The sequence below is a fragment of the Homalodisca vitripennis genome, chromosome 4 (genome assembly GCF_021130785.1).
Source record: "Homalodisca vitripennis isolate AUS2020 chromosome 4, UT_GWSS_2.1, whole genome shotgun sequence".
Taxonomy (NCBI): domain Eukaryota; kingdom Metazoa; phylum Arthropoda; class Insecta; order Hemiptera; family Cicadellidae; genus Homalodisca; species Homalodisca vitripennis.
Window position 1 is genome coordinate 141,238,845 of NC_060210.1, and position 72,089 is coordinate 141,310,933.

Here is a 72,089-nt window from a genome sequence, read left to right on the forward strand (position 1 = left end):
CCCTGCTGTATGTGAAAGGGTACTATATGGAAGATACCAGTATCAAAAAAATTTAAGTGTATAGGACACATGCAAAAAAATAAATGTTTTCAACAGACTAAGATAATTTTGAAGTTAAATACCAGAAACTTCGCAATTTTGGTAAAACATCACCTTGGTTATAAAAGGAACGCCCTGACTGATGCTATACTTCAAGTTTAAAAACTACACAATCAGTAAAAAAAGAAACCACACAATAATAAAGACATGAGAACTGGGGAATTTGGTCAAAAATAAATTTGCACATTTTTGTATTCCAATAAAAACCCCCCGCATGCTTATATCCGGAGGTGGACGAAGGAACGTGGTGTAAATTATTGAGTAGTAATGATAAACAAAGAAAAACCCAAAACGATCACACTGATTCACTTCTACTTATCCTCCTATGTAATGGAGTTCAGAAAGCCGTATTCAAATATCACAGTGCTACAAAGTTTACTTGAACGTGTGTGTCAACGAAAAACCCCTATTAAAAAAATCCAAAAGAATCTTTGAACAATGTCCTAATGGGAAATTAAATTCCGAAAAACTCTCTTTTTGTTTTGGATACACCACCCTTAATTTGGAATATTTATTGCAATTGGTAAATTTCAATGAAAGTTACGTGCAGATTTATTGAAATACGTGACTAAAACAGCAAACAGTTAGTTGAGCAATTAAATGACTTAATCAACGACGAGAAAAAGAAGGCGGAAAAGGCAACCAAAGAATCTCGATAAAAACAAAACAAAAACAGATTCCTCCATGTGCACCAGGAATGTATTATATGTAGGATATACAACATAGTATTTCATGTTACAAAACACGTTTTTTAGTTTCGGTGAAAAGAAGAATGATTTAATACAAATTGTCCCATCAACTCAGAAAACATATTAAAGAACATATACATTTAAACATTTTTGTTCCATAACTGGAAACACAAATTGTGTGTGGTGTGTGTTTGTGTGTGTGTGGTTTTGTTTACTATTTCTTATTTGGAAAAAATTAAGAATTGTTTTCCCCAATTTTAAAAAAAAAAATTTTTTTTTTGGTTTAAAATTTTAAAAAAAAATTTTTTAAAACAAAAATTTTATTTAAAGACTTTCTAGATTTATTTTCAAAAATAAAAAAACAAAGCATAATCCTTTATTAAATTTTTCCGAGAAAAAGGGGACATATTATTTATAAAGGGGAAATATAGGGGGCAGTACCATTAATCTTTTCCCCGTATCGGGCACTGGGGCCCTTTAAAAAAACTTTTCAAACAAATACGGATGAAGTTGACACCACAAGGGTTTTTGGGACTGGAAAAAAAAAATACGGTCCAGAATAAATTTTTCCCCGAGTTTTTTCTAACTGATCCCCAAAACGACTCCCGACCCCCCCAGCTACCAGGGGCTTAAAATTTTTTTAAACTAAAAAACCCCCCTCTACTTTTAGGGGTTTTTCAACACCCATAGACTACCAAACCCAAAATTTTCCCCAAAAACCACTTGGAAAAAATTGTTAAAAAAATTAAAATCTAGTACCTATAAATCCATCCTCCGGGGGTGCCCTATTCGGGGGCAATAAAGAAAAAAAATTTAGCGGGTTTCCCCCAAACCCCCCTATTTTTTTTTAGGTGTTTTAGATTTATTGTCATATTTATTTCTTTTTTGGTGAAAAAAGGGGTTTGAAAGTTATAAAAGTTTTTCAACTATACCCAAATTTCATTCAAAAGTCTACCTTTTGGGTTTTTAAAATTTAAAATTTTGATCGTTTTCCCCGGGGGATAAAAAATAAAAAAAAAAATAATTAAACAAAAAAATTAATTTTAATCAAAAAAAAAAACTTACATTAGCTTGTAAATTCACTTATTTTGTGGGGTTTTTAAGCACAAATTGAAAAGTAATTTTGACCCAAAAATTCGAAGTAATTTTTTATTTGGAAATTATTTTATAAATGAGGATCTTTAAACCAAAAAAGGGGGCTTCAAACTGTTTAAAAAACGTAAAAAAAAAACCCCGTATTGGGGTTTTTAAAGTGTTATCGCAAAAAATCAGTAAAGCGAAAAATCCTAAGTTAAAAAAAAAACCAAACCTTCCTAAAAGCACCAAATTTAATATAAAAAAAGTTACATACAAACTTTTAAATTTTTATGTATAAAATTTTTACTGTTTTTTGGGGTATCGAAATTTTTAATCAAATATTTTCATTTTAAAAACCCCAACCTTAAACCCCTTTATGAAATACTCAGGGGTGAAATGAAAGTTGATTTAAAGTTTTGGGGGAAAAGGGCAAAATGTTAAGTAAATTGGGGGGATAAAAAAACCCGACTCCCAAGAATTGGGGGGTCTCAAAACCCCCAATTGAATTCTTCACTTATATTGGGGAAAAATAAAAGGTTTGGCCTAAGGGTCCCCATAATTCGAATATCTAAAGCAAAAATTTGGGTTTTACAAAATTTTATTAAGGGAACATTGACATTTTTAAATTTTTTGTAAAAAAAGGGGTAGCACCCTTTCCATACCCCGGTTTTTAAAAATTGGGTTTTTATAGCTCATAGACGGGGGGGGTTGCTCTGAATAAAATTATTGTTTTAATAGAAAAAAAAAGGCTCTTTTTAAAAAAAATTGAAAAGTCTAATAACAAAAAAAAGGGCAGAAATGGTTAAAAAAAAGTGTACAAAAATACTATATTTTAAAAAAACTTTGTACCAATTTCAACGGATTTTTAAATAAAAAGCGTTCATCAAAACAAAGAAACAAAACCCTTTTAAAGATTTTTTGCACAAGCTGAGGCCCCCAACATTCACGTTAGAGGCATCAGCCGTTTTTTACTCCCAAGCTTTTGAAAAGTTTATCTAAAGTATCGTGCCGCTTGTGCTCGGGGGTTTTTGGGGTTTAAATGTGCCGTTAAAAATTTTTAAAAAAAATTTAAAATATTTTTCCCCTTGTAATTTTTTTTATAACGATGTAAAACGCTGATCCCTTTTTTAAAAAAAATGTTTTTGCCCCCCACTTGTCCCCAAACGTACATTTTAAAATGCTCGTTAAACCCTAGGAATTTCTTTAAAACAAATACCATTGAAATTTTAAAATTTTAAAATTTTAAAAAAAACAAAATTGTTGTTATGTGAAAAATTTATAAAAAAATATTTTTTTAAACCAATTTTTTTTTTAAATTTTTAAAAGCCCAATTTTTTTTAAAAATTAAAACAAATCCCAAACAAATTTAATATGTTTTTAAACTTTCTCTTAAACCCATTCTGCTAAATTTGGTATCTTTATCTTTACTATTTTTTTAAACAAATAAATTTTTTTTAAAAAAACACAAAATGGGGGTGTGTGGGTTTGGGGGTGTGTGTGTGTGTGTGTGTGGTGTTTTTTGTCATAAAAAAAATTTTTAAAAAACAATTACAAATTTTTCCCCCAATATTCTTTTTCCCTTAAAAAAATCTCATTTTTGGGCCCTTTTTTTCTATTTTTTATCGGTGTTTAAATAATAAAGGTAAAACACCAAGCAACCAAAAAATTTTATAGGGGTAATTATCTACTAATTAGTAAAAAGTAACTGTGAAAGTTTTTTAGACCGTATTCAGTTTTCTTTTTAAAAATTTTTTTTAAAAATTTTTATTTTCCCCCGTTGCCATCCCTGGTTTTCCTGGGGAAAACAATGAAAAAAAAAAATTTTTTTTATCGCCAAACAAAAGCCATGGGGGGGGTAGCACCAAAACATATCAAAATCAAATCAAATCATTTTTATTTTTTCCCAAAAAATTACAAAAATGGGTAGCAAAAGTCATTTTTCTAAATTTTGGGGAATCACTCCACATTGAGGGGGGATCAAACATACAAAATTTTTTTCCCCCACCACATTCACTCAGCCAATTTTCCCATTTTCCAAAAATTTGCAGTGTTCCAAATTTTTTCGGTCACCCCGTCGAATCCATAAAAATCGTCAGCACTATAAAATGCTTGAGACGCTAAAAAAAATTTTTTTAAAAACTTTTAACCCTTGGGGGGGGGGGGTTTTTGATTTAATTGGGGAACTTGTTGAAAAACGAACTCCTGCCCCGAAGGGGGTGTTTTTTTAAAAACCCCCCTCCTGTGACTTCCCCCCCCGGTTTTTTATCTCTGCCTCTTTTTCCCTACGAATGTATTCTCGGGAAAGGTCATGGCACATTTAGACTACAAAAAAAGATTTCTCTAAAATAAACACGGGAGATCAAAAAATTCAGTTTTTTTTAAAAATTCCCCTTTATTTTTTTGAACCCTTAAAAATGCATTTTTCGAATCCCCTTGCTTCTGAAATTTTAAAGCCTAAAAAAAATTTTTTTGTTTTGGGTGGCTCCCCCCCGCCCAAACCCCCAGGGGGGGGGAACAACCATAATAAGCCTCATCATAAAAACCTCAGTGTTTTCTCAAAAAAACCCAGCATCGTGCACAATTTTTAAAAATTTTATCTATGAGAAATTTTTTGGGGGAAAACAGAGAAGACAACCCGACATACAAACTTAAAAAAAAAATTTTCCAGGGCCCCCGACACTTTTTTAACCTCAATCAAATTTTAAAATTTAAAAACCCCTATAAAATAAGTTTTTTTTTTGGGTTTTTTTTTCCCCATTTTAAATTTTTATTAAAATGATAGGGGAAAAAACGTTAATGTATTAATTTTAGAATACCAATCCAACATTGTATTGAAATCATAAAATAAAAATTTTTAAAATTGGGGTCTTGTTTGGGGCCAAACAAACTGATCACATAAAAATTAATCTAAAGCTATCATAACCCGGGGGAAAGGGGGTTTTGATACAAATTTTTTATGTGTTCTTGGGTTTTTTTTTAAATTTTCCTTTAGTTCAATCAACTACCCCATTGCCCCGTTTTAATTACATTGCTAACCAATATTACTAGTTAAAAAAATTGGGTTACATTCCTTTTAAATTATTGTATACTGCTAACTTTTTCAGCAATCATTTTAAAAAAAACACGTTTTGATTTTTTGTAAAAAAAAATCGAAAAAAAAAGGGATTAAAATCTAAAAATTAAAATGAGGGGGGGAAAAAAAAGTAAAAAAAACATTTTTTTTAAAAAATTTTTTTTTGGGGGAAAAAAATCACAATACTTATGGGGGCCTTATTAAGTTAGGCTGAAAAAACCCGGGAAAGTTTTTAAAAAGGGGACAATAGTATAATTGTATTCCCCATAAACAATCCAAACCTTAATTAGATAAACAAAGTCACAATTACGAGTCTAGATAAAGTTAAAATTGATTCATTGAAAAACTTTTTTTCATTTTTAAACCCCTTTTATCATAAAAAAAAATAATTTTCTTCCCCTTTAAATTTTCAACATTAACAAAACGGGTTTTTATTGAAAACTCATCTCCATATTAAATCCCCAGGGGAGAACTTGAATTTAATCAAATGAAGTTAATGTCGGGGCCGGGGATAACGACTCATTAGAGCTGGGGATTGAAGTCCAAAACCCAAATATTGATTTAAAAAAAAAAAAAATTAAGTACAAAAAAAAATAAATAATTTTCTATTAAAGAAATGTTTGTTATATTCTTATGTTCAGATGAAAAATTTCCAAACCCCCGGGGGGCTTCAGCAAGGGAGCTACCCCCGGGGTTTTTGACACTCTTTGTGGTGACACCCCCCAAAACATTTCATCTTTTTTTTTTTTTCCCCTTTGGAATTATCCCCAATTTTTCATCCGTCCCTCCCTTTTTCAGTCCCTATGGTACAAAAACCCCCTTTACCTAACCAAAAACAGGGGTTTGGCTAGGGTTTGGGAGGGGGATGGAACTGGTCGCGACTTTGAGTTTGCAAAACATGGCCACAATTTTCTCTCCTCAAGCGCAAAAACGCCCCTGGTTCTCCCCGAGAATGCCAAACTGCGCCGACCCGGAACAATTTTCCCCTTCCGATTATCCCTATACTTGGGGTTTTAAAAAACATTCCCCTTTAAAAAATTGTAATAAGGTAATAATAAAACATAATAAGTTTAAAAAGGGATTAAAGCAAAAAAATCAAAAACAAAAAAAAAAAAATTTTAAAAAGAGGGGTCGTTTTCTTAAGAAAGTTTTTTAAAGGTTGCAATGTTAAATTTAAGTGATCTCACCAACCCCAAAAAAAGGGTTTTTGAAAAACTAATATCTTTTAGACAAAAAAAATTGATAAGGGAATTCCTTTCCCTACCTACAAGGGGGTAGTTTGCTCAACAAATGCGGGGAACACCTTTTTTTATGGGGAAAAAAAAATTTTACTCTTTTATTCTCTTCCCTTTTTTTGTTTCCCCATAGGGGGGACAACATTCGATTTTTCAGAAAAAAAAAAATTTTTCTCTCCCGCAGAATTTTTAAAAAAAAATTTTTGAGCTTACTAAGTGATAGACTTTGGCGCTCAGCCAAATACCCCAAAATTTTTCTGCACCATCATAGACTAAATCTTTTTTACTGAAAAAGTTTTTTTCAATCTAAGATAAATATATCTCGAATATCTTTTAAAAAATTATACATTCACATTTTTGTTATCGAGTTTGGGGGTTTTTAAATGTAAAAAATAAAAGCTTCAAAGTTGGGGGGATAAAACAAAAGTCCCTGAAATTAAAACTTTTCCACCGGCTTTTAACATTGCCCCTTTTGGGGGTTTAAAATATTTTTTTTTTTCCCTGAGTAAAATACACATGTTAAAATATATATGTTTACTCAATTTGTTTTTTTTTTTTTTTTTTTTTTTTTTTTTAAAAATTTTTTTTTTTTTTTTTTTTTTTTTTGTTTTTTTTTTTTTGGGTTTTTTTTTTTTTTTTTTTTAAAGGGTTTTTTTTTTTTTTTTTTTTTTTTTTTTTTTTTTTTAAAAAAATTTGGGGGGGGGGGGGGGTTTATCTATATTTTTAAAAATTTCCAACAGGTTAACCCCAAAAACAAAATTTTCTCGCAATTTTTTAAATTAAAATAAAAGATTTAATTATTAAAAAAATTTTGTTAGAGGGAATTTTTGGGGTTTAAAAATTATTTTTGGGGGGGGCAAAAATTTTTAATAAAGGGTTTTAATTTTTAACCCCATATAAAAAATTGGGGTTTTTAAAAGGGTTTTGGTTCAAAATTCCCCAAAAAATTCCGGTAACAAAAAGAACCCCCATTTTAATGTAAAATAAAGAAATTTTTAAAAAAGTAGGCGGGGGAATTTGAGTTTAAAATTTTTTTAAACCGGAAAAATTTTAAAATCTTTTAAAAAATTTTTTTGTAAAAAAAAAAAAATAAAATTTCTAATTGAAAATTTACCAAAAAGGAAAACATTTGGGGTAATGAAATTGATTTGGGGAAAACAAAAATTAATTAACGGGCCCAACCTTTTAAAATTAAAATTTATTGGCCAAAAAAATAAAAAACCCTTTTATTGGGGTTAAAAAAAAATTTTTAAAATTTGGTTAAACTAATTTTAAACAAAAAATAATAAACCCCAAAAATTTAAATTCACCAAAAATTTTAAATTTTATGTTTTTAAATTTAAATTGGCTTTAATTTTACAAGAAAATTTTTAAATTTTAATTAAAATAATTTTTTTAAAAAAAAAAACGTTTTTTTCCCCCAAAAAGGGGTTTTTAGTTTTAAAAAAAAATGGGAAAAATTTTTACCCAAATTTACGAAAAGGAAAAAGTTTTTAAAAAATTTTTAAAAAAAAATTAACTTAAAAATTCCTTGTTTTAAAAAAAATAATCAAATTTTTATTTATTATTACTCCTACCCTATTTTTGCAGGGAATTTTAAACATAATTAACAGATTTTTTTATTAATTCCTTTTTCGAAATTAAAAAAAAAAAATAAATTCAACATTAAGGATTTTGTATTCTCAAAATTTCCCAAACGGGGAAAAATTTAAAAAAAAATTTTGTGAAAATAAAAAAAAATGATATAAAAAGTCAAAAAACGCCCATAAAATGTCCTTTTTATACTAAATCCACTTAAATTTAAAAACCCCGTTTTAAACTTTTTAGCCAGTCTTAGCTGTGTCCCTTTGTAAAGTCTTTCTTCTTTCAAAAAAATTTTTTAAAAAACCAATATACTCTTAAATTTCCCGGAAAAAAAAAGAAATTTTTAATGGTTAATTTCATAGATTTTAGCTTTTTTTTTTGTATTTTTTAGTTTTGCACGAACTTTTTAATTAGAATTTTTTTTTCGGTAAGGATACAACGAAAAAAAAAATTGTAAATTTTCCCACATTTCACACAGATTTAAAATAAAAAAACATTTTTTTAAAGGGGACTAGTTCCCCCAAAAAATGGGGAAAAACATTCGATTTTATTATTTCCCCCCCCTTTAGAAAAAATCTTTCGAGACGCCCGGTTTCCAATCATTGCTTTAGTTCTGGGGGCCGATGGTAGGGCTCCCCTATGTAAAAACCTTTCAAATATTTAAGATATTTTTAAAACTACAGAGGCCCAGCCAACGCTCTTTTTTTGGGGGTCAATTTTTGTATTGGATGAAATGGCTTTTTGTAATTAATGTAACAAAAGGGTTTAAAACCCCCCCCCTTTTCCCTTTTTTTTTAAAGGGGTGATCATTCCTTTGGATAAAAAAATGAAAAAAAAAAATTTTTAATTTTCCCTTTTAAAACAGGTATTTTACTAAAAAAAAATTTTTCTAATTTTTTTAATTGTTAATACAAAATACCATATAGTAAGAATAAGCGTCCAAATTTAAAATCCCAAAATTTTTAATGCTTTTTCCCCGGAAAATGAAAATAGGGGTTTAAAAAATATTTTTATCTCTTTTTAAAAAAAATTTTATACCAACTAAAATACATATATACAAAATTTTGGTTTTATCTAACTTTTTTATAAAAAATTAAATTTTTAATTATTATGTTCATAGATAAGGCAAAAAGAAACTAAAAAATTTTAATTTTGGTACGCACCATCCATCTGCAAGTTAAATTTCCCAAAACCCATATATTGAGTTTTCAACTGCCCAAAAAAACCCGGGGTTGAAAATTTCCAGCCCCCAAACCGAAGTTTTGTGGTTATAAACACTTTATTTTTAAGTGTCTGCAACAAAACTAAGAACATCCACAACGCTTGGCACTTTAATTCAGAAATATTTTCATTTTTAAAAATTTAAAATTTTATAGCACAGTCGCAACTTAAAAATGTGTGCTAATCATTATTACATATTTATCTTTTAATTTTTGGCGTAATAGGATTTAAAAAAAATTTAAAAAAATTTCGTAGGGGTTTTTAAAAAAACGAATGATTTTCGTATTAAAAAATAATTGCTTTAAACCTTTTGCATATTTTATTATATATTTTAATATATTTATATATATATATATATATATATATATTTAAAATTTTTTTAAACAGGGGAAAAAGTAAAAAATAAAAAAAAAATAGTTCCCCATTCTTTTCCCCCTTAAAAAACTTTTTAAAAAATTTTTTTTTGGATGAACCCACAAAAATTGACTTTTAAAAAAAAACTTTTCGAGCATAAAAAAGGGGGCCCCTTTTTTCTCACTCAATTTTTTTTGGGTTTTTTTTTTTTTTTACCAAAACACGTTTTTTAATTTATCGAAATCTATAGACATTTTTTTATTCAAAAACTTAGACAGAATTGGGCAAAAAGGGGTAAATTAAAAACCCTTTTAAAACTTTAAAAATTTTGGGCCCCATACATTAAATATTTTTTAATTTAAAAAAAAACAGTTATAAAATGTCCATTATACATCACTTTAAAGTTTTTCCAGCAAAAACTACTATTTTTGGGTTTTTCCAAAAAATTTTTTTGGGTCCTTTTTCATAATATTAAAAAAAAAAAAATAATTCCTATTTAAAAATTTTTTTTTGGGGAAAAAAACTGTTTTTTCTCGGGGGTTTTAAAAGATACTACTAACTAATTCAAATTAAATTTACTCAAAAAAATTTTTCCATCGAAAAGGGGGCCCCCCCCCCTTTGAATGAAGGGGAAAGATATCGGGGAAAAAAATCGGGGGAACAAAATTTGGGGGGTATTAAACTTTTTTTCGGAGAAAAAATTGATTATTTATCACAAAGGCAAAAGGGAAAAAATTTAAAATTTCAGTAGTTTTAAGGGGGGGGCTTATTATTGTATTGCAACCATAAAATTTTTTATTTTTGGGGTTTTTGGGGTTTTAAAAACTTCTGTTTTTTTGTAAATCCAAAAACACTTTCAATAAATTAGATACATAAAGATTTTTTAACCCCTACCCCCTCGCAAAATAAGAATGACATTTTTTTTAAAAAATTTAAATGGAAAATTTTTAACAAGAATTATTTTTTTAACAATTTTTAAAAAAAATTTAAAAATCAATTTTTTCCCAGTAACCCATTCATAGTTTTTTTTTAAAATTTTTTTAAAATTTTTTAAAGGGGTTTTTTTTGTTAATGTACTGGGGGGTACTTTATTTTAAAAAAAAAAAAATTTTTATATGAGTTACAAACTTTTTTATATTCGTTTTTTTCCCCAAAAAAATTGGAAGAAAAAAAAAAAAATCTAAAAATTTTTTGGGGGAAAACCATTAAAAACCTATTGGGGTTACCCATACAATTAAATTTTTTTTTAGTCTACTTTTAAGAAATTTTAAAAAATACAACCTCTTTTTTTTTGCAAAGCAAAAAGGGGGAAAATAATTAGTTGGAAAATACTGACGGAATTAGGGGGAAAGACAAGGGGGGGTTTTTATAAAAAAGAGGAAAGAAATTTTCCCCCAAAATAAATTTGTCTCTACTTATTCACGACTTTCAAATTCAATTTTTAAGACGTTTTAAAATTAAAACTATTACCCAAAATTTTGTAATAATATATTAAAAATATTTTTCCCATATAGTAGTCGTAAAATTTTAAAGTGTTTTTCTTTAAAAAATTTTAATAAGTATCCATTCTTCAAACATTTATAGAACTACTTATTAACTCATACCCATAATCACTACTTTTTAAATACTTTGTCCCATAAAATTAAACATTAAAACTGTCTGAAAATTTGTCAAATTAAAACTATTAAAATTTTTGTTTACTTTAAATTTACTTTGGCTAGTTTTTTATTTTTCATGAAGCCCCATTTCTAAAAAAGCAACCAAGTCAATGATGGGGCAAGACACCCTGGATTTGTCTGAGCGTTAGTGAAAATGTGTACATTGGGTTTTATATAACTCTGATGGCACGAGGAAATTGCTGAATAAATAAATTTTTAAAACAAAAATGAGTACGGTATTTCACATTTTAACACTTCATAATAATTTTTAGGCTGCTACATATCCGCGAAAAATTTCATCTGCAGACCTTTTTTTTTTTGAAAATTCATTATTTTAAAGGCAAAAATGAGGGCGATGATAGTAAACCACTATGGATTTTTTTCCCACCATGATTTTTTCTCATAGGACGCAAATTAATTCTCTTTTATTGCCCGTGGGGATAAAAAAAATTCTTTTCTGTTTGATTGCACTATTTTTTGATTTCTGGACTACGCTAAGTATTTATTATGCATTATTTTAACGAAACTATTAATTTAACATTTTTGTATGATAATATTAGCATTACACGAAAGCGTTTTGTCATAAATTAATTTGTATTTTTTGGGTGTTCTTCACACATGTAAAATCAATAAAGGGCGGAAAACAAAAATGTACGGAAGAAAAAGCCAAGACGATTTTAAAAATTTATGAAAATAGCAAAATCACGGTTTCAAGATTAAATCTTCACAAATATTTCTTTTCCCAAAAATTATTTGCTGTTGTAAAACCCGATTTTTTCATTTTCCCCGGACATAATTTTAACCCCTGACCACCTCGTGGTCCCATCTCACGTTTCGAAAAAAAATTTTTTGTATTTGACTGTTTCATTCACATTTAAACATTCCCCCTCAGTTCGTTGATTGATAGAACGGGGTTTGATACGGAACAATACTTTTAGGTACAAAGAACTACTATTTTAATTGCCTTTTTTACCGGAATCCCGGGATTTTTAAACATTTTCTTCGATCATCATTTCCCGATCCCAAAACTAAAACCCAAAACCAAAAAGTGTTGTATGTATGGGGTTCTGGGAAAATAACGCGTGCCTGTAAGCACAAAAATCACAATATCCAAACCTTATTTTTATAAAAAGGTAGTACTCGCACAAAGCTTGGATAGTTCGTTTTCATCTTAACCAAAGAATAGTTTCAAAATAAATGCCCTTAACATTCGAGCATAACTTTTAATTCAAGTAATTTCAAACATAGACCCCAAAACCCATACTGTTTTAAAAAAACAGGGAAAATTTTAAAACTGTTGTTCTCCCCCACCCCCCCCCCCCCCCACCCCCCCCCCCCCCCACCCCCCCCCCCCCCCACCCCCCCCCCCCCCCACCCCCCCCCCCCCCCACCCCCCCCCCCCCAATCGTTAATTAAAATATCACCAATAGCTTCTTCATGACTGTTGAGAGCAGAAGTTAGTCTGATATTGTCAGTTTGGAGTTCACTGAGTTGTTTTCTCATTTCATTTTGGTTCTTGGTCAGTTCAAAGATTTGATCTGTTAGGATTTTTATATGATCAAAACATTGGCTATAGCAATAATCTTCAGATTCTTAATCACACGCAAGGCTTGTTAGTTATCAAGTCAAATTGAATCAAATTTCTTTATTGTCAGAATGCATACCAATGTCATTTATATAATTTATGCATCTTATATCAATTAAGCGAACGTCAAAAATCAAACTAGTATGCTAAAGCTTAAAATCAAACATGAGTGATCAGATTTTCACATACTCTAACCCAGCTTAGCCATGTCACAGTGAAAAATTAATTGATACTGTAAAACATTTAGATATCAAGAACTTCCTTAATTCTTTATATGAATTTATTGTAGCGCTGTCTATGAGTTGATACAGGAATTTGATTAAACTGTTCGGCAGATAACTTTGTTGTGTATGTCTAAAATTACATTTATGGTAACTAAATTATTTTTATATCTTATTGATGAATGCTGTAATGGTCAAGAGTGGAGGCATTCCTGTACTAAAGCTTATCAGAATAGTTGTGCTGTAACTCAAATCAAATCAAAACTCTCATCAGTGTACAGCTCAGCTGGTGCATGAAGTAGTGTCTTTTTTCAAACTAAATAAGTAAAACAGAAACTACCAAGATTAAAACTGGGATTATAGAATGTATTTTACTCTATGAATCATAAAATCATCAATAGTTAGGAAAGCTTTAATTAAAACTAATAATTTTTGTGAAAGCATATCTGAAGACGTAGTTATGGTGAGAAGGATAATTCAGTATGAATGTCAAGTTTAGTTACAGTTCACCTTCCCCCTAGTGCAGTGTCTGGAATCTGACAGTCACAGACTTGACTCCAGATTTGAATTGGTCGGGTATGATCTGTACAAGTACCTGACATGTGATTTTGACTTAAGTGATCAGTTCTCAAATTTTATTTGCTTGACATTGGAACTGGAATTAGGTACAAAAATGCTCCCTAAGGATTTTTGGAACCAAAAATTGACAAATATCTTGTTTCATACTTCTGACATATCTTTAGTTTTATACCGGTACTTCATATTTGTTTTTATGGGCTTTTTATGTAAGACAATTATTCTCAGTACAAAAAAATGAAAGTTAAAAAGAAGAATTATATAAATTTTAAATTTATTCATAGTTATAAACAAATAAACAATTAAATCTTAATACAAAGTTTTTTCCCACGTCTGTTTCAGCTCTCCTGTGGAGTCTGTGTTATTCTATGCAATAACAACTCTTCACAACTTGTTGCTTCATCAGGAGGGCTCCAAGATGGCTGTTCGCTTAGCTGGAGGTTTACAGAAAATGGTCGCTCTACTGCAAAGAAACAATGTCAAATTTCTGGCCATCGTAACAGATTGTCTACAGATCTTGGCTTATGGCAATCAAGAGAGCAAACTGATTATTCTCGCTTCTCAGGGACCAGTCGAGCTGGTGCGAATTATGCGATCATATGATTATGAGAAGTTGCTGTGGACAACTTCAAGAGTCCTCAAAGGTAATTGTGATGTTTAATATTGTTAATTCAGTTAGGTCTTTGAATTGTTTGTTACAATTAATATTAATAACAGAATATTTGACTGCATTCTGTGTAATTTTGTGACAATCCCTCTAAAAGATGGAATTGAATATCACGTTCAAAATGCAGTATTTGTAAATAAATTTGATGAGTTTATTACATATATTTTATGGAAAAAGATTCTAATTACAAAGTTAAAATAGACTGGCCAATATACCAGCACTCTTTGGTATTGATATACAGTAATAATAATGTACAGATATATCTAAATAGGGTTATCTTGATTGGTACATTTTGGTTCATTGCCAATCTTATGCTGATGTGTGTAATAATCTTAGATTCTGATACATATATAAATTATTGCGAATAAATTCAAGTGTATAATCTGCTCAAGAAAAAGCAAAACATTTAATTGATAATAAATTAGGGATGGCATAATTGGCTCTTCGGTTTTCAAGATCCACATTAACTTGGTTGACTAAATTTGAAAATTTGGATTCGGTTTAAACAAAACCAAATTTATATTTTATCTAATTAAACTTGGGGGCCTGCTGTTATTAAAACTGGCAATGTAACGTATTTTTCCAATTTGTTTCCCATTTGACTTGAGTTTTAGCACAGTGTATATTCATGATCAAGTCGTACTATATACCAAGTTTCAAATTTTCAAGGCATTTCTTTATGGTGTTCCTTGAAACTCTACTGCCATATGACCTTTAAACCTAAAATCAATTGAGTTCTTCTTTACCAAAAGGAACTATGAAGCAAGTTTTAAGTCTAGAACCTCTCTATCAAGAGTTATTGCACTAACAGACAAATAGACAACACAATATTATGAAGGACCTGGTTGGGTCCTTAACGAAATTAATAATGCTTTTTTTAAATAACTCAAAAACAATATGTGTTTATTAAGAGCCAGGAATATGGCAAAATCTCAGATTAAGATAATATAAAACAAGGGTGGTGGCACAAGAGTTCTATTTCTGTTCTATCTTGTCTCATATGTAAAGGACATATAGAGGAACTGTAACACTACATTGTGTTTGTTACAGTTCTGTCAGTATGCTCCAGCAACAAGCCAGCTATAGTAGAAGCTGGTGGCATGCAAGCCCTGGCCATGCACCTCGGTCACCCGAGCCAACGGCTAGTACAGAACTGCCTATGGACACTCAGGAACCTTTCTGATGCTGGAACTAAGGTGAGGCCACTTGTGATCTAGATTTATTTATGTCTGCGGTTTGTTTGGTGGGCGATTTAGGGATGGGGTTCTATTCTTTGTTATTGTGTGAAAATGATTACATATTAGTGATGTATTTTAAAATTCATGAATAAGTATTGGTTGTAAAATAAATGGAATACAATTTTGATAAATTATTGTCAAGATTGAATTATATAAATAACAAAATCTGGTGTAAATTGTGATAATTACTACTAAATAGTCTGATATATCAACAAGAGTTGTGCTTCCTATGCTAAGATTTAAGGCAGCTATATTGAAATGATAGTTGTTGTGTATACATACTAGTTAACACATGATTACAGTTTGTGAAACTTCTTTACTGAATAGTATTTTTTATTATTTAAAAACTAATATCTAAACTAGGATTATGGAAAATCGTTTGTTACAAAAGCTGTAATTCCAGGTTGATAGTATGGAAGGATTGCTCCAGTCATTGGTAACATTGCTGACCTCATCTGACCTTAACATCGTGACATGTGCTGCGGGAATCCTGTCTAACCTGACATGTAACAACCAACGTAACAAAGTGACAGTGTGTCAGGTGGGCGGTGTTGATGCCCTTGTCCGCACCATTGTTAATGCTGGTGACCGTGAGGAGATCACAGAACCTGCGGTAAGCGAACTCTTCATAGACAGGATAGGATATATCTACTAGTAATGGCCAAATCCCATATATTTAATCTCAAATTCAATTCCAAATCTTATACAATCGATTCCCGGTACCCAAATTTTGAATCCTAATAGTTTTTTAGTCTGAGTTAGAATTCAAAATGATCTCAAACAAATTTATGCAATTCTTAAATCATTGGAAACCACCAGATTACACAGTAAGTTAGTTAAGAATATCAAACCATTTTGAAGGGATTTGTAAAAGGCTATATTTTAAGTGCTATAAGTCATATGTTTATACCTTACAATTCCATTTTATATATTATAAAATAGGCTTTTTTATTTTATTTCAAAAGATATATAGGATATATATTAGTATGAATGACTTATTTTGTGAATTAAAATTTAGAGTGTTAAATGTTTTACTAAAATTGCTATATAAAAAATTCAAACTACCTCTAGCTATGATTGAAAATTTAAAGATACACAGCTAAATACTCTAATGAAGGACATAATTTTATACAACTACATAAATTATGATATGACCAAAAATTAGCAATCGTTTGTATTTTACCTATGGTAGGTAATTCAGCGCATAGATGCAATGCAATAGACGTGATGATGTAAAAATATAGACATAGAGTATACGAACTGTAAGCCAAATATTTATGACAGATTACTTTGTTATAAATATACAGGTTTTTAATTGATCTGTTTACTGGTAATCAGATGACATGCACTTATAGATGTGCGCTGATGCATACACATAGATATAGAATATAAACTTTAAGTTCAATATAATGTGTTTACATACTCAGAATATTTTCATACTGTGGTTATATACATACAATTATTGTGAAATTTTCATCAATATATGTTCTAGAATAAATATAAAATGAATTACTGTATAACGGTATCAGTTTGCTGCTGTAACTAATAAATATTTCTTTTCAGACATTTTCAAACCCTTTAATTTGTTTACTACAATGACAGTAATAAATGTTGTGTAATTCACATTATTTGTATTTTGAACTAATTTAATACTTTCTCAGAAATATTTATTAAATTTTAAGAGTATTATGAATGTAAGAATTTAAATGGACAATTAAGACAACACTGTGACCAATCTGGCAACATAGCAGCAGGTGAAATTTCCCGAAAGTCAAATTAGTGAACGGTGAATCATTTGGCAGACTAGTGTTGTGTATTTTTGTCTTTATCTTGTGATGATCGATTAATACTTGCAAAATGAGGCCCGAGCCTAGGCGAATTCTTTATTGTGTAAGTATTATTGTCAACTACCTAGTATTGGTAGACAATACAGTTGGAACATTATTATTTAAATTCAACATGTTGGGAAAGATTAATGCCCACTTTTAAAACACAAGTTTATTTTAAATTAGTGTTGGTTATTCATAGTTATTAAAACTTGAATTCGTTGGGTGCAAACTTGCCAAATATCGGAAGATACCCAATAGTTTATTTACTTTTATTCCATAACAAATTTTAATCAAAATTTCACAATAATTGCAAGTAGAGCCAAATAAGAAAATATTTTAATGTTGTACAAAATATTTCAATTAAAGTTTTTGAGTATTCTATATTTATGTTCATGCATTGGAGCATACTCTTTTTGCGGACAACAGTAGATCTGCAGTAAATAATTTATTATACCATTAAAAAGTGTTTTTCTGGACCTTGTGTATAAAATACCATAGGTTGTTAGCCGAAGTAACATACTATATTATATTCGTTTTGTAATTCATATTGACTTGCAGTTCATATTTTGTGTATTTACCTGTATGTTCATGCATCACTCATTACTGCTGGGTCTATGCATGGGTGCATATCGTCAAGTGACACATCACTAATCTTTGCGGAGATGTTTTGTGTATCAACAAAATCACAGTGAATGTATACTAAGTTTACATATTTTTTATAATCAACTATTTAAAAATATATCTTATATAAGTATTAAAATATATTATAAATGCAAATATACATAAATGCAATTTATGTAAATGTTAATAAAAACTATCTTAAAATGACTTGTTGAGTATTTTTAAGGGAAATTTTGTTTTATGGGTTGGTAATAATATTGCAGTCACCCGGCAGTGGCAGCTATTGAACCATTGTGGCAGTGCTAAATCATGTGTCTGTCGTGATGTCTGGCAAGTCTGTTTTACTGTGAGGTTGAAGTTGGTACCTTCATACAGTACCTTTTGTTTGCTTGGCCTTGAGTTTGCTTTTAGTTAAGTTTAGAAGTTCGTACAGTGTCTCTCAATTTAAACACACCTAGTTTGGCAGAAGGCACAATTGAACTTTTAAACTGTGTTGAACCAGAAGGTGATTGAATTGCATGTGATAGCAACATGCAGATGGATGATATTGATAATTTGTTAGATCAATATCAGAATAATTTTTTTACTATAAAATGAATGTTACTTAACTATCATAGATTCAGAATGCTTTTTTACTCATGGAGAAATGTTTTTCAAGGCTTATGGGTATAACGGCTTAAAAAGTAAGTAAATGTAAGTGTTGTATAAATTATAGGCCTTAGTAAATGTTTGTGTGTTTTTTACTGATATGCTATGGATACTACAGCCATAACTTGGTAAGTGCCTACCAAGTACTTTTTGTTCCTACTTTGTAAGCAATATGTCATAGGCCTGCTACAGTCTAACTTTTTGTTATTTACATTTATATAGAACATCATTGTTTATTGAATTATAGTTAAAATTATAATGTTTTAAAGTTATAGTTCATATATTTAGTTTTTATTCAGAATACTAAATTCAGAGTGATTTAAAATGGTTTGCTATTGTTAAATTTTTATAGTTTTTAATTAAATTGTTTTTATTGCAAAGGGTATACATTCCAAATATTTAAATTGTAAAATAAAATAAGTTTGTGAATAAGTAAAATTATGAATTTTTGTTAGCTGTTATTGCTACCAAATGCTCATATATATTCAAAATCTAGTTTATAAGACTATGATTTCTTATTGAACTGTCGATTTAAGTATGTTTTTAACTTTAAAATTTAACCCTCCCAGCGTCCCGTATAAACCATCTTGAACGTCCAGCATTATTTTGCCGTTTTGCAGACATTCAGATAAAAATTTGCAAAAAATACAAATATGGAAATAATCATACACTATAGCATACCATTGTAATCAGTAATAAATTCTTAGTAAGGAAATATTAAATAATTTACTCACCAAAAATATATGTTGAAACTTAGAGCTTATAAATCAAAAAGTAAAAAAAAAAAAAAACTTCAATCAACTTTTCACTTATATAAACATAACTTTTTTATTGTTATTAAAAAATCAAAAATAGCAATTATGTTCAATAAATAATGTAGAAAAAGAAGATGTTTAAATATTTACATAAAACCTTATACTAACAACACTATTTACAATATACTGAACTTGGTACACTCTTTTTTTCTTCGAAAAATCTTAGTCCGAAGAGCAGCTGGGGGAGGCTTGCCTCTTTCTTTTCCTCCCTTTAACAGAAGGCCTCCCCAAATAAGGGTAGCAATGTTTGTGGATGCCACAGTTGCACTCTGGGCACCAATATGTGCTTTTCTTGTTGCATACAACGCAAATCCGATCATTCTTGTTGGGTAAGTGAGTTAGCTTGTGAGTATCGCCTCCTGGACCTGGTTTTGGTATTGGTAGAACAGTATCATTTTCTGCCAGTGTCTCAATGATGTCTACAATAAAATTCCTTCTATCCATTGGTTGGTCACTGTTATTTGCATACAAAAGAAAGGCATTGAATAGGGCCATGTCGATAAAATTTAGAAAGAGTTTCTTCCAGTACTTTTGGGTAGGACGTGTACAAGATAAATGATAGATGGACTTGTCAGAGTTGTCTACACCTCCCATAGCTTGGTTGTAATTATGAATAACAACTGGTTTGACACCTTCTTGGCCTTTTTTGCTTGTGATAATTTTTATCTTCAGCATGCCCTGCAGTAGGAATAAGAAAAACCGGTTTTCTGGTAGACGTGTGTCGAAATCCAACAAAAAGTAATTCACCTTTTCTGAAATATACACTTTCTCTAGCTTTTAATTTCTGTTCAATGCCTTGTTTGCAAATAAATTTAGATCTTTTGTTTATTGTACCAGTGATAAAAGTTGAACGGTTCAAAAGCTTCTCAGCAAGAGGGATTTTGGTATAAAAATTATCTGTGAATAAGTGGTGACCCTTATTCTTAGAGACCCTGCTTTTTGCATGATTTCTAATATAACTTTTTCCTTTAAAAAAATCACTACCGCTATAAAGCTCAAAATGTAAAATGAAACTGGTTTTGCTATCACATACTTCAAATTTTTTTATTATGTAGCGGGCATGTTTTTTATTGGGCATATATTGTATGAAGACACAACGGTTTTTCATTCCCACTACGGATTCATCAATACAAACATTTTGATAAGCAGTAAAGTAGGCTTTGAATTTTTTATTTAGATGGTCTAATAAAAATCTAATTTTCACCCAGGGATCATAATTGGGTTGTCCACGACGGAGAGTTGGCGCCATTGTCAGATGTAGGTTAGAGTTGATAAGCATGAATTTATTGTATGACATTACTTTATGGAAAAAAGGTATTGTCTGTGAGGCCCTAGTGTCCCAATAGGCTTGTAGATTCTTCTGTCTAATCAAACCCATATTCAAAATACAAGCGAAAAACTTTTTTATGTCTGACACAGTTATATCAACCCATCTTGTAAATCTAGAATGAGTTGGCATTGTTCCAGAATCTCTCTTTGTTTTAATTTTGTTCTGGGCATAGTAGTTAGTGTGTCTGACTATGTGGTTCCATACAGCATTGGTAAAAAATAAGTAAAAGTACTCAATAGGTTTACTATTTCGTGGAGGCACATTCTTTACTCCTGGCTGTCTAACCTGAAACCTATTTCCAACATTACATTCTGGTTCGGTTGAGTAAGTTAGGACTTACTCCCATTCCTAACTTAACTAACCCATTCACTTGTTTGTGGAGGTGGTAATGGTATTGCTGTATTTCCGTAATTGGTATTAGTTCTACTGCCGTTGTCTGAATCACCTGAGTCTGATGAAGAAATGTTGTCAAGGTCCGGTTTGTATTCTTCGCCGCTGCCCTATGAGTAGTCTTGTAGTGATACATTGTCTGGCCATTCTTCAACTTCTAAATCACTATCAATGTCTCCATCTTATTCGTGAATCAATTCTCTCAAATCACTTGATCTACCAAAAAAATCTTCTGCCATTGCACTAAATAAACATCAAAACAATAACACAGTAACGCACCGTAAACAAAGGTGACCCGCTCGAGACTAACGCACCGTACACAAAGGCGACCCGCTCAGACTAACCAAGCTGGCACACAACAAAAAAGAAAGTTTTGGGTCAGTGTTGCCAAAATACCTATCGAAAATTATCGTATTGGGTATCAAAATACTCGTGCATTTACGGCCTTTCCAACGATATATTGATCAGGCCTATCAGACACGGCCAGCTCATTCAGGAGTTGTTCTTTTCCGCACATGTTTAATTCGACGGAATTCCGGTGTGGACGCTACACGCGCTTATTTAATTCGCCGGAATTCCGGCGCGGGACGCTTGGAGGGTTAAGCAAAAATTTAATTTGGTGTATTAAATACCAAAAAAAGCAGTTTATGCATGTTTTAGTTAAAAATATTTGGTTTATCAACACGCTAGAAGTGGTAATTTATTTTGAAATATTCATAGGGACTATATAAAAACTGAAACAACTTTTTTTTTTTTCCGAGAGCGGGAAAAAATCCTTTCGGATTTCCCATTGGGTTCGCACAATGGGGGTCTGTGGTGATTCCACTTAAAAAAACCTCCCTCTAAAATTCTACTCCTCTTCATCTTGGTATCACCTTTCACTGAAACTGAAACAACTAACAACCACAAATGTCTATATTATTGTATGATTATGAAAACCAACAGCAGTTATAAATAGAAATCTTTTAACAGTGAAATTGTATCTGATAACCAGGTATGTGCTCTTCGTCACCTGACATCGCGCCATGTGGAAAGTGAGATGGCACAGAATGCTGTTCGCCTCAACTATGGTATCCAAGTGATTGTGAAGCTGCTGCACCCTCCGAGCCGCTGGCCCCTCATCAAGGCTGTCATCGGCCTCATCCGTAACATGGCTCTGAGTCAGGCCAACCACAGCCCATTACGAGAGAATGGTGCCATCCACCACCTTGTACGCCTGCTCATGCGTGCGTTCCAGGATACTCAGAGAGTGAGTAGTCTATGTATTGTACACAATAATGTGTAAGTGCTCAACATACATCGGTTAGAACGATATACTTCCAAACAGTATCAAAGTATTTTTAGCCCATATGAAGTGCGATGCTCCGTTACACTGTTAGTGGTTGCTATTTCTGGGACTTTCTTTTCAAGAATTCTAGAATGTACGTTCTTTGTTTTTATCTCAGACATCACTTTACCTGAAATGATGTTTTATACATAGTTTTAAACTTATGAAACTGCTTTAAATGCAAACATGTACACATTAGTTTTATTACAAAAATTAATTTTATTTTGAAAAACAAATTCTAATTTTTATAGATTGCCAAATAATTAATAATTACATACACAGAAAATTAATTTTTAAATAGTCACGTTTGTAAAATAGTTATTTTAAAATAGACATATAAACTGTTTGTATAACATAATCAATTCAATCAAGTTTTTAATAAATTTTACTTAGACAAGGGCTTGAACCCACCATGTTCACATAATACCATGAATGAAACTAATATTTAACATATCAAAACAAAGCCTATAAAATATAGAATAGTTGACTGATGATGCTATGCTTATCAGAGAATCGAAATAGTTAAAACGAAAAAACACTAGGTAGTAGCATTTGATGCAGAGAAATGACAGCAAATCTAACTGTGCATTATTGGCTGATTTTGGCCACTGTATTAGCAGGAGATGGATTGGCGAAGCTGGCCAATATTGGCTGCTTGAGAGGGACTGGGTTAATGTCTAATTTTACAGTTATATACTAGCCTTGTATAAAATATAAAATGTACAAATAATCTTTTTTTTTTTTTTTTTTTTTTTTTTTTTTTTTTTTTTTTTTTTTTTTTTTTTTTTTGGGCTGAGGATGGGGGAATCTGCAATCAGATACATGGAGGGTTCTCTCTTCTTCCCTTCACTTCAATCCAGTGCATGCGGGGTTGACTACGTTATAAAGATCGCCCGACCCGCTAAACCCCACCCTCGTCCTTCCTGCCCACCAAGCCGGGGGACCACTTTTTAGCATTTCTTCAGCTGGGTGAGTGTCTTGCACTAAAATGCTTTCCTTCTTCACCTTCAAGTCCTCACGGCTCATCTTCCATTTTCTTCCGTATAATGGAAAAGGCCCATCTTACTGACTGCGTTTCCACATGTCTTTCCGACTGCACCATGTGAGAGACCAAAGTCTCAGGTATCAGTTGTCTGGTTGTTTCCCAGCAATTGGCTCTCTCCTCTGTCCACCTCTTACAGAAAAAGAAAAGTGTGCTCAGCAGTATCTTCCTCTCTGCAGTAGTGGCATATACTTGAGTTACTTCTGCCAATCCTCTCCAAGTAACGGCGGAAACACCCATGACCTGAGAGGATCTGAGTCACATGGAAATTTACCTCCCCATGTGGTCCTTTGAAAGCCATACTCTAATGTCTGGTATGAGCCTTCTGGTCCAGGAGCCCTTACTTGAGACCTCCCACTCTCGTTGCCAAGCATCCTCAGTCTTTCCTGCAGCTCCGCCCTGTCTCGTTCTCCCAGGTAGCTGTCAGTTCTCTCTTTCACCAGAAGATGGATAGGAGGAGTCCTAGCGAGCACCAAAACAGCGGTCGAGAGATATCGTCCTGTAGGCTGATGTGATTCTCATCGCAGCAAGCCGTTGAACCCTTAGTGCAGCTTCCTTTGCTCTTCCAAACTGCATTGCACTCGCCCACACCGGTGCACCATACAAGAGTATGGACTGTGTTGCTGAGAAAAATCAGCCGCCTCTTTGACTCCTTGGGGCCCTTCGAACATTCTTCATAGTCCCACTTATTGCCATTGCCGTTACTGAGGCCTTTCTTGCTGTTTCCATAACATGGGGAACGAAAGTTCTTGACTTATCCAGCCAAATGCCTAAGTACTTGACCTTAGTCTTCGGTGTGACAGTCGTACCCTGTACCCGAAAAAGTGATCGGTCGAAGTCTCCTCCTTCCAGCCATGATAATTGCCTCAGTCTTTTTGTGGGGCCAGCTCAAGTCCCAGTTCCTGCAGATGATCCCCAACTCGTGCAATGGCTTCATTGGATCTCTCCATTAGCACATGTTCCGTGCTTCCCTTGGCCACCAGGGCCAAGTCATCAGCATACCCGACAATTCGTACCCCAGGCGGGAGAGCCAAGCGAAAAACAGTGTCGTACAGGACATTCCAAAGGGTTGGGCCAAGCACTGATCCCTGTGGAACTCCACTGGTAAACTTGCCTCCTCATTCCATTTCCCAGGTCCAGTGTTCTCTCCCCTAAATACGCCTGAAATCATGCGCGTAAGATATGGAGATACTCCAATCGCTTTCAGCCGCTGCAATATCTTCTGCCAAGAAGCACTATTGAAGGCATTTTTTACATCCAAAAGGACAACCGCTGGTATTTCCCGGGTATTGTCGGCCTCCACCCACAGCACGTCGTACCAACTTGATGACCATGTCCACAGCATCTACTGTTGAGCGTCCAGGTCTAAAGCCAAACTGGTTGTCAGACAAAGCATTGGTTTTCTCAAGTTCTTCTTGTAGTCTTCCTACCAGCAGTTGCTCAAACAGCTTCCCCACAGTACTCAGCAGACACAGTGGCCTGTATGAGTCTGGTCTGCCTTCTGGCTTACCCAATTTGGGATGAGGGACCAGTCTTGCCATCTTCCAGCCTGCAAGGAAGCTCTCCTCTCTCAGGGGCCATATTTAACACTTTAAGGACCTTGTCTGGGGACTACACTCACTGCCACCTTTACTACCTCTGGGGGAATGCCATCAGGTCCCGGGCTCTTGTTAGACTTGATCTTTTTTCCCGCCACGATAAGCTCATTTTACAAATAATCTAATACAACTAAAATAAATACAAATGTACAAAACTGTAATGTGGAGAAGTTCTTTGCTTTGTATAATTAACAGAATGAAATAAATTGAATTGATGTAGTAGCAATAATTTATTTTCAATAAACTTTCTATTTTTTGCATAACAGTGTGTCCACAAGCTTAAAAAATAGGAAAAATTGGAAACTATGATTTAATAATCTGACATTGAAACAAGCATTAAAAACATTTGAAGTTTTGATAATGTCCTGGATTAATTTATGTTAACTTCAATGTAATCTATTCTAGTCTTAGAATCCAAATACAAACTCCCTAATGTCATGGAGCCCACCCTGAGCTTCTTAAAAGTTCCACAACATATATGTCAGAAACTCTTAACAGACACCTGTTCATTATTAAATATTATGATTTTATTTAACAATGTTTCTGGATGAAACTGTATTACAATAATAATTAAATAACTGAATTTTCTCTATACATTGTACGTGTGAAAAAATATATGCAGAATATGATTAAAAGCAGCTAAATCTAAGCTGAAATCACTTAAGAAACAAATGTTCCTACCAAAAGTTTAGACAAAAATAAATAAGATCTTATTTGTATTATTACTTAATAATGTGACACTGAATTGTGATCCACATCCTGTTGCAACATATTTGTTAGTTGAAACAGAGTCAATGGTTCCATGATTGGATGGCTTTGCATACCCTTTTGAGACAAACACAAAAACTTTAGTATGAGACACATCATTGCAAGCCTGGCCGTTTGGTTTTATTATTTATTAATAATGTAAAAAATATAAGGGATAATTTTTAATACTACTGTTATCATAAAAAACAAATCTATACTCATGTGGAGTTTATACAATATATCTCAGGCCAAAGTCCATTAAACAACAAATTATTTGCCACAACCTAGGCTTGCAATGATATGTCTTGTACTAGAATATTCCTGTATAGATAGGCCTGGTCAAGCCAATAATATTTGGTATTATATACAATAAATTAAATTGGCCATTAAAAAAAGTAAAAGTAGTTGGTGAGAAAATTGTGTTACTCAGTTTGAAATAGGTCATATTCTGCATATATTGTTTCACATATATAGTGTGTAGAGAACATGTAGTTATTCAATTATTATTATAATACAGATATTATCCAGATACATGTATATTGTGTATAATAAAGTGAATGAATTTCAGCATAATATCTTAGCTTTTAATGGTAACTTATCAGTACTTAATGGTTGAAATTAATTTTTTTGGTACTGTTTTACAAATTATTGGGTGTGTAATGCTTATTTTCAAAAAAATGTAATATGTTTGTTTGTAACAATTTTTTAGTTTTGAAATAAAATGCTTAAACATACCTTATAAAATACGGTTGAACTGATATAATATACATAATCTGTATCTTGTAGTCCTGGTGAACAGATGGAAGTATTTATTATATTGCAATAATTTCAATAAATAAGTTTTGTCAATTACGTGCTGCTTAAAATATACATATGTCGATAAAACTTAAAAAAAACCTCAATATTGTAGATTTTATGTATTTAAAATTGAACTGGTTTATTTTAATCTAAAAAATAATACACTGTTTTCAAATATTTGCTTATTCTGAATTATGATTGTTGTACCTTTTATTAATTAAAATAAGTTATACAAATTTATAAATGTAACTGCAATTTTCATCTGATGTAGATTATTTAATTATGAAATTACATTACATTAATAAATCTACTCTTTTTTTGAATGTGGTCATATTTTCTATAATAGTTTTAGTTAAACAAAATTTTGTTTTATTCTTATACAAGTTTTATTGTGTTATAATCAAAACAGTCTAACTTTGTATCTATATTATGATGATATGCTGTTGTAATATGTACTACTTAAAATTATTTAAAGCTTTAATAGAATGTCTTGAATTTTTTATAATGGAAACTTTAAAATTTGCTTTATGTACTTCAATTTCTTCAGCATATAATTGTATGAGTAGAGCGAAAATGAATTCATCAGTCAATTGTAATTCACGCCTTTGATGAAAATATTTTTGTAATTTTTATGTCAGCAAAAAGTTGTAATCATCTTGGTAGTTCTATAGCAATGTGATTTTTGATCATGAACTCTTTGTGTAGCAGAGGTCAAGCGTGGCGAGCAGCGGCAGTCAGCCGTCCAATGTCTACGCAGATGGGGTCAGGATGGAGGAGATAGTGGAGGGCACAGTGGGGGCCCTGCATATCCTTGCCCGGGAGTCTCAGAACCGTACCATCATCCGGCAGCAGAACGTTATCCCAATCTTTGTGCAATTACTGTTCAGCGAGATAGAGAACATCCAGAGGGTGGCAGCGGGAGTGTTGTGTGAGCTGGCCACAGACAAGGAAGGCGCTGAGATCATCGAGCACGAGGGTGCCACTGCCCCTCTCACCGAACTTCTCCACTCTCGCAACGAAGGCGTTGGTCAGTATCTCATTATGAGTATTGGTTCATATAAAGGGTATAGATTAAAAAAAAATAAAGTAGCTTAACAAGAAGTAACAATAATTGTATACAACTAAAACTACAGGCTGTACATCTTCTTCTACTGTGCCGTAGGATGATTTCCATTTTAATTAATAATTATCATAATTCTAATTCTCAACACAAGTTTATAATACTTTATCCTCACATATCATAGAGAGACTTTTAAGAGTATTGATTTTGAAAAATCCTTTTTGTAGCAACTTATGCTGCTGCAGTTCTATTCCGCATGTCAGAAGACAAGCCTCAAGATTACAAGAAGCGGCTCTCTATGGAATTGACGAATTCTTTATTTAGAGAAGACCAGAATCTGTGGGCCGGAGGAGATCTTGGAATGCCTCCTGATCTTCAGGTAATACAAACAATTTTGATAATAAAAGGCACTGGTATCTTTCTTAACCCAGTAAACAATAGATTAAACCACCTGGTAGTTTTTGTATGTTTTTACCAACAAATTATTGTAAGCTATTATCTAAACATCTAAATAATAAAAAATAGATTGACATTTCAGGCAGCACTCACGCACAAATCAAATTGGGTTCTGAACTTTTCATTCTACATTTATTTAGATGAAAAACCATTAATCGATATAAGTATAGATTTTGGATAAGACTTTTTGTTTTATATAGTATTAAAAAATATTATTTTTTCACACCTTATGTTGTTAAAAACCATATCAATATGTAAGAGAGCATTTTCCTGTGAATGACAAATAATAGCCTGGAAATAGGCTGAGTGCTTCAGAGTTTTCTGATCAGCAGATGGAGGGTAAATTTGCAATGAGGTTGTGCGTTTATGTAACATTACATTTATTGAAAAATTGGTTTTTTAAAGCTTTACATTTCATATATAAAATTGTAATACTTTTAATGCATTTCTTTGCTTTTGGTTTATTATTGAAAATGGACCAAATTATATCAGACATTTGCCATTTTCGTCCTATTTTGTATTGGAACATTTCTTAATTAATTATTCAATGTGAATTTTTTTGACTTATTACACTTCTATTGCTATCATAGTATTCTACTTTGGTAACACATAAAATATATCAATTCAGAATATCAATTCTGTCTTACTTTTAGTTTATTTATGTGTACATATCATAGAGATGAGAACGAAGGTTAAAAAGTAGTACTAATACATTAGTTTAAAGAAATTTGAAAAGACTTAAATTTTAACATTAAAGAAAAGAAGATTTGCAGAAAAAATGGATATAACTTACTATGGTCATACAGTATGAAACATTTCTGAAACAAGATTATTTCATTTTAGAAACAATAGTCAAGAAGATTTGTATATATTTATCAAAGTTATATCAAGTTTATATAGTTATCAACTAGTAAGGAATGTAAACCTTTATGTAGTGTTGCTGACAATATCACCCATATATACGGCATACCTGTTTATATTTAAAGATACACTTCCAATATTATTGTTCACTGCTGTTTAAAGTGCTAAAGCACTTGCATGTTTGTATTTTTATTTAAGTGCTATTTAATCACTATTAATAGCTTGGATAGCTCGGTGGTGGAGATGATAGCCCTCACTGGAGATGCAAGAGTTAGTGTGCACGGGTAGTGATAGCTTAGTGATGGTGTTGACAGGATATGCTAGAGCCTGATCAGATGTTGGATGCCATGTACTCTCAAGGGCCTCCCAGTGTACATAGCAGCCATGGAGGTCGCCCTTTCTCCCAGTCAGGTGAGCAATAGTGTACAATTAAGAAATGTTTAAGTTAACTAAGCCTCAGAGCTTAACCTATTTATACATATAACTAGTTAAAAGTCTGAAGACACCAGTACAATTTTTTAGTGTACATAGAGAAATAAAACTCATAATATTATGTTTAGTAATTAAAATATACTTTATTATAAATAGAACCATCCCATGCCCACAATTGTACATTTTTGGGCAGATTAATTGTTTAAAAGCAAATCCCTATAGTGTGATCCCTCTTTTAAAAGCCTTGATAAAAATGACAGGGCAAATTAAAGGTTTCTATGTTAACCCAAACCTGAATGGTGGCCAATAAACAGTTTTTCCAATATTTTTTTATTTTAATAGTATGAATTTAACACAGAATTTATAATAAATAAATTGTGAATGTTGGTAATTGTGGTAAACATATCACAGGAATGGCCTGGCAGCGAGAGAGCCCTACAACTCTCCCCACTGTTATGTCTGCTAAGAAAGATAGTTGATTTCCTGGCTCTACTATTATATTTTTGAGATGAATTTTATTAATTTTTTTAAAACTCTATATTACTCTTAGGAGCAAGGGTGAAAAGTGCTCAGTGATGCATATAGGCTCATGTGTACTGATGGAATGTGTCATTTATGAAGAATAGAAAGAGCTCAGTTTTTAAGTCCCTTATGCTTAATGGTTTTTATCAATGAAAAAATTGTACTTGTTGCTTCAAGAACGTATATACTTATTTCTTTGAAGTCATTTTCAGACAATATTCATAGACCGCAATTTATTCATTACAAAGTAGGCTATATTTTTTATAATATGTATCTTGATTGGCAAGTAGTGTTTAAAATAATTATATCAAAAAAAACAATTATTGCCTTAAAAAAAGTTTTCCCATATAAATATATTTGTTTGTATGGACAAGGGAACACGTGAAAAATTCCAAGGAAAGTATGAGAATGTACCATAAACATGATATAATAATCAAACAATAAATAAATAACATGCCTAGAGTATGCTACACTTGGATTTCTATAATTCTAAAATTAAAAGAGATTTTATAATTACTTCTACTAAGCATATTGTTTTAGTGTTACATTTTAGTAGTTTGGTCATTTGTATTTTATATCTTCATAATGACATGCAACACTCATAATTGGACATTTATTTACATATAATTGTACTAACATACTAATCTAGATATTCTTTCCGTTCCCATTTGTTGTAAATGTGAAAACAGACAGCCCATCCTGTGTTACCAAAGACATTTAGTTTTCAACTTCTTTTGACATAATTGTTTTTGTCTTATTAATACCCGTAATCTGGGGTATTATTCAGTGGATCATCCCATTTCACTTTTATAAGTTATCCCCACATCCTATTTTGGGGGACAAGAAGGTAATTGTGAAACCCTTTGGAAACATCCTCAGATATTCTTATTTACAAATTCCCAAAAAACATTTAATAAATAATTAACTGTTCAAAAGTGAATTGATTGTTTGGAATTTTGAGACACTTGATACATATAAATCTGTTTCAAAAGCAATTTTTGTACCTTAATAGTTTAGTAGATGGTCAAACTAATTCATATTTGTAGTATTCTCCTCATAGATCACAATTCCATATAACATATTCTTCTTGTTTTGAAGGCGGGTACTGAGCCAGTTGCTGGTATTTTCATTGTCAGGTAACGTTTGGTGTTTCCGCTTTGCTTTTTTTTTTTGTACATTTGCATGATGGATGTTTTCAGTACTCCTCATTTCTATTTTGTAGCCTAGTAAAATTTGTAATACTCATTTTTATTTAAATGATTTTTGTCAGTGAATTCAAATTAAAAGACTTATAAAAGGCCTTTGAAAATAAATTAAATACTTCCATAACATTTTATGTCACAATTACTTAATACACACATTTAATTTATTTAGCTTACTCATAGTTCGAGGTTTTAAGGTTTTAAATTTTTAAATTTGGTTTATAATTGTAAAAATAATAGTCAAATCAACAGTTCCTTTTTGGCTACAAAACTGTGAAAAATAGAAAATAACAAAATAGTTATAATATAATAAAGTTTTATAATAATATAATATAATATATAATGCAATCTTATGAAGTTTTCTAAATAAAAATATTTGATGGTAAAATAAAATTTTGTTTAGCCGTGGAATTGTGTTTTAAAATGTTGAACAAACCATAGACAACAAACGATTTTGAAAAAATAAATATCAGAGTATCATTGAGTATCACCATTGTGGTATCGTGTTATTCTGGTGGCAAGTAAATCATCATTGTGGTACTTAGAGGGTTAAACAAATAATTGAGAATTATTGTAAAAGAATATGTATAGTTGTAGAAAAGTTTAAAATATTAAAACAATGAGAGAAAAAGGTTTTTATTTTACAATATAATTATTTAAAAAATAGTTTCAAAATATCCAGGAATTATATCCAATAAATTAATATTGTTTCATAAAATCTAGCAATAAAATAATTAGGGTAAAATTATTAGTGCTGAAGGTAAATAAAAATATAAACACTTAATTTTTAGTTATGTCTGTGATGGGCCTGTCAGAACTAATTTGGATTAAAGTTAAATTGTAAGAAAAAATGTGAAAAGTAGAATATATACAATTTCTACTTTTCATATAGAATAAATAGAATAGAATAAATTCTGTATATGAGTTCATCATCACTTTAAACATGGGGATTTGTTATATCAATGCTTAATTTGCTATTACTGGTAAATTAAGCCTTTTTCCAATGCTCCAAGATTTTTCATATCTATGTTTATTTATTTTTGCAAAGAATTTTTCATCCATTAAAATATTTTTTTGCAAACAACAGCAGTTTTCTCTGCTGGATCTAAAATCATCGTCAGTGAAGTACATGGATAAATGTAATTTATTTTATGATTCTTAATGTGGTAAAATTGCTTTGTGTTATTTTGTGTAAAACTTGAGCTATCGTGTATTTATTTTAAAAGTAGTCCCATCAGGAATATTCTCACTCTCTTATTATATTTTCATTTGTTATTAAGTACAAATTTATGTTTGGCTTCTTCTTTGTTGGTGTATTATTTTTTAGTGAAAATTACTGTTTGTATATGTAGTATATTATTACATTTTTAGGTTTCATTACACGAGTTTGCGAGATGTGCTTATCAAGGGTAAAGAGAATAGAACCATGTTTGTGGCATATGATAAATGTTGGTGTTACATGTTGTAGGTATACATAAGAAAAACAAATAAAAAAGGAACAAGAAGGTTAAATAAAGTTGAAGTAGTGACTGGTCATAATTTGAAACGTTATCAAAGTTTTCAGTGATTAATTGACGAACATAATTTTGTGTTCCACATTGTTATTTAGATATACTTACTGTAGAAACAAATTTAGAATTTTTCTTTGTGAATGACAATGTTTCTTTTAAATCATAAAATGTTTATTAATTGAAAATTACTCCATATCTTTAATTTATGAATTTTAATGAATTTAACTGTAACTTAAATTCTATACCCTTTTCCTTTATCTTGTTTCTTTATGTTATATTTTTTAATTATACTGAATATTAATTATTTTATATTATTAAGGACCTCTGACAATTTCTTCTTAAAATTATTATCTGTCCGGTATTCTTTTTGTAATGAATGTTTCTTTTCAAACAATTCATTTGCCTACAGTACTTTATTACAGTATTTTATTCTGATTTTGCAAAATTGTAAAAGATCTAAAATAATTAACTTTCTTTCAGAGATATGTCTCTTTAGTTTCAAAACGATTATACAGAATTAGATGTTTTATATTGTGATAAAGAAAATGATCCAATCTGTTCTACTATCTGATTGTTAACAATTGTGTTAAATGCAGGTTGGAGTTAAATTGGAAGTGAATTTTGTTGGAATGTTTTTGGTTTGTCTTAAGCAATGTGTGTGTGTACAGATGCTTTAAATTCTTATGATACTTTCATCCATAATGAACAGTCACAAACAGCTAGCATAGTTTTTATTTACATTAAATTTATTTCTCAATTTCTTCCAAATAAATTTTGTCATAGTTCTGAATAAAACCCTTACACAGTGTGAGAAGAACTTTATAATCAGTAGGGTTTTTGAACTTATGTTGAGAATAATGATCAGTGCTTGATTTCTAGGACTACAAGTGACGGCACTGTAACCTCCTAAGAGTCTGGGGGTATAGAATACCTCTCAGAAGAAAGAGGATTTGGGAGACCCTCTCTACAAAATCTAGAAAATATGATGTCCCAAAGTTTTGATGCATTTCTGAAGTACAGGGGAAATTTTCCCAAACAACCCGAAAGTCCTTATATTGCCAGAGAGGGATACCAGAACACATTCTGGTGTATTCTGCCTAGTTATCACTAAGTGCTTGGTATTACTCAAAATCAGTTAGGCAAGAAGAAAGTAAAATACTTGCAAATTAAACTGATTACAACGTTTATAAGTAAACATCTCTTACACACATTTTGTTTTTCCATCAGTAACTTAACATTTCATAAAAAGGGACAATGTTCTAATTATAGTTTATTAAATTATATCTACTTATGAGTTTAATTACAAAAACACAGTAAAACCAGAGTCGGGTAGCTTCGATTTACGTACTTATTATGTTCCTGTCCATTACTTAATTTTTAATTGGCTAATGGATGAGAAATTAATTGAAAAATAGAAAAGGAAAAATATAATTTGTGTTGTGCAGGGTATGATCCAGTACTGCTAGACTCCATGCAACATGTGGAGATCCGGTCTCACAACAACTCCAACTATGGACCAATGGAAGTATCCGCTGCTGATCTAGACTTTGACAACTTGGATGAAGTGCCTCCCCCACCTCCTGACGGTCAGGTCGCTGCTGCTTGGTACGACACTGATCTGTAGTTCATGTTATATCCACAAATGCTGTAATTTTGTTATAGTATAGCTCTATTTGATAATTAACTATTTTGGAAACAATTTAACAGCATAACCATACATAATCTTAAATTTTTAAATTAATTCTTTTTTGGAATTTCAAGCGAAATTATAACTAAAATGTAATTTGAATTTTTAAAACAATGTAAAAATGAACAGTGGATCCTTTAATAGAAAACTTTTGTTGTAAGTTTAACCAAATGTATTGTAAGCGGTAAAAAAAGTCCATTTTATAACAAATTTACCTTAAACAGTTAATTAGCTATTAAGATTCTTCATATTAATTTTAAGTCTTCCTTGCTATACTTCAGCATAACATAAACTATTTTAAGATGTTATATTTTTTATATGTATCAACATATTTTATACATTGATTCTTGTTAGTAGTATAATGTATTTATTATATTATAACTTTATATTTTTGGAGAACATTTATATTCATGTATCGTTTGTTCTTACCCAAGAAAAAGTAGTAATGGACTGTAGGATTTGTTATATTGATATATAAGAAAGTGTATCCCTTAGGTTTTAATCATTGTTTCATGGATATATTTATATATAATCTTTTATGAAGTATTATTAGACTTTTGTAGGAAGTTTCAGTTCTAGTTGGAAATAAATTCAGTATACATTTTATGAATTATGAAATATAGTAATAATAAAATGAAAAGAATAATTTTGTATGTGCTATGAAAGAGATAATTGGACCAAGAAATTATTAATTTTTTATACTAATCAAATTTATTGTTGTGATAAAATAAAAAAAATAATTTATAAAGTTGTATAAAATATGCATATTAAAACAGGGTACAATAAATATTTCTATTCTAATTGTATTGTGTTCTTTTTTTGTTTTAGGTAGATTTTGTATAAAAATCAGCCTATTGCAACTGCCCTTATGGTAGCATTTAGTGAAAATTTGTGTTTAACTTCACTGAACATGACCCCCAGAGCCAAAATCATGTCCTGATCGAAATTTTATATATATATATATATATATATATATATATATATATATATTTTTATATGTATATATGGTAGATAATGTAGCTTTTGCAAAGGATAACTGTCCCAAAAATAGCTCAGAGAAGTTAAAAAAATTGATTTAAAAATAATCTTGGCTAAGATCATTGGTCAGATTGGTGCACCATTTCATTTCAATATAATAGCCATTCAAATTTAAATAAATTCACAAGTCTGTTATTTATGGACCTAGAGAAAAAAATGTTCTGGATGATCATAGTACCAAGGTGCATTCGGAATGTAAGTACCGTTTTGGAAAAATCTCAATTCCAATCTCAATTTCCAAATCTCAAAAAGTCAATTTCATTTTTACATGAAAGAGAATACTCTAGACTATTTTTCAATAGTTTCCACCAATATTCAAACATGTTGTAGTGGGTGACCAGCTTTTCAATTCCTTCTGCATAAAAATTTCTTGCCAGTGATGATAAGCATTTTTAATAATGCCAATCTTACAGCATTTTTCAACTTGTTGTCGTATCCAAAGCACTTGCTGCCGTGCACTTGCTTTGTGTGAAGGAACAAGTCGTAGTCGGATGGTACCAAATTGGTGTTGTACGGTAAATGATTGAACTGCTCCCAACGAAACTGTTGAATCATTTGGATGTCCCAGCAGTATGGGGCCAAGCATTGTCAAGGAGTAACACTTTTTTACTGAGCCAATTCTTCTACTTGCTTTTTACATCAATAAAAAGAACTCTTGAAAAGCACTGAAGTGCCAGTCATATGACATTGAAGGGTGTCACAAATACAATATCAATAGACTTACAGTAGTCATTACTTCATACTAATTAAGTAAACTTTGTCATGTGATAGTAGAAAAATTCATATTAAACTATTTGTTATTGCAGCAAATCTGTCTATTAGGTTTCATGTTCTAAGTAGAGACAATCTCTCAAACACGAGGTACTATGACCTTTTTTTGTTTTTTTACTGAAATACTCTGTTATACTCTGAACTGTGCTGAAGAATGAGTTAACTAAATTTTGGAGGTGTAAAAAAGTAGCAGGTAGGTACAGTTTTTTAGAAAATGACCCAAGGTCCTCATAGCTTTAGGTAACACTGTGTTCTGAACCAGCACTAGGTATTTTGACGATATATCTTTAAAAAGTTTATACGTTTATAACTATTGAACTTTATGTAAAAGTTTTTACATTTATTATAACAATGTTTGTTTTTAAGCTTAAACTTAAAAATGTTTAAAATGAACTCTGTAATAATTATTCATTGGTACAAATTGGTCCCACTTTACTTTTGAAAATGGACTATTTATAATCTGGAGCGTATCATATTGAAAGGCTGCTGTTAAATACAAAGGTTTTTCTTCACCTGACAATCCTACTTCTTGCAATAAAAAATATGACGTCTTCTGAGAAAATCTGTTATATTTTTTATGTTGCACGGCACTCTGAGTACTTTGATAAATAAAAATTTTCATAATAAAGTACTGGTAATGGTTACATGGGTTAAAATTGGGAGCGGATAATCAAAACTTTAAAATTGTGGTATTGTTTGAAAGATCTTCATGAGCACTATAGCCTTCACTAAAACTTATTTATGGGGATGGGGATTTATGGAGATGGTTTAACAAATCTGCATCTCAGTTTTTGTTTTTATGGAATGTTGTGATGAAAAACTAATTGAATTGTTAACTAAAAAAATAATAAACACAAAATACCTAAATGAAGGGCTAACGGAAAGAACAGGCTAAGTCCATTTTTCTCAAATTTTGATTTTTTTTGGCTTATATGTTGGTACTCCTGTTGCGGCATATGTATGTAGCATGTGCTAGTTTGGGAAATATCAAGCTCAGTCCCGAGAAAAAACAACAATTAAACACCAAAGGGAAAGAATAAGCTCAGTCCATCCAGTATTGGAAAGAACAGGCTCAGTCCCATAGTGCTTGTGTCTGCCACTACGCGCACCACCTGACTTCTTTACACTTGAATACTGAATTAATGTGAAATAATGGTGTTATAGAGTGGTGGTTTTCAATGCTTAGTGAGTTTAGTATCTAATTATCATTAATATTACGTGCTATTTTTTTAATAACTATGGAAGGTGACATTCCCTCTGATGGTTCTCCAATGAAGCTTGAAAACTTCGAAGAAAAGGAAAAGGTATGGTAGGATGTCAGAGGTTAAGAAAGAAACTTAACCTATCTTCACATACTATGGGTGAAGATTGCCAATGTACCTTGAAGTGCTTTGAGAAAGTCCCAGAGGCGACTAGAAATAGTATTTTAAAGGAATTTAATTTACTAAAACTCTGTTGACATGCAAAATAGTTACTTGTGTGGCCTAATTTTCAGTCTTGCCCATTCAACGTAGACGGCCTAGAAATGCAGAAAATGCCCGACAAAACAATGCCTCCTACAAATATAGAGTAAGGGTGAATATTAATGGAACTGTTGAGTGATACTGTAATTTGTTGCAAAGCTTTCATTGCTTTTCATGGCATAACTAAAGGCAAAGTTGAGTATTTAGTGTCTAGTTTGAGGTCAAGTGGTCAATCCCCTTTAGATAAACGGGGGGTAAACACGATAATAGGCCTTGGAGGCTTTCAGACGTAACTAGAAATTCCATCAAGGCCCACATTGCATCTTTTCCCAGACGAGGCAGTCACTATGGATTAAAAGACTCAAAGAAAACTTATCTTTCTGAAGAGCTGAATACAACAAAGATGTATAATTTATTTAAAGAAGCATACCCATCAGTTTAAAGTTTCTTACCAGTGTTACAGAGAAAATCTTTTCAAGTGAATTCAACATATCTTTCGGATATCCTCGCACAGACACGTGCAGTACTTGTGATGAATTTTCAGCCAAAGTTAAGGTATTAGAAAATGAAAAAAAACACATAACTGACAAAAATTGTTTGACAAAAATTAATAAAGAAATCGAAACGTTTACATGTTGAAAACCAAGTCCATAAAAGAAAAGCAAGCGCATTTCTATAACAAGAAAAAAGATGCTAAAGAGTTTAGTAAGACTCATGCAGATTATGAAGCTATTGCTTTTGATTTTGGCAAAAACCTGTCTTTGCCCAACATCCCTACTAACGATGTGTACTATAAAAGGCAATTGGTCTGTTTACAACTTCAACGTTCATATATTAGCAAGTAGAAAAAAAGCGTCTTTTTCATCTACCCAGAATGTTCAGGAAAAAAAGGAAGCGATGACGTATGTTCAATGCTTCACAAATTTGTTTACGATGAATTGGACGAAAGAGTAAGGAAACTGGAAGTGTTCTGTTATGGATGTTCAGGACAGAACAAAAATTATACATTGGTACGTTTTTTCCACAATTTAGTTCATACTGAGCGACGCTTTGACTTAATAACTAACAGCAAGTTTTCCAGTGAGAGGACATAGTTACCTTGAGACTGACAAAAACTTAGGGTTAATCAACCAAAAAACTCGTACTGAGCTTCCACATGACTGGATCGAGGTATTTGAAACAGCTCGGACAAATCCGTCACCCTTTATCGTGCACGAAGCCACGATTGATACAATTTCGTCAATGGACTGCACACTTAGCACCGTTTTACAAGAAAAAGTGTCCCTTTGCTACCCGCCCTGTCAGAGAAATTGTATTTGAAATAAATCTCAAGAAGGAAGTTAAGTTCAGAACAAGTTTTAATGGTGCTTTTGAACTTGCATCCATTACCACAATGGATCTGCCACCACATGGAAAAAAATGAGGGAGAATTCAACCTACCAAACTTTTCATATGAAGGTAAGCAATATTATTTCCACTAGACACAATTTTAACTATTATATAAGGTTGTATAACTTAGTTTATTATACTTTCAATACATTTGAATGTCAATTAAAGTAATACTCATTTAGCACCTGGTGGTGTAGCTACCTAATCTACACTGACGTAACCTCCTTATTCAGTTATAACTTATAGTTTTAGGTTAATGACATAAAATACATGTTTTTTGTTGTTCTAGGTCTTCTACCGATTCCATTGGCCAAGTACCAAGATTTGCAAGCCTTGAAAAAAATTCTGTGGCCCACAAGCTCAAGAATACTATGGAAGTTTGCCTCATGAATAATCTGGACATCAAACTAAGATTGCCTAAGTAGAGTTTACCTTGTATCTTTATTTCATTTGAATAAAAACATAAATTTCTATTTATATGTGGCTTTTATTTTACCAGGTTTGGTAAAAAAACTGGGTAAGCCCATGGACTGAAACTTGTTTTTTGCCGTTCTGTTTTGTACTTATGACTTTTAAGTACGAGTTTTGGGAATAAACAATACAATAATGACAGCTTTTGTTAATTTAAAGCAATGTAAAACAACATTTACTAGGCATAATTATTATATTCTTGTAGTTATTACCCATTGGTAAGGTTTTATTTAACATTTAAACATTAAAAATGCTCTCCTGTAAAATTACTCAAAATGGACTTAGCCTGTTCTTTCCGTTAGCCCTTCAAATGGTAAGAAATAAAATCACATGAAATTTTTGTTTCCTTTTAGGACACCAACTATTAAATTCTTTTTACTTTTGTAAACTTGTTCAAATGTAATGGATTTTAAAATAATGAATAATGAATAGCGAATCAATATATTTTAGGACAAAGAAATTTGGAAATCTATTATCTTAATTAATATGGAAGGTGCCTCAATTCAGAGATATGCTGTATCCAGATAGGGGATTATCTATGTGAAAAATGTTAACATCAATGGAACCCTTACAAATATTGATAATCAGATGACATTAGCTATATAATCAAGAGGTGATACATTAGCATATCGACTACTGAAGAGACACATTGGGAAACAATTTACCATCATTGTCCAGTGATTTTCTCCCATGAATTCAAACTTACTCAAATCTCTTTATTGCACATTAAAATTCAATGCTGTTACAAAAGTAACATGAACTGGTACATTATCAATTGTGATAAAAACTCTATAACTGTATTAAACTAAGTTAAAAATGTTTTCTTAAGTTCACAAATTTTGTCTATACTAAAACAGTTCACATGACTGTGATGTTTAAATGCAGGCATAAAAAGATTTAGTGCATCTGTGTGAACTGGGTAACTGTTTTTTAGCATTTTGTATGATATATTGCGAGTTTAGAAATAGAAAGACATGAAGAGATAACATTTTACCAAACAAATTTTAATCAATGAATTTAAATTTTATAAAATGAAGAATTTACTTTAGGATAATCATAATCCTATTAGATAGTGTTGCTACACTTTACACAACAGAAGCTGTAATAAATTGTTTATATTTAAATGTAACGTTGGTCAATAAATGTTGGGATGATATAAATTTACAGTTATCTAGCCTTAAATGGATTTTCGATATTATTATACTTGCATAGAAAGAGAATTAAATTACTGTGATATTGACACACATGTCAAGTTAATGACTTGGTCTATTAAGGAGGGTGGAAGTTTATTATTCTTATGTAGCATTAGGGTATACTATTAGAGTCAGGATGGCAATAATGGGCTACACTGATATGCCTGAGTGAATCATTATTTATTGAAAAGTAAACAAACTTGATTACATTTAGTAATTACAGGATGTTATTTACTGTTGCAAATGGCTAAGCTAAGGAGACTTCTGGCTTTTATATTAGAGCTGAGGGATATCGTGACTTAACCAACGCCAACACCACCAGAACTGACTAACAGTGTAATGATCAAGGACTCTAATTCAAGACTGAGATTTTGGTAATAACTTGACCAAGAGCAAGAACAAGCACAGAGTCAAGACAAAGACTGACTAGCACAAAGCAACTCAAGATGATAGATAATTAAGAGTTTTTACTATCTTTTGGTTATATACTAGGATGGCTCTTTCCCTCTCCAGAGAAGGTGGAGCCTCTCCTCTGTCGTACCCCGGGTACAGTAGTTCTGGGGTTCCCATTGGATAGAGGGCTCAGCCTGTAAAGAGGCCTCCTCTACCCATTATTCAATTTTTCTGGTAATAATTTGGTTCACCGTATGTAACTAATCAGGGCAGAAATGTTTTCTTACAAGAGTATTGTCTTTTTATTAGACAACGGTTTATTAGTGGCAAGATAATATTCCAGATGATAGATTTTGTCAGATTCTTTAAGTGCATAATATTCTCTGAATATGTAATGTTTTTTTATGTAAGAGCTCAAACACCTGTGAACCCCAAATAAATTCTTTTAGGCCTACTTTCATCTACATGCTAGACAGCTATAGGGTCTGAGAAAGAATACTATTTATTACTGATGCTAGCCAAACATATGCTGATCTCTGTCTGCCTTCTCAGACTGACTTAGAATTCAAAGTACAATACTCGCCCCTTCTTAAAGGTGAGAACACATGGTGTTCAATCATATAGGTAAGAAAGTACCTACAGTTTGTTTATGTTGTCAGTTAGGATAGTGTGGAATCACTATCCTGTAGTTAGAGCTCGTTATAACTTGCTCACTCAATAACAATTCTTAAACATTTGGTTCTCACACATCCATTTTATGAATCTAATAATATTCTTTAGCAACTTATTTCTTTTCATAATAAATAGGACCTGTCACATCTCTCGGATTTGATATACTTGTTATTAGTAAGTTATGCTATAACACCTCATAATTACACTTCATACTCAGATGTGCATTGATTGTATATGTAAGAATAAAAGCATCTCATGAATAAATCTGCATAATAATTCACACTTTTTAACTAATGATAAAAATTACATTAATCCCCTTATGAACACTAATTTTTATACTGCAAGTGTGCAACTGGTGTGTAGTTTAGTTACAAATTGCAACTTCCATAATAATATCCCTTAATAAAATTCAATTTCTCCTTATTTTTGTAATTTATTTATTAGATTTGATTTTTTTATGTACTATTATTTATTCACATAACCGAGTTATTTGACCACTAAGCCTAATTAAATTTATTAATCCAATAATAAATGGTTTTCCACGTATGTTTTGTGTGTTACGTGTCTTTTAACTCAACTTTGCAATACAGGAGTGTGTTTATCGCCTCCTTATCCATTTCCGTTTGATATGCCTGTGGTTTTGCCTCTTTGTTGCAAATTGTTCTATTACTATGTCATTATGTGTGGTTTGTAATAGTGTTCATTAGTCAATTTACGCTTTGGCAGAGAATAATACCATCTAACTGTCTTTGGTACCAGGTACAAGTCAATGGTACCTCTGTGATAGTGTAACCATCCCTACGTACACAGAAGTGACCTTATAGAATGAACCATCAGACAGAGGACTTCTGTCATCATTCGTCACTAAGGTAAAACAAAAGAACTTTTTGTATTTCATTCCAACTATGAGTGGAAGAAATCAGAAAATCAGTACTCCCTTCCTTGTGGTAGTATATGATAATATTACTTTAGGTCTCTCAACAAAATGTATAATTTTTAATAGTTAATTGTATACTATTGCCATTTGATTCCGATTTTCTTCCTCAACTTAAAATGGTTTTACTGGTGAGAGAAAACCTTCCCCTAACCAAACTGGAGCTAGTACACAACTAACTGTCATGTAGGATGTTAACCACAATCAACACAGGCAAGTCTACTCCCTATCACCAGTTCTGGAACAATACAATTTCGACCACCTACACCCCCTGACACTCAATTTGCTGAAAACCACATCCTGGTGTTATTTTTTTCTGGCCTAATATCACCAATTTGAGATCTTCTCACAGTTGGTGTAAAATCTCTCCAAAAAATAGTTTTTAGCGCACGTGATACGTCTTGAGCATTGGAATTATGACTAGTCAGTCTATAAATGAAACACTTTGGTTAAAACTTGAAACTATAAAATTTGATAGTGATACAAACTACAAGTACAATGATGTTAAGTGGACTGTGTTGTAATAAAGATAGCTGATGCTATCTGTCCTAAAACCAAGTGTAATGTAGAGAGCTGGTGATCCCTACCCTAGTGAATTCAGACTGATTGGATGAGAATGGATCTTAGCCTGTGTCCTGAGGTGAAATGATTGTTCTTCCCATGAGGCTTGAGGTCCAGCCCTTCACACCCCAAGGTGACCCTACCGTAAACATGGGGTTGGCATCCCTTGGTTTTTGGCAGGGCTTCTTTCTATTCTTGTCTGGGTGTGAATTCTCTGACCCTTACCATACTTTTAGAACAAGCATTTAACACCTCTAGGTGACCCTGTCATAAATTAGCGATGTCACCCATAATATTTATGACTGCATCCATTCTTCTTTTAACAATAAAATGCCTGCATGAGCTTATACTAAGAGATATTTCCATGTAATGTAAATGAACTATAATTAATAAACAAATAAAATGAAAAGACCAAGGCTGGGCCTTAACATTTTCCCTGCCTTGAAATTTTGATTACAAAACTAGTTTTATGATTGTTATAGCTATTGTAATGTACAAATTTGAATCAATATGTGATTACAAATCATCCAAATAATTAACATATGCATTAATTATAACATATAATTATTTCTAAATTAGTTGGACACAAACCATGAATATATAGTCAATTAGTATAATTAAATACCCTCATATTATTTTTGTCACTAAGCTCATGGTTCAATCATTCATACAATTATGTCAACCAATTAAGTGACATTACTACAATAGCCATAGGTAAATACTGTACTTTATGATAATAATAATAATATATGTAATGTTTTAACATAGTGCCTATATTCAAAAGGACTTATGTCTGCCAGGGCATGTGAGAAATAATTATAAAAATGTATACTAATACTACCAAATAATAATACATTGAATTAAGTGTGTAAAAATGATTAAAAATACCATAACACTAAATTAGTGTGATAGTGTGAATAATAATTTGATAAATCTCTGTAGACAAAAATGAATTTAAGATGAACCATCACATATATTAAAACATAAATCCAATGAAGCAGTTATTAATTAACAATGCATACAACAATTAACCTGAATATTACTGTTGCAAATATATCAATAGTATATAATATGTATTCAACAGTTAACGTACTTAGATTACCAATAACTAGTAAAACTCAGCTCTAATGTTGCGTTCAGTACACAATTTTAATTATTAATTATGCTATCACAACTCACTCACTAATAACACCCACATCTCAGGCTCACATTCTAAGGCAGCGCATCTTCTTACAGAGTAAGAATTCAGCCTGCAAGTTCCGTACTGTATACATATATGCTTTCATGCCACAAAGAACAGCATTGTAGGCTCCAAGCAGATGAAGACCTTGTCAGTTATACATGTTTCGAGGATATTTGTGTATACATAAGTTCAAGGAAAGATATAAAATTGCCATGCTTATTCCAAAAAGCGATACAACCATTCTGTACATTGCCGTAAATCAAATTTTAATATTTAATGTTCAAAATTAATATGTTCAATGCCTTTACTTATATTATTTGGTTACCCACTTATTTATTCCATATTTATTTTCCCATTATTTACTTATTTGATGAATGCAAAATTGAATAATTTACAAGCCCTCAAGGTCAATCGGCCACCTACCTTCTTTTGCAATATATTGAAACAGAATAAGCTTTACAATTAAACCTAATTGCATTAACAAATTATGAAAAATATGATCTACACACATGCTTACACAATTATAATTATAAATATTCAGACATTACTCTTGTTAAAGAGTTCAAAAAGCGCAAAAATAAAAATTACCGAATATTACCATAACTACATACAAAAACAACACCTTTTAATGTCATTTTGTATATTAATATTACTCTATACCTTAACTAAAACTGTTTTAACACAAATTGACATATAACCATAAGCTGCAATTCAAACTTTTACACACTGAAGCGTTCTGCGATGTGCTGTTGTCACTGAACATACACCTTATGTCTGCTACTACCAAGGTTGACAACTTGACCTCTTCACCATTGTCTCGTGCTGCTGATTGCTATCCACCATACTCCAGGTTGTTAGTTGCTTTTTCAAGTTCCACGACTTCATCTGGCTTGTCCGTTTGTACTCTGGTCATTTTCAGTGGAGAGGTGTTTCGACCCTCACGTCCACAGAATCTGGTCAGCAGATAGAACAATGTGTACAATCACAGTCACTGACACACCCCCACAACCAACAGGATCAGTGCAATCAGTATGAGCACTGATTTAAACCTTGCAAAAGTGTCCTTTTTACTAAGTTTCAGTTTCACACTTTAAAGTTCAATGTTATTTAGAACCTTAGGTAAATTGGCAAAACTGTCCCCTGTTGATGAAGTATAATTTATAATCTGTTGCAATGTTACTAAGTCTGCACTCAAACTAGATTAATTATGATAACGTTCTATGAACTTCTCCTTTAATGATACTAAAGAAAGTATCTTCGGTATAAATGAAATGTCCGTATTGCATGGAACTTCTGTAGTACGGAAACAACACTACTTTACTTGATAACAGTTTGATATGTCTGATGAAATACCAGCACCAGAGATTTTTGAATAGTTGAATTGCTCAGTTCATTAACTCAGTCCAACGTAATGAGTAACTCGTTTGGCACAGACTAAACCCAAAAACTTTCATTCAGCACATGGTGAAACTCCTCTCGCTATAGTTGGATAGGGAAGATCGATCACACACCGCCAGCTGTTCCTTGGTGCAACTCTTAAAGTCTCTCTCAGTCAGGGTTGCATATATCTGCTGGTTATTGGTCACCGCCAAGTAACCACTCACACCCTCAAGACTCAATGTACGTATCAATAGTCTCCATATGTACAGGATATGTAACATTTTGTACAACACAAAAGACGGTCAACTGATTGGATATGAACTTGGAAAATTATTCTTATACTGTCACTATACACAATTATGTAACATTTAAAATATTTGGAATAGAATAGATGTACCATGCTGATATCTATAGGTGCTAAAAGTGCATAATCTTCAGGTAAGCTATGTGCTAACTCCATCAATAACTAAGTTAATTTGAAAGGCGATATTAGTACTGAACTAATGTGTCCTTGTGATGTCTCTTCTCTTCCTGGCAATATATATTCTTTTGGAAGTTTAATCAAATCCGAATGAATATTTTTAATAATAAACTCCATTCTTCCACTTCTGGGTACAATGTATTTTGATACCCAATGATTTGTTTAAGTCCATAATGCATTCCCAATTTCACACGTGAATTTGGTAATCTTATCAAAACTAGTATACATTACTTTAGCAATGGTTTGAACATCACTGTGTGTGATCCTCAAACCAGCTTGTAAATATTTCACATATGTTAACGGTTTTTTGTTTATATGAACTATATCTTGGCTAAGATACCAATTCATCTATTTAAATCATTAAAATCATCTACATCTAGTGTTCCAAACAAATATTTTAACCTAGTTCCTATAGAATCAATTAATCCTCTCTCTTTAAGAGATCCGGTATCTGCGGTACTGAAAGACTCCCCAAATTCCATAAGAACATTAATTTGATCCAACATGGCTCTTAATTGAGCTATTCTCTGTCTCATTCGAAAAATTTCATCCTGTGGTATTTCTATTTTACACTTCAAGGAATTCATATCTAGATCATGAACAAGCCTTGAGAGAGATATGACCAAACCATTATACGACCCTATGTCTAACCAGGTAGCTACTGTCCAGAAATCTCCTAAAATTGTTATTTCTTTCTCTTTGATAAACAGAAAACCTGTAGGCAGCAGACTACAATGTTTCTGCTTGCTCTCCAACACACAACCCCCATATGCACTCCAGCTCTTCTGGCAAACCTTGCAAGTTAGAAATATTCTCCATCAACACAATGTCACGTAAGGAATATTAATGCTAATGTTAGTAGTAACTCACTTAAAGTTAGCTACTTTTACGTTATCACCCATATAATCACATATTTTTTGATAACTCATTACACTTTAATTGTGTTTTAGAGTTGTACTACCATTCATAACTGAATTAATATAAATAATAAATAATTAGTATTATAAATAAATAATTCATTAATACACAATCGGAAAGTAGTAGTACTCAGAATTTGTTGCATCCGTGACACCTAGTTCATTTCATTTAGCTCAAGCGGAGTGTTTTAAATATACATTATGCGAAAGATTGTAGGATCCGGACACAAAATTATGGAGCGTTAAATTCCAGAGGTCCATAAATTTAAGCCACTCTGCTGAGGGACCTGTAATACACAAGGAATCTTTTGCACCTAGCGTTTATTTGGTGGACTACTGACAGTCTTAAATCTAGTTAAAACTTAGAGACCGTACTTGTACAGGTAGCAATTTACGTTAGTTACAAATTGAGCAGCCTTAAAATAGATTTTCTCTTTGAGAGATCCATCTTCGAGATTATGTCTTTGGGGCTTATTATCATCCCAGTTTGATTACGAAGCTGTACACAGGAAGGATGTCAGAATACACAAGCACATATCTTATCGTATTGCCTCTTTTTAGTTTTCAGGAAATATAGACCTAGGCATCTCACTGTGCTCTCTGAAGATTTATATAATGGTATTGATCAGCTAGCTTTCCCACCAACCTCTCAATACAAGCTTTCTTCATAGCTTCATATTCAAGTAAAGAAAACCCATTCGCAACTACCTTAGAAAAATCAAATTGGGTTGTGATAAAGATCTCTCCAAGTCCTTTCACCGTCAAACGAACATTGGTCACCTTTATCCTTTGGTCCATATTAACCCAACAACACAGTAGGGTCAATCTGCACAAAAAACTGATGCACCGAAGCACCCGTTCCAACTATTTTAAAAATATCAACTAAAGTAGCTGGACCCGTGTCCACAAATCTTCCAGTTTCTAGAATGCGTAAACAATCTAACAATTCCTGCGTTTGTTGCGCAATCTGACACCACCTCCCGATTTACTCACTGTGCTGCCTCCAAATATTTTAATCATTCACGAACAATTAATACACTTTATATCATGCCCCAACGAATCCAAAACAATCATTAGTAAAATTACCAATCCTACTATATTAGCTAACAACACTACCTAGAACAATTCCCTAGAAAAAACGAACAAACATGGATACCACCAATTGAATTCAATCAATCAATCAATCATCTTTATTCATATTTGCACAGTAAATACAAGAATAGTGTCATATTTTATCTTATTTCTATATATTATTATTTTTTCTTAGTAGTACACTATTACTACAATACAGAATTTTAAACAATTTAAAGACAGAACAATGCAGTTACACACTCAATTATACTTAATATATAATTCAAATACTCGATTACTACTTCCAATACTTTAACAATTTTCACTAGGCCCAGTAGTATAATTAAAACCCCCGTTTATTCGCCTCTCTATTATCCTAGTTATTAACGACCCTAATGTGATTCAAACCCTTCCAGTAATAAACCCGACTCTACAATAGGCAGGCAACACGTTGGATTATTTTGGCACGTCATGAATTACCTCACTACGTTCAACAGAATCATTTGACACCGTCGCGAATCTCAGTTTTGGAATCGTGGGTGGTGTACAATTTAGGTGCGGCAGAGAGCTTTCCTACTTGCTCCGTTACCGAATCTATGAGGTTATAAAATGCTGTTACAATTGCTGAACGAGCACGTAATTTCGTGAATATTTGTGCCTTCAATGTTTAGGCTATACCGCCTTACTATCTACCAACTGGTCTGTCTCATCTCTATTCATAAATTTATCATTTTACCTCTTCGCACTCTGACTACCCAGATTGATTATCAATAGATTTCAGGTAGTCGTAAAACAAATCACTATCTACGTGATCATTTAAATAAAATTTACTAAATTTTCATTAATGTATTTAGTATTTCCATTTATCGAATTGGTCTCAAAAACAGAAAATAGCACTGAATACCACTTCACTGTGACATGTACTTTTAACTTACGGACATAAAGGGCATACTAAATTAACTTTAAAAGGTTTCATATAAGTGATCCCTGAGATGCCATCCACAACCCATGAAAACGATAAAATACTACTTCCTTTTTCGCTCTGCATTTACAATAAACTTAATAAAACGCTCATGAAACGTTTTCTAGGAATTCTCAGTACTTCTACAAGCCAAGTACAAATTTCTAATTACTCAACGACAACCTTTCCCTCAATCTCGCCTCAAAGACTTGTTCCATATCCATAAAAATAACTATAAATAACAATTGAATCAATATCTATAAACCAAAATTGCTTCAAACTTTTCCCTAATATCTACAAAACGCAATGAATCTTGAGGGTCCCGACAAATTTGATTCAAAATTAACCTCAACCAGACATGTCTGTTAAACCCAAGTGGTAAGAACCTGTGAGAAAATAACTTATATCGATTAACGGAGTTCAGTACCTCCTCTAACAGGATATCGTAATCATCCTCACTTATTTCGCAATACAAAAATAATAAAACTTTCGCAATGGATACCTCTAACAATTCTAATAAATGGTTAAAATAAAATCTATTCTTAAAATATATATATAATCACTACCACTAGCCATTAATACATATGAATTAACACTCTTACTTAACTTCAGCATGATACATTTACTCTACGAGTATATACGATTCACTCCTCAAACTTCTACTTCTGACACAAATTGTTATGTAGCATTAGTGCATACTATCTAGAGTTAGAATGGCAATAATGGGTTTAATCGATATGCTTGAGCGAATAATTATTTATTGAAAAGCAAGCAAACTTGAATACATTTAGCAATGACTGGACATTATTTATTTTTACAGATGGCAAAGCTAAGGAGACTATTGGATATATAATAGAGCTGAGGGATAACGTGACTTACTCAACGCCAACACCACTAGATCTAACAGTGTGATCAAAAACTCTACTTCAAGACTACGAGACTTGGGCGATAACTTGACCAAGCGCAAGAGCAAGCACAGAGCAAAGACCTAGACTAAACTGACTAGCACAAGGCAACTCAAGAGGACAATAAGAGCTTTTTTTACCATAATTTTATCAAATACTAGAGTGGTGCCTTCCCTTTCCAGAGGAGGCGGAGCCTCCCCTACCGTCGTACACTTCAGGTAGTTTTGGGTCTCTCATTGGATAGAGTGCTCAGCCCGCGAGAGACCTCCTTCACCATTATTCTGGTTTTCTGATAACAACTCAGGACGGAATTGGTTTTCCACAAGAGTATTGGTTTTTATTAGATAGCGATTTATTAGTGGCAAGCCGATATCCCGGATGATGGTTTTTTTGTCAGATCATAAGATAATAGATATAGATATCTGCATTCATAAACATGTGTTACGTTTGAGGAAGGATACATTTTATTACCGATGTACAGAATTCAAAGTAATATATAACAGTATGTCGAATTTTTAAGACATTTGTTTATTTCATTTAGAGAAAAAAACGAAAGAAAGTTTTGGATAATTATTTAATGGAGTTAGTAAAAGAAAGACATCATTCCAGAAAGGAAAGAGATTCTAAAATTAAAAGATACGGAAGTTACATGATAATTTTAGGAATCGAGTAAATACCACTGAAATAAATGAAAAGTCAGTACTATAAATAAATATTTAAAAATCAATAGAACACTAGAAAAGTTTGGAAATATGTTAAATATTAATTAGTAGGAAGGAAAAAGAAGAGAACAAGATTAAGTGCGTAAATCTGTAATGGTATTGCTACCATTTGGTAACTTTTAACTAAACAATATTTTGTCAAGTCACTTTAATAACCTTTTATTTTTATCTTCTAAACATAAAAGATATAGGAAAGTACATACTAGTTTTACAATTTGAGTAAATACTCATAAAAAAGCCTAATATTCAGTACTACAAAGAAAATGCTAAACAGTTACTAGAGAGGAAAAAAGTAGAATATAAGATTATGAAGGGATTAAATTTGCAATAGCAGTGCTGCCATTTGGTCACTTTTTCTAAGAGATTCTTTTTGCTGTCATCGTTTAGTCACTTTTATTGCCTCGAATAATAAAAAGAAAACTTTTGGAAGTTAATTGAATCTTAGAGATTTTTTATAATTAATTTGTTGAAATTCACTTAAAAGTCACTTTAAACTCTGTATTTCTCTGTTCTGGTATTTTTATTGCATTTTGTGTGTAAGAAGTATTTTGTACTGGTCTCGAATATTTAGTTAGATGAGCAGTTTATAATATATTTTTGTGTTTTTAATATTCGTGGTTATAGATATCCTCTTAGTGGTTATAGATATTCACTAAGAGTGATCTTGTGAAACAAATTAACTGGACAAATCTGCAACGAAATACACTACTCTAATCGGTATTTTACACATTTTATTACCAAATTTATAACGTTTTTGTGTGATTTGTTGTGAACTTCATTACAATAAATGCCCAATAAAGTGAAATGAAGACTCTCTAGTGAGTGCCCAATAAAGTGCTCTAGTGTGTGACTTGACAACGTGTTCGGTAGTGTGCAAAACCAGCGATGAATTAACAAACAATGGATTAATTCATGGTCCAATTCAGCACAAGTTATACACAATTCAATCATAGTTGATAATGCAGTTTCTTCCAGTTGACAGATCAAAGCAGGGATGTTAGAAGTTTGATGGTGGTAGCTTGCAGATGTTTACTACTTGTCACTAACTTGTCGAGTGCGCAGATTACATTCACCACATCTGTATAATGCCATTAACAACTTGACGCCTGTCAATTTATCAATAACTATCCTCTATCAGTCTATCTTTGTATAAACGTCCAAAGTTATAATTGAACTAGATTACATATTGAGTGATGTCAATCCAGCAATCTGTTGATAACACATTATTGTATAAACCTTTCAGGCTCAGTAAAGATATTCGCTGGGCAGAACCGAGTTTCAGCGTTTTAAATTAATAATAAGGCTGTAATAATATAGTAATAAGTAAAGATTTGTACATGCCATGTTCAATGCTTATAAAATAAGTGAAAGAGTGAAAATATTTTAAATTTAATTGTAATTCTATGTTTATGTGACTTGGACCAAACAGTTAACTATTACTGTATTCTGACTTCCCTATCTTGCAGAGATGAAAGAAGGGTGCAAAAATTATGTTTTACACCAATTTGACTAAACCATACGCTGATTGTATTTTCTAATAACTTTGTCAAAAATTAATCGTTAAACCAGATGCGGTATATCAGATAATTAAGAGCAATTTCTCAATTTTAACTCTTTGAAAAAAAAAGAAATGATGAACAAAAAGTATTATAAAACCTGAGAGTATTATTCTGAATTACCTTTTGTACTTCTATCTAGGTTGTAGATGTTAGTTTAAATGATTGTATCGGAGGGGTGTGTAGGAGATCTGGTCCGCATCCATCCTGTCAGTTGGTATTAAATTGTTTTGTTGAATTGTAATGTCTGCTATTTGGCAGAAATAGGTGTTGAGGTTTTCAACTACACCCACAGGGTTGTCTATAGCTATGATGTTAATGTTAAGCTTAGAACATGTTTGACTACTCTTATTGCTAAGTCTCTCACTGTTTATAACACTCCATAGTGCTTTTGCCGTGTTGTCAGAGTTTTGTATATATTGAAGGTTAACTTGCTGACGCAGCAATTTTAGACTTTGATGTGGTGGCTTACTGCCAACTCTGGTTTTGCTTTTCCTCTTTGGACAAGCGATGTTTAGGGCAATGGATAGTATCTCGTTGAAGTTGTTGTAGACTGTTTCTGCGTCTTCAGCGTTGTTGACACTATCCCAGTTCTTAATGGATAGTAAAGATTTGAGATTTTCCAGATTTTGTTTGCCTAGTTTGCGATTAAGACTGAAAGATGTATTTTTGTCATAACTAAAGTCAACACTACAAAGCTGGGCTGTATGATTAGAGAGATCAGTTTGTAAGATGGTTGCAGCAGCTTTTTCTTCTGAGATACTAGTACATATGCAGTCTATAGAGGTGTTTGTTTCAGCCGTGACATGAGTTGCAGGGAGGGCGAGTCTTCTCATATTTCTGAGATACTAGTACATATGCAGTTTATAGAGGTGTTTGTTTCAGCCGTGACATGGGTTGCAGGGAGGGCGAGTCTTCTCATATTTTGCATGGTCAGTTCATTATTAAACATTACACTGTCAGAATTGTTAATTCTAAGACTGTCAAATATTTATGTCACCCATTAGTAAGAACAATTTTTTGTGTGCTTGGTTATGGTCTTGAATGTTAGATAAGACGTCCAGGCTATTTCTCATGTTTCCTCCCGGAGGTCGGTATGTTCCTAAAACATAAATTTGCTTCCCACTTAGCGTGATGCGTAACATTGCTGCATCAAAGAGGAGTTCCTCACAGAAGTTATTTATTTCAATAGCCTCTGTGTTACTTGTACGATTGTCTTTACAGTAAATGGCTGGACCTCCTTTATATATATATGCTATGTTCTGCTAAATTCAGATATGAGAGTATAACCATGTAATTTTAAATTAAGGATTTCATTTGGGCAAAAATCATGCTCATTTAGGACTACAATGCTGGGAGATGTCTCATGAAGCAGATGGTTGAGTCTATTTGCTTTGCTAGAGAGTCCTCTTTATGCTAAATGGTCGACTATAACAAGGTACATTCAATAAGACAGTGTGAAGCAATGGGGCCAAGATTACGGTTAGCCAGCGGACCCGTTGCGAGGCTGTGTCGTCTGCGAGAAGGCTACACACACTGATGACTGATGTTTGTTCTATGAGCCGGGACCTGCCAGTTTGCGCTACATGTGAAGTGTAGTCACAGTAGAGCATCTTCTTGTTGACCATTCTCGCTACTCGCGTAATAGGCGTGACCTTAATTTGCCAGCTTCCTTAAATGATATTCCCTACGACGACGAATTAAGGTCTCACAGTAATTAATTGCTACTCAAAGGCTCATGTACACACAGAACAAAAGGCCCCCTACACAGAACATCGCAATGATAAAAATTTCAACACCGTTTGAAATTGATTTATTATATAACCATTAACTGTTGTTTAATTTATATTTTATTATTTAGAGCTAAATCGTTAATTCTGTTATTTATTTAAAATGATTGTTGCACCAGTTTTGGTCTGTTGTGCAATAGTCAACATAAAAATAATGCATAAATGGTTAAACAATGTACAATATAAATAGAAAGATTAAAAATTGACTAAGCTATTGAAGCAGTTTTTATAATACTGTACTGTTTAATCTTACAGTTGGATAGTTGAATGACCGACCAGCTGTTAGTACAGTTAACACATGGCTAAACGACGGGTTTAGAGGGAAAGTTAATAAGCAGAAAACTAACAAGAGGGTGTTGTTCAGGATACCTGGTAGTATAACATACTAAAAGTTTTAAACCCTACGAGTGGTTGAAGTAGAGGGAGAGGAGTTTCAAAGGTCCTCTTTTTGGTTTTCACCTCTATCTCAGAGAGTATAGACGTAAATGAAAATTTAATTTTCTACACCTTTTTTCCTATAGTGTTTTGCTATCCGTTACTTTAATGACACACCGTTACTTAATGATATACTCGTACATGCTCTTGTAAATTGGTAATATTCGAAAAACCCCTTATGGCAAAGTTCTGTCTTCAGTGCCTCAAGTCATCATTCCACAGAACATTTGTCAATAGGGGAGTTGTTGAGAATTAAATTTAATTCAACATGACTGTTGTTTCATCACTTTTTAAGGATTTAATCGAAACTTGCAGAGTTTTAGTCCTTTATTGGAATTACCAATTTTAGTAGGAATCAGCACACACACAAAAAAAAAACATTTTCTGTAGACTTTTAATTCTTTGTAGACGATAGTACTTAATTTTCAGTCCTGATCAGAACCCTTATATGCCATTAATGGTAGCAAATAGCAAAACACTATAAGAATAAAAGATTTTGAACATTTTATCAGGATTAATTTTATATACGTATACGTTTTTGTAGGACCCACCCCTACTGATATAGGTGAAAACAAAAAACGGAGCTTGGAACCCCTCCCCCCCATATTCCACCACCCCTAGCGTTGAGTAATGATGTTATACTACAAGGTACACCGGATAACGTCCCATATTTGGTTTTTCTGCTTAGTGACTTTTCTTCTAGAATCATTCGTTAATTGGGCAATATAATCATATTGAATCGTTTTGAATAGTGATGATATTTAGGTGATTGCAAAACAAGAATCCTTCCATTTTCTTCTTAAGGGAATATGTAAATTTCAACTTTACTTATTAATTATTTAAAGATTATAAAGGAAGGAAGTAAGAGAGAAATAAAAAGAGTAAAGCACTTAAGTTGTAAATCTCTTTGTAAGGAACGAGGCCACTAAATTGCTTAGAGGAAAGGGGAATGAAGTACTATCAGAGTAGCCATTCATCTCTCTGTAGAGAAAAACTTATAAAACAACATTCACGTTTAATTTGCTCTTTGTTTGATAAGACAATGTACAATGTTATATCCATGGAATGTTATATTTAATATCTATTCTGTAGAAACAGACACATTTCGTATTAACAATACTCTCTTATTCATTCAAAAACTATTACTTACAATGTTATATCCATGGAATGTTATATTTAAACTCTATTCTGTAGAAACAGACACATTTCGTATTAACAATACTCTCTTATTCATTCAAAAACTATTACTTACAATGTTATATCCATGGAATGTTATATTTAAACTCTTTTCTGTAGAAACAGACACATTTCGTATTAACAATACTCTCTTATTCATTCAAAAACTATTACTTACAATGTTATATCCATGGAATGTTATATTTAAACTCTATTCTGTAGAAACAGACACGTTTCGTATTAACAATACTCTCTTATTCATTCAAAAACTATTACTTACAATGTTATATCCATGGAATGTTATATTTAAACTCTATTCTGTAGAAACAGACACGTTTCGTATTAACAATACTCTCTTATTCATTAAAAAACTATTACTTACAATGTTATATCCATGGAATGTTATATTTAAACTCTATTCTGTAGAAACAGACACGTTTCGTATTAACAATACTCTCTTATTCATTAAAAAACTATTACTTACAATGTTATATCCATGGAATGTTATATTTAAACTCTATTCTGTAGAAACAGACACGTTTCGTATTAACAATACTCTCTTATTCATTCAAAAACTATTACTTACAATGTTATATCCATGGAATGTTATATTTAAACTCTATTCTGTAGAAACAGACACAATTCGTATTAACAATACTCTCTTATTCATTCAAAAACTATTACTTACAATGTTATATCCATGGAATGTTATATTTAAACTCTATTCTGTAGAAACAGACACGTTTCGTATTAACAATACTCTCTTATTCATTCAAAAACTATTGCTTACAATGTTATATCCATGGAATGTTATATTTAAACTCTATTCTGTAGAAACAGACACATTTCGTATTAACAATACTCTCTTATTCATTCAAAAACTATTACTTACAATGTTATATCCATGGAATGTTATATTTAAACTCTATTCTGTAGAAACAGACACATTTCGTATTAACAATACTCTCTTATTCATTCAAAAACTATTACTTACAATGTTATATCCATGGAATGTTATATTTAAACTCTATTCTGTAGAAACAGACACATTTCGTATTAACAATACTCTCTTATTCATTCAAAAACTATTACTTACAATGTTATATCCATGGAATGTTATATTTAAACTCTATTCTGTAGAAACAGACACGTTTCGTATTAACAATACTCTCTTATTCATTAAAAAACTATTACTTACAATGTTATATCCATGGAATGTTATATTTAAACTCTATTCTGTAGAAACAGACACATTTCGTATTAACAATACTCTCTTATTCATTCAAAAACTATTACTTACAATGTTAGAACAATTAATTTAGAGATTGCACTTGAACTTTTGTTGCTATCAATTATATCTTATTTGTGTTATTCTTTCTTACTTTAATGATGATTAGTTTTCGTGTTGTAGGGTGTAGTAATAACTATATTTAGTTTAGAGTGAGAGTTAATTGACTATTGCATTACAGCAAAGTAATGAAACAAATTCACAAAGTTGTAAAACAAACTTTCTAAACCACAACAAGCTATTTACAAATACCAAAATGACAGTGAATATGCCTGACTCATGAATGCCAACAAAGAGAAATCAACCTCGTAATGAAACAATGCAAGTCAATAAAGCACTGCTATACAAGGATAAATGAACCCTTTCTTGTCTTTGTGATCTTTAATCAAGTCTTCTCCAGAACATTTTCAGGCATACAATACTTATTGTGTGATATTGTGTCTTGTTATTCCAGATTACATTGTTTGAAAAGTTAATTTGCTCAAACTAATTATTAAACAAGAAACAGTAGCTTGGCGCCTCTGTTTTAATATGTCCTTTTTGATTCGTGTTAAAGTTAAGAGCAATAATAAGCAATAACCTGAAAAAGTTTGTATTGTTTCTTTAGATGAAATAAAACAAAATGTAAATAACATTTCATATTTCAATATTACATTTTTATTCAATACCAGTTTTATGTCTATTTTGTATATAGTGAAGTGAACGGTCTTTAAAGAAATGATATAATGAGTGCATGGCCCTATTAAGTTATAATTTAGCAAGTGACTCAATTTAAATGTAATATGAATTGAATGATATAGTGCTATTTCAAATGTTCGATGTTTTATTAAGTTCGTTTGTAAAGAAATTTTGAAAACATAAATAAAGATGAACACTGTAAGTATCTATATGACAAATTTTATTTTAATGTTTCTAAATTCTTGTGAATTTGTAAATATACAATTTAAGTGTGATAATCAAATCGGTTATTGTATTTGGTCTGTGTTTGTTTGTATGTGTAAATGATCGGACCAAGTGTGATCTAAGGTAAAATGGTGTTTCCTAAAATAATATTGTCTTTCATTTATATAATTAAATAATAAAGTAAACTACATATTTATTATACAATCATTCAAAATCAATAAACTTCAATTAAAATAAAACCACTATAACAATTAATTGTAATAACGCCTAAGTTATAGTAACAGTTAAGACAATTTCACACAAGTAAATAATCTATATCAATATTTTCGTTTAAGCTGTACAGTTAGAGGGAGAATATAGATTACAGTCTCTCAAAACTTGCAAATGAAAGTGAATATTGAATGCAAGGCTGAGTTTGATTTATAAGCGTGTCTGAGATAAATAATCTTGTTTTCTTTGCTTGTATATTGTCGATCAAAGATTGAATACTGAGACGAAGATGGGTACATTTCAATGCAAAAATCACGATAGGTTTAAAATTCTCTTCTCTCTACCTCAATGAACCTAAAGCAATAAGTATCTATATATTTTTACTTGAATTATGATGTAACTTATATAACTCATATTAGAAAATTGTGTATTTTTTATAGACACATATTTCTGTAAAGCTAGAAGTGGTCTCTGAAATATGCGCTCTGATGTGGTTTTGAGTAAAAATAACGAGCAACGATTTAAATCCACAATTTTGTATTGTAGAATAAATACATTGTTATAGACCAAAGTACCCTAATTATCACAAATTAATATACTAGAAAATATTATAACTACTACAAAAACCTTTACATAATGCAAGTACTATTAAGAAATTAACATGCCTATATAAATATTTCATGTAGCGTCTGTATTAATAGAAACAAACCATTAAAAAGCTCTTGTTATACCTGAGTTTTAATATCTGAGCTGATATATTTATTATTGTACGAGTTGTATTATGGTTAGTTGTATTTAATTTAAATTGATTAATGTGACCAATAAGGACATTAAAGAAACTGACTCGGGACAATTAAGAGAATGAAAGCGACAGAGTTAGTGACTACAGCTAGAGAAAGCAACGGTCTTCCTAATCATTATCTGATCCATTAGCTCGGTCTATCGCGTCTCCCAGCTTACTCACTATCTGCTAACGATTATTTAATTGTCCCGTATTCAGAGAATCGAGTACACGTTTTACAATTATTATTATGCTGGGCCGTCTAAAATTTAAATATTTTAAAATAAAGTAATTAAATAACTACTTTAGGTAAAAAAACATTATTGTTTTGCATCAGTGAAAAAAGTTTTTACTGAATATGTTTCGGCACGATTACTGTTGGTTGACCTGCATAGACCAACCCAGTAATCAACTTCAACCCAGACTTTTGGATAATTTCGTGAGCAATAGGTGCAATAGTAGCAGCAATTCGTTGTTACAAATTATATACGGTCCATTCATCGAGTGTTGAGAGTGAGATGGCCCGCTTACAGCATGGCGAGTTTCTGGAATAGACACCTGGGAAAGTCAATGTGAACGGTATGAAATATTAGAATTTTTGCGCGTCGAGTTTACAACCAGTCACTTTCGCTTTGCTCTTTTTCCTACAAAAAAAGAGTGACCCCTGGAATTGAGGAAGAGGTTGGAGTTTATTCAGAGGCTTATTACAAACGACATATAGGCCACATCAGAACATGTTTGACAACAATATAGTCTCAAGCAGTTGAGTTGGTGCCATGTCATGAAGCGGCCTGTCACACGTGCAGTGGTCGGCGGTGCACCACTTTCATCATTAGGTGAATGGAACTTACGAATTCCCTAAAGCACACAACGTGCAAGATGACCCCAGAAAAAATCCATTGATCTTTCGGAGATCAGAGCACAAGATAGATCCTACCAATTTATAGGTTAGGAAATCTATAATTGAGAGTGTGGACTAATATATTATAGTTATATTTAATAATTTATTTTAAAACATACTACTATTACATTTCAAAAAACGTTAACTGGTCCAACATTGTTTCCCTTTGGAGGAAACTCGATAAATTAAATTGTATTTTGATTGCTTATATTCCTATTATACAGTTATATCTATTTCACAACTCCACTCACTTAAAATGCCACTTCACCCGTAACTAACTCACATGTAAAATACGAGTACTTCCATTTAAATCCCTGCTAGTTATGGATTTCAATTGTAAGAGAAACATTTGTAAATGTTTCGTTCGCATTTAAACCCTCTTAAAGGAAGTCCATGAGTTTAATTTAATTTTTATGTGCATTTTATTTTATTTATTTGTAAGTGGGTTCTATCTACGACAGCGGCATTGAAAACAGTTATAACAAACGCTTTTAAGGCTGAACCATAGAAAACAGTTTTTATTGTCCTCCCCAGAAATTTAACCCGTGACCTCTTGCTTAGAGCCGCGGCCTTACCCTTACACTACGGTGCAGCTCAATTTTATTCTTATCCAAAAGTATACAAATGTGTATGATATTTGGAATATCATTAGTATATTAGGTGTTCTTAGGTGTTAACATCTTGTTTTGTATCCTTTTGGACTTTACAAATAAGTCACCTGTACAATTTTGACGTTTATACATTTCTTCATGTTTCAATAGATTTCATACAAACGTTTAAACTGCTTATTGCATAATTTTGTGTTGTTCATAGAAGGTTGGTCCTTGTGAGATAAAACATCGAAATGCCAGTGAACATTAGTCATCTTGTATCACTATGACCCTTAACTTGTAAAGAAAAAGTTTGCGTTTTTTTATTGTAAACAGAGATTTATGTAAGACCTCAAGTAAGTCAATTCCTTTAGCATTCAAGATCTTAAAAAGCGCAAAAGCCCTGTATTTGACAAAGACGTTAAACAACCAGTCATACAGAGGTTCTATCAAGCTTAAGGGAAATCGGAGGGTCCTATCTCTATAATGCTAAATTTGAGTTTTATTGGTACGTCTTCAGCAACCACAAGATAGAAGCCAAAAACATTGCACTTTTTTACTATGTAGGCAGATTGCATTGACACATTATAATTAATTATGAGTATTTAGACATGTAAAATACACTTAGATACTGAGAAACTAGTATTAATGTATGAAAAAACAAATTATCAATACACTTATTATTATTTGTCAATACACTTTTAAAGCTTTAAATAGTGCCCAGACGCATTTGATAGATTTTTAGGTTTTCCTTTTTAAAGAATATGTCTTTTTAGTGGTTACTTCTTTCTGATAGGCCTTTTGCAGTTGCAAAATTTGTTTTCCAGACTCAGTTCTTTGTATGTACATTGTTTCAATATTTCAGCACATTCCTTCCCCACAGGTAGGACTATTTTATTTAACGAAACAGTTTTTATTATGCCTTTTTTGAATGTGGCTACAGCATTATGACCCTAGTTTTAATGCTCGAAGGAAACAAAAATATTTTTTGGCACGCGAGTCCACAAATCACCTGATAAGTATTTTGCTTTTGACAGCTTTTTGTTGCTCATAAGAAATCATTATCAACTTGACAACACAAAATCATTCTGGTTATGAGGGATTCTGCTAAATGATGTTTTATACAAAAGTACAACGCTCTCGAAAAGTGACAAATCGTCTCCCTGAGGTTCATAAAATCTGTCATAGTAACGTCTGTTATTTGACCGATTTAATTGGACTATTGAATAAAAAGCATATTTTAATGATTTATACATAATTTTACAATTAAAAAAATGCCAAATATACAGTGTTTAATATAAAATCCACATACTCAATATCTTTTGTCTCCTTTAACACAGTAATATAAATTAAAATTTTGTGTTGCCTCTTGAATGTGAAACAACCTGTATTTTGAAGAATGTGAAATTTATTAAATTACATTGTGACTACGTATAGTTATGTCTATACATTATGTTCTATGAAAACCAAAATCATCCATTATGTGTAGTTCTGAATGAAAGACACTTGAAGTGATAGGTAATTTGTAAAATATACTAACATAATCTATCTCATTTTATTGAATGTTGTTCAACTTTATATAAAATTGTATAATTTCTCGTATTTATGTGATTAGAGGTAAAACGTAAACTTTATTGTATCTAATACATGTTGTTATATAATTTGCATATTTATTAATGATTTATTGTTCGTAATATGTTCACCCAGTCTTTTATGGCAATAATGAGCATAACCCTATATGTAATAAACTTTTGAGTAAAGACGAAACCTTAACTACTTAAGAACCAATGGCAATAACGTTTGTAAAATGTAATAGAATTGTTCAATACAGTTTAAATAGTGCGATTAATTCAACTCTCAGGTGGAATGTCAACAAAACTCCCATGTTGGAAGAGATTGTGTCTAATTTATTGTCTCTGAGCTGATAACTTTTCTGTATTTCTTTCAGAAGAAAGGAAATCCAATATTGGCACTTGATTTACTCACCTTTATGTAAAGTACATTTTTATCCTCTTATTCTTAGAATATAGTAGGCAGGCGGCCCACCGTGAGGAGCAAGATATGAAATTATATATCGAAGGTGAGTTGGAAGCTAATTAAAATATAGAGCAAAATATTCTGACCGTTTACCAAATGATACTAATCGCTTAAAGTCATATTTGAAGTCTGGACGATTTTCAGGGTGGCTGTTAAAGAAAGTACTGACACATTAAAGAAAATTCCTAGAGGGACAAGATCTAGTCGCCATGAAAATAAATGCGAATCATTGACCCAGTGGCAAGAACAAAGCCAAAACATTGAAGGGGCAATACGCAACTGAGATCAGGACTAGAGTGAAACCATTGTTATATACAGTAATGATAGATATATGTTAATAACTAATTAGTAATAATGTTTAAATTATCTCTATCGCCCTATACATGACTTTTGAAATTTTACTTTGATGGAATGAAAACATCTAAACTAAAGATATATTTTACATACCTCGTTAGCGCACAGGTATTTTGTGCTTTTGGAAAAAAGGAAAAATACGAAATGTTTGTGATTCCCAAAGAAACCTGAGGAACTTGGCGATTGCCAACACATCCGGTGGATAATGTTTTAGTAATTAACAACTAACTTGTTTCGAACATACACGTTATATTAAAATCTGGAGAAAAAAATAAGATACCTAAATGCGATGATATGAGGGTGGGCGGACCTTTCTGATCTGGATCATTACAAAGGCCCTTCTCTCACAAAATAGATCTGACAAAGAACATCATTAATCATTACCAGATCACAAATAACAGCACGCGTGGCCTCACAATGTTTAATCAGCAATCATGAATCAGCAATGAAGTTGTTATTGGCCTTATGTTATCAATAAAACGTAATAATAATGGGTAATGTAATATTTCTTATAAGTAAATGTTTAAACATTTTTATGCTAGGAGCCCTTTCACGTAGAATTGGATTTTGTCAGTGAACCCATAACAATGATAAACCAAAGGTTTCCGATTACCTAGATTAGATACATCGATTGAATGGTCTCCACGAATGTTCATGTCAACAGACGATTTAAATGTTAAAGTGAAGACATTTGATCAAATGATAAAGTTTAAAGCTTACACCGAACTGGAATTTTCATTCGTAGAGTAATTAATAGCTTTGTACAAATAATGAATTTACAGATTCATTTGTACTACACTAAATTTTGAACTCAAAATCAAAGGAATATCCTTAAGAATGTATAGTTAAATCGAAAATAATATTGTTGAAAAACTTCATTCCATAAGTTTGACGAAAAACAACAATAAGTAAGAGTAACGCGATCGTGATAACAGACAGCGGCGCGGCGTTAATAACGACAGTTGCTGGAACTGCCCTAATATTAGCTGATAAACTGTTGATCAACTCAGCTGTTAATAGTCCCACCAGTCCATGAGTCTGAATCTGTATTTGTGTACTGCTCTATAAAGCTCTTTCTGCAGATACAAGTATTTATGTCCTTGCAGTGTTGTGTTAGTACAGATCTATCGCTTATGGAAGAATAATTAATTAAGAATGGCTGTACAAAATCAGCTGAACTTTATAAGCATGAGTGTGTTCTATTTTATAGAATATTACTAAAACGAGCTAAAATGGAAGAGATTGTACAAATATATGACAATTTACATATTATAGGTTGGAAAACAATAAACGCCACTACTGGAGGATTTGGAGAGATAGATGGTCACATGGGTACACTGAGTAGAAAGAAATCCAAAATAATAATGTAAATACGTTAACGAAGGCACGTTCACTTAACTACGCGGCGGGCTACCAAGTATCTGGATCACACACAGCATCTAGAGAGGACTAGCAGACAGGCCAAGCAATATCAATGAGATCTCTATGTATCAATGGGAGAGCAAGATTGTACCTCACGGCAGACATAGTAACAACTCAACCATAGTAAAATAACAACTATTAACTATGTTCGAGAGAAACAGCTAAATTAACTTAATTAGTTTCGAAAACCTCTATTCCTGATTAGTTGTGAACACAATGTGAACCTGACCAAAACCAGGGCATATAAATCTGGGCCTAAAATAGATGGACTAAAAATATCCTTTGTTTGGAATATTATTTCTATATTTTTTTATATATGATAAGGGCGGTTATCACAGACCACTTGGTAGACACACCAAGGTAAATACACCTTATATCTCAATAGTTAAAGTAGAATAACCTTGACGTATGCTTGCATATCATCTAAAGACTTTTAACTGTTTCCTATGATGTGTTCCGAAAAAATACTCCTCTCTTATGGAAGCAAACTGTAGTAGTTTTATACTTATGGTTAGTTATACATATTTATACGTATGTACAGGTTTACTTTCAGTTTCAGTAGCTGTCTTGCCTATTCTTTAAGATTAGCCACTATACTTTTACGGGTCATCCTAGGCTGGCAGAAATAAACATTCATTTTGAGGCTTGCTGTTGGGTCATGTGCTCTATGCTTTACTGATTAGTATTGTAAATAATTTTATTTTTGAATTTATTTATAATTAATCAATAATGAGTATTTATGGAAATGGTTGAATTGTTGTTATATAATATGTTTAATATTCAATAACTATTTGACATATATAAAATATTTTTCGAATTTATGAAATCCCAAAAAATAACTGTGTACGAACAGTTAGGCGAGTACAGCACTAACTGAGTTCAGGGAATTTATACTATAACCTTAAAAACTCATAGTTTATGAGAATAAGGTTTACAAATAAAATTGCCTTTCACTTCTAGATTATTATTTACATAATTGGTATAAAAAAGAAAAAGTACTACCTTTATACAGGTGAATAATATAATAATATTCAACCTCCGCACACACGTATACATACAGGGTGATTCATGAAGTTCTCCCCCCACTTCTACAGCACATTGTACTAGTAAAAATAATAAAAAAAATGTTATATAAACATAGGTCCGAAAACGCTTCGTTAGCGAGTTACAGCTAGCGAAAGATTTCGCCTGAATTTCCTGGTAAAGAGTAAAATAAAGCCATACTGAACTTTTGGAGAGGTTCAATTAAGTAAGAAATATCGTGGATTCTTATGTATTTTTTTACCTGATAAAGCTAATACAATAGGTTTCAGAACTGTACCTGTAGTAGTTTTTGAGGGATTCCAGGGTTAAATGCAAAAAATTGGGGGCACGAAACAATGTTTTTTTTAAGTTTGATGTACAATAACTTTGTTAAATTGGTTATAAAAATACATAAAATCAACAGACATTAATTGTAGAGAATTTAATTCTGAGAAAAATTGATATAATCAAAGTCTAAAATAAAACAGAAATAAGTACCAAAAAATCGATTTTATTCAGTATAATTTACATTACTAGTTTTAAGCAAAAAATTAATGAGGTTGGGCCAACCATACGCACCTTTTTATAATTAGATGTATTCGAAAATGAGGGCATCATTATCCATACATTTTGCAGCACGTTTGTGTATTGCATTTTGTTGCGTTTCTTAATTTTTCAGGACTTCCCTGTATCTGCATAGCCGAATCCATAATACGGGCAAATTAATTCATCACGAGAATTCACTTTTGTCTTGTATACAATGTCTTTCATCCATCCCCAGATGTCAATAATCCAATGGAGATAGATCTGGTGATCTTGGTGGCCAAGGGGTGATGAGGCCCTCCACGACCAATCCAGTGTCCAGGAAATTGATGATTTAAGTAAGCAGAAAAACGGCACGTGAAAAGTGGGGAGGTGCTCCGTCATGCTGGATTTTGGTGTTGGAAGTACAAATTTTGTCTGAGATGTAAAGGAACATTTGTCTAACAGCTGCGGCAACTCTTCTTGAAGGAATGCAAATAGAAACTCAGCATTTAGGCGTCCAGGTAATATGAAAGGTCCAATCAGCCGATTTGTGCAAAAGGCCACACCAGACATTGACGCTAAATCGGTGTTGAAAGTTCTGTTCCACTACCTCTCATGTGGTATCTTTCTTCTGCCCATGAGTGTTCATTGTGCAAGTTATTGACACCATCCCGAGTGAATTGTGCCATCATCCGTAAACAATATACGCTTTGTAGAGTTGATTATTAATATTCAAAAAAGTTGCAAAAACTCCAAGCGAAGCGGACCATCCCCTAGCTGTAGATGTTGAACCTTTTGTTTATGAAACGGATTTAAAATTTGTTTCGATTAAGTGACCTCCACACCGATGACTGCGAAAACTCCTATCCGCCTAGAAATACGTCGTGTACTTACACCTGGACTGCGATGAACAGCATTAATAACAATTATCATCATCAAGTTGGACAGCCCGTTCATAATTGGTTCTAGTACTTGGTAGCGATTCCTGTTCCCCGAATAACAACAATCGAATTATAACTCACAGAAAAAATTGCATTTAATAACACGATTCACAGAACCCTATCTCCTGCTGTAGCTTGCAAAACCCCACTAATACACAGTTCTAAACGTAACAGTACAGAATACCATTGTTGATCAGATGTTATTCGTGCGTTACCAACTTAGAAATTAATAAAACAAAAAACTGCATTTCGATGATTAGTAAACAATAATGGGAAAATGTTTGCTTCATTTATTTTCGAACATTTGATGTAAATTTTTATAAAAAAAAAAAAAATACAACGTAATAAAACATGATATTCATTATTTACAAACAAATTGATTTAACAGTTAATCTTGTTTTCTCAATTTATCTCATAATTAAGGAACAAAAAATTTTGTTTTTGTTTTATTTTTAACTAAATACCGTACGGTATTTCTTTACAGCTAGTAATGTATTCATACTGAATAAAATCGATTTTTTGGTACTTATTTCTGTCTTTTATTTTAGACTTTGATTATATCAATTTTCTCAGATTTAAATTCTCTACAATTAATGTTTGTTGATTTTATGTATAACCAATTTAACAAAGTTATTGTTTCATCAAACTTAAAAAAAATTTAAGTTTGATGACCCTTGGCCACCAAGATCACCAGATCTATCTCCATTGGATTATTGCATCTGGGGATGGGATATGAAAGACATTGTTATAAGACAAAAGTGAATTCTCGTGATGAATTAAATTGCCCGTATTATGGATTCGGCTATGCAGATACAGGGAAGTCCTGAAAAATTAAGAAACGCAAACAAAAGCAATACACAAACGTGCTGCAAAAAATGTATTGATAATGATGGCCTCATTTTCGAACATCTATTATAAAAATGTGCGTATGGCTTGGCCCAACCTCATTAATTTTGCTTAAAACTAGTAATGTATTATACTGAATAAAATCGATTTTTTTTGGTACTTATTTCTGTTTATTTTAGACTTTGATTATATCAATTTTCTCAGAATTAAATTCTCTACAATTAATGTCTGTTGATTTTATGTATTTATAACCAAGTTAACAAAGTTATTGATTCATCAAACTTAAAAAAAACATTGTTTTCGTGCCCCAATTTTTTGCAATTTAACCCTGAATCCCCTCAAAAACTACTACAGGTACGGTTCTGAAACCTATTTTATTAGCTTTATCAGGTAAAAATTTACATAAGAACCCACGATAATTTCTTACTTAATTAACCTTTCCAAAAGTTCAGTATGGCTTTATTTTACTCTTTACCCAGGAATTCAGGCGAAATCTTTCGCTAGCTGTAACTCGCTAACGAAAGCGTTTTCGGACCCTATGTTTATATAACATTTTTTTTTTTTTATTATTTTTACTAGTAATATGTGCTGTAGAAAATTGGGGGAGAACTTCATGAATCACCCTGTATATAGAATGTTAATGACAGCTAATAAATAGGAAAAAAACTAAAACAAGAAATCTGTATTGGTAAATTGTATAACTAAATGCAGAATTTATATATGAGTATATTTAGTAAATTTGGGTTACGAATATAATTCAAGAATTAATTAGCAGGCTTTGTATAAGTAATAATAAGAACCGTTGAAACAATAGCGATTCTTTTCACAAGCTAATTGGATTTCAAACGGTATTGGAAATCTTTGGCAATAAAGAAGATTCAATATTGCACTCTTGAATATCACCCGTATTTTTTTTGTAATTTTTCGTTCATATCTTTTATTTAAAATAATAATGCAATTAAAAATATGAAATTATGAAGTTATGAATCAATGTGTAGCACAATATATGGTATTATTATTTACTATTGTTTCAGTTATTCTAATTTCTAAACCTTATGCATGGAAGTTATGGATAAGATTGAAAAAAAAAACAAAACTTTTGTTAAAGAGAAAGTAATTTTTTGATTACACAAATTAGAACTTTTAACTAATGATAAACAAATACCTCATGTGAGTACAAGGAGATAGAGATTCTGTCAACTAGTCGATACAACAAGACTTGTAATTGAGTGGTTTGGAACTCACACAAGCCAGATCTGTTAGTTTCCGGAGTAATTGACTATTTTTTCGGGACGAGTACTCAAATATTAACACGACATTTCGTTATGTATTTATTGATTCATTGTCACTCTATATTAACATGTATTTTCGCCAATCACAGAATAAATAAAAGAGTAATTGATTTGATAAAAATGTATCAATATGAAACATTCAATATAATTTCCATCGCGGATCAAACGCTAGTTTGTTGTAATGATAAGCATAATCAATTCTATATTGTCTGAAAACAGGACAAAGCATTAGTTGAGAAGGAAATGTTGACAAGCCAAATTTATATTTTGAATCTGGCGTAAACTCGGACTAGGTATATACCCAGAGGAGCACATTCTGATTGGACAAACTAGAGAATCCTGACTAGAAAGGGCAGAAACAAGTAAGCTGATCTGACGTCCATAAATGTTTTCTATTTCTAAATGAGCACACTATTGAGCTCATTCTAGACCGTTCTATTGATGTTATTAGAAAAATTGTGACGTACAGATCAGTATGTCAAACAAGCGTATGATATTGTATTTAGCCTCGAACACTAACAAAGTCAAAGTGTATATACATTTTGCCTTTATTGAGAGAGCCATCCAAGTTTAATCTACGAGTAATAAAGATCCGTAGATCTCTAAGTCAGCTTATCGGCTGATGGTTGCTAACTTGTGGAGGAATGGTGCGTCTAAAACGGGCCACGGCACCATCACCGAAGCTGTAAACCCAAACGCTATTCTCGAAATGGTCTCAGACATAATGAGAACGGAGTTCGTATTCAATAAGCCATTCTCTGTTGACTTCTACTCCAGAGATGAGTGGAAATCGCAAGATAACCTCGCTTATTAAGGGCAGAACCGGATATGGAGTGTTTAGTCAATCCCCTATAACTTCCCTTTGCGGCAGTTTGGGACGGAACTGCTCCATATTTCAAGCCGAAATCTTTGGTATCCTGGCCTGCGCCAACCTAGGCCTCACCAGAGGGTACCAAGGAAAGAACATCTGCATAATGTCAGACAGTCAGGCAGCTCTTAAAGCTCTTGACTCCAACAGCATTTCATCCAAGCTTGTGTGGGAGTGCTTCAACACTCTCTGCAAGGTTGGATCACGCAACTTTGTACGTCTTGGTTGGGTACCGGGCCATACAGGCATAGGTGGCAACGAATGCGCCGACAGGCTTGCCAAAAGCGGAGCAAGCATGCCATACACTGGTCCAGAACCGAGTTGTGGTATAAGCAAGTCAGCTGCTTACCAAAGTATAAACAAATGGTCCAGGAAGACACACCGCTTGCGGTGGCAGAGTCACCAAGGACAAGCACTCGGCAAAAGACTGCTTACTGACTCTAGCTCCGGCATCACCAGATGGCTGATGGGGGTGGGCAGGGATCAGGTTAAGCTAGTGATTGCCTTGATCACTGGACACGGCCACTTCAGGAAGCACCTAAACACTCTTGGTTTACGAAATGAGGACTCGGAGTTTAGACTCTGCAATAAGTCTGAAGAGACTACCTAAACACATAATACTGGACTGTGAGAGACTGGGAGCAAGGAGAAGGGCTCTTTTCGGTGATAAACAACCAGGCGACGAACCAGATGCTAGTATCGGGGAAAAGCTTCTTAGCCCAATTAAGGGCACAAAGATAGGCTTACCCCTCTAACATTAAAGGGGCACACAATAAGCTCAGGTTGACGTGACGTGTGACGATCTGTGAATCCACCCCAATACCCTTACGCAAAAAAAAAAAAAAATAATAAAATAAATAAATAAATAAATAAAGATCCGTGTAAGTTCAGTCAAACAGTTAAACTAAAACAGTTTTGACTTTAAATTGTGTAATTATGTGAAGGAGTTTCGAAGAAAATATAGATAATGGTCATTACACTGGCACAGTAAGCATTAAAAATATTCCTTCCATCTCAGTAGGAAGAAAGGTAGATTTCACATGGGGCTGTCATCTCGAAATGTCAAACTAGATGTTTGATTCGCACAACACTGATGGACATAAATCTTAATATTGGCATGTTAGTATAATCCAACACTTTTAAAGTATTTAGATACTTCATAATCTTGACACCTTACTAGACAAAACATTTTTTTACAACCATATAAATTATCACTTTGTAAAAATGTGGACTTCATTTATTAAGAATTAATCGAAAATTATGTTTGTAAAGATATTTATTTATAATGATTCAATTGTATAATTCTATAGCTTCAAACGGCCAACATTTTGAAACCTGAAAAAGTATCGAAAAATAAGTAGGCTTAAATGTTACTTGAGGATTTCATGAAAAGTATCAATTTTGATCTATCTTGTGAAATAATGGAGATAAACATTTCCCCCAAAATTCTAATGACCGCCATCTTGAAATGTTTTATTGGTCAAGAATGACTAACGAACTCATCAAAAATATACAAAAATAATGCCTCTGTAAGAAAAACACGTGAACTTTAGCATGTAATTTCATTTTTACATAGTCAAGACAGATTATGATGACGGTGAATATCTATTTCCTGGTTTTGACTGAGCGCTAGCGAAATACCCGCACGATATCTCGCAAATAAATTATAAATCCACTCCTATATTGGAAACATAGAGTTTTATATCGGTGTATGTACCTCTACAAGAATTGTCTGAGCGTTATCGAAGTGGCATTAGTAGATAGGGACCGATAAATTTTTAATTAATTTAACTAAATAGTGGTTTACAGTCACATCTATTTTAGAAAATCTTCTGTCCCTAACTACGAGATAATGTCGTAGAAACCAAATTTTGAGCATGGAACATGTAGTTTGGTTGAAAAAACATTCTCGTAGTTTAAATCACCTTATGGCAATCGTGTGGTCTAAGTGATAGTTGAGATATTGGTAAATAAGGGTGGGGCATATTTAAGCTGCAAAGGTCCCTATTCTTGACTAGCTAAAATCCAAAAACAAATATTAGGTAAACTTCGGATATAATTGTATCTGTGGCAGATTTATTCCTCTGGTAAAGGTTTATACCCCCGGTTAAGTTAATAATTCGGTAAATTCTACCCTTTGATGAACCAATCCGCCTGGTCTACATATTTCCATAATTGACTCAACTCCCACAGGGAAAGAAGTTTCTGTTCTTTTAACGTCCGGTAAACATTCCACTTCCTGGAAATATTTTCTGGGTGAAATAAAACACCCTGATCAACTTATTCGACTGAAAAAGATTAATGTACTTGGTTAAGATGTCTTCAGCTAATCAGATAACCTTTATCATTAAACCTCCTATGGTACTGTTTTACTCAGAGTATACAAATTGAAGCCCACTTCCTGGTATACTAAAAACTTTAAATTTGACAGAGTTTTAGCTTCGTTTAAGAAATCACTAGAAAACGTCTGAAAGCTGGCAATTTCCTAATTTA

General features: G+C 32.1%; 1 protein-coding gene and 1 long non-coding RNA gene across 4 annotated transcripts; both read left to right on the forward strand.

Moving 5' to 3' along the window:
* The first annotated feature begins 13,693 nt into the window (after window positions 1-13,693).
* Window positions 13,694-34,954, forward strand: LOC124360248 (armadillo segment polarity protein-like). 3 transcript variants are annotated; one of them, XM_046813692.1, is made up of 9 exons: window positions 13,694-14,016; window positions 15,090-15,235; window positions 15,681-15,890; window positions 21,905-22,159; window positions 27,128-27,449; window positions 27,710-27,861; window positions 29,114-29,210; window positions 30,852-30,889; window positions 33,912-34,044. In XM_046813692.1, exons 1-8 carry the CDS (start codon window positions 13,791-13,793, stop codon window positions 30,860-30,862), a joined length of 1,419 nt encoding a protein of 472 aa, XP_046669648.1. In that variant the 5' UTR covers window positions 13,694-13,790; the 3' UTR covers window positions 30,863-30,889; window positions 33,912-34,044. The 3 variants fall into 3 exon arrangements, with proteins under 3 accessions (XP_046669648.1, XP_046669646.1, XP_046669647.1); XM_046813690.1 differs by lacking the exon at window positions 30,852-30,889 and having other exon boundaries at window positions 33,912-34,954; XM_046813691.1 differs by lacking the exon at window positions 30,852-30,889 and having other exon boundaries at window positions 27,131-27,449; window positions 33,912-34,954.
* A 5,315-nt stretch (window positions 34,955-40,269) lies between these two features.
* Window positions 40,270-52,318, forward strand: LOC124360249. The gene is made up of 2 exons (XR_006922225.1): window positions 40,270-42,412; window positions 49,852-52,318. It is a non-coding gene; the product is annotated as an uncharacterized LOC124360249 (long non-coding RNA).
* Window positions 52,319-72,089: the final 19,771 nt, after the last annotated feature.

What these genes read in the sequence shown, in the direction of transcription:
- LOC124360248 (XM_046813690.1), top strand. Translation starts at nt 13,791, where the DNA reads ATGGCTGTTCGCTTAGCTGGAGGTTTACAGAAAATGGTCGCTCTACTG. An exon ending in TTTCTGATGCTGGAACTAAG is followed by an intron (nt 15,236 to 15,680) that starts GTGAGGCCACTT and finishes CTGTAATTCCAG; the next exon opens with GTTGATAGTATGGAAGGATT. An exon ending in TCGCCCTTTCTCCCAGTCAG is followed by an intron (nt 29,211 to 33,911) that starts GTGAGCAATAGT and finishes TGTGTTGTGCAG; the next exon opens with GGTATGATCCAGTACTGCTA.